Genomic DNA, 70,745 nt, shown 5'->3' with positions numbered 1-70,745 from the left:
TGAAAATTGTATATTATTAATTTTTTCAGAAGCCATCATAGAAAAATTTTATGTTCTTATGACAATTAATAAACGAAATTCAACACTGTCTATATGCTTTTTACTTGTTCATCTCCATATCGTCAGGCTGATAACCGAATTGCGTAAGTCATTTTTGGCGATTTCAAGTTTTTTTCATAAAATAGGTATTTATGTAATGCTGCGCATCTGTCTGTTAACTCAGATTTTATTTTAAGAATTCCGAAACCCATAAAAATGGAGATTTCGTATGACATGCACATTTGTGCAATTGTTTCGTCATAATGAATTTTCATTGTTACCGCAGGACTATTGTGACGTCACAAAGGCAAAATAACGTCGGCGAAATATTTTTAGGTGTTTGCATCTTAGATTCTAGCTTAGCGCTTATAAATTTGCTTTGTGATCGTGCCTTTGTGATATTTACTGTCCGAGTCCAATTCGCCATGGTTGGCTTTTATATTGAGTGCATTGCTGTTTTAATCTTTATATTCAATCTTAGTCTTATTTCGGTGGGTGTGCAGAGCGTGTTATATTGATGAAATATATTTTTTTAAACATAAAAAATAATGTAATTGAAACAGATTAGCTATTTTGGGGATTAGACATCGTAGATACTGAGAATTACATTTGTTTTTGGAATGTTTAGTTTTCAGGACTGGTGCATATAGTCAAGTTGCAAAATTGCGTATGTCCCCAAGTCATACCCACATTTCTGCCGAAGTCACAGTGCGCCATTATCGTGTCACATAACTGCGTCATACAAATTAACTTAAATCCGGCTACGATCAAAAAATTGAACCATGGCAATCAATGGCATAACAATATCATTAGGAAGTTTTTTACGTTTTTCTCAAAATTGCTAAAAATGACTTACGCAATTCGGGTATTAGCGTGACGAATTATGCAAACATGTAATTTCCACTCAATTCCCTTCCGATGTACAACTGATGAAAAGAAAAAGTGTTGTTTTCCATTCGGGAAAGCTGACAAATGTTGATGAAAAACGTAGTTTCCATCGCAGTTTTCGACATTAGCGTTCCCGTTTTTTGCCATCAAATTATGCTCGGGTCTTGCACGAAATTTATAACGTGAAAAGATACGAAAAGATGTGATGGAGGGTGCTGACTCTGATGACCGTGTGTATGTATGGTCGTATCGCTCCTCCCAGTCTATACCGAATAGCTTTGCGGTTGAAGTTGTATGTTTCTAATATTGTTGCAATGCTTGTTTTTCTGGCTGACGAATGTTAAATGACTCTCTCTGTGAAAATTATTTATAACTACTTTAAAACTATTTAGCGTTTTTAGCGATAATAATTAATTGTTGTAATGAAATACGGTTTGTTTGCCGCTTTCACCTCTCTCGCAAATGCCGACAATAACACTATTGATCGATTTTGGCAATGGGAGAAACATATTTAATTTGAACAAAAATGAATTAGGTTATGAAAAAATGAGAATACATGTGATAATAACATGGGGGAGCGTGGATCGAAGCGCGTGATCAGCGGTGCGTTTAAAGACCACGTATCACCCGTGCGACCGCGCAACTTTTACAATAATGTGAGGTGCTCCGAAGCAACTGTAAGAAAACAGTTCTAATATTGGGAACTATTACCCATTTGTTCGTTCACGTTCGACTATTGCACTCTTTATGGGTAGAAAATGTTCATGTTTTGTGTGCCGCGACTATTTAAAAGCTAAATAGTGTGCCACGATATATAAAAAAAGGTTGGGAACCACTGCCCTAGATGCTCTAATATTTCTGCGTCGGTATTACATGAAACAAATACGTGATTTTATTGTCATGCAAGTTGTTTCAATTTTTCACTTAATCCCGGAAAATCCCAGGCTTATACGTCTCAATCCCTGGATATCCCGATCTTGGGATTTCAAAAACCTGTCCCTTAATCCCAACCATAGTCACAGCCACACGCTATCTCTAAAGTCTACAAACTCAGGTTTCACGCAATGCTTCTTGCAAAATTCTTGTGTTTTGTTGTAGTATTGTGGGTGAACATAACTCTTGCCCTTTTGACAAGTCATCACTGTTTCTAAGACTAAATAATTACCCAATTCAAAAATAAGAACACCGTTACTTTATAAGACGCTGGCTAGAAAATAAGCACAAATCTTAGAAATAAGCACGATATGGCAACCCTGGCAGTTGGGAAAACTGGTATTACTGAATAACAATATGGCAATTCACGAACTGATCTAGTATTAGTTAAGTGGAGCAGTCAGTTGTTCCCAAAGCGTTGGTTCAAGTGAAGGAGTCGTGAATTACCACGTCCACAGGTCATGAATACCACCCATCATGACGACGATTCATGCCAACGGTCCCCTACCTTTTTATTTTAATATATTCCAATTCTTTTTGGCGATTTTAAAACTTTTTCTTCGTCTTTGGGACCTTTGACTCCCGAAAAATTCTTTCTATACTTAACCATTGCAAACTTTCGGGGCTTATTTTAAGAGTGGTTTCGGGAATTGAGGCCTGTAAAATGGACTATTTGTTTCAAACCATCATTATGATTCATTGTATACAACAATCTGTTTTTTGAAAATATCAGTAAAGAATTTTAGCCTAGTCTATCACAGCTATTTCTTCACTAATTTTTTATTACTGCAATTAAATTAAAACTCCTAAGAAGACAGAGTGATCATTGAATTATCTGATTTATATTTGAATTTCCAAAACTGAAAGCTAACGGATAGAGTTCAAAAACGCGAAAACGAGGTAATGTTTACGACCACGCCTGAAAATCTGTCTGAGTGAGAAAAGTGTCTGAGCGGATGCGAAATCGGAGCATTGTTACGTCACTTTTTGCATCTTGCTGATTGGCCAATGTCACGAAGTAAACAAGGAAGTCGATGCTCAGGGAAAGGTGCATGCATAAAATCGATCAGTCATTTGTGTAATTTTTCAAAAATCTGTAGCTAGCGTTTGGCGCACTCGTACTCCGCCTTTTGAATACCATTGTGTGATCAAATATATGTGTCACAATAATTTTAAAAATAAATAAACAATGTTTGTAAAAATACGTCTATTAGAAAGTAATATTTCTGTTTTCTCGTCGCATGACCGCTAAATTTCCTCCCCGGAAACAACAAAATTCCTCCCCGGTCGCGAAACTCTGATTTATGCGATCCTTTTCGCAGAAAAATGTGCAAACCCGTGCAAAATACAGGTATGTTAGTCGTTATGGCAGCGGAAATTGCAGAGCCATTATATAATGGCTCTGGAAATTGTGACGATCTGCCCTGATAAGTTGTTTTGTTAGTTACCCCATTTTCATGTCTGGTCCTGGTATCACCGCCACTGAGCCCATGGTACAATCAGAGCTTATATAATGGCTCTGGTACAATTGTAGCTCGTGATCGCCTCGCGCGGAGTACGCTGGTTGCTACATTTTTCAAACGGAAACTAGAGACGCTCGCCTGTCTAAGAAGGTTAGCTAACTTTCGACCTTCTTTGTTTGGGCAGTTACGTGATAATGTTTAATGGCATGGAGTCAGAACATTCCCACAAGTTCAAAGTTATTTCAAAGAAGCTCAGCACATTGTTAAACAAGGATTTTAAAGTGTATTTAGAGAAATGGTATGAAATACCGATTCGTATATTACCGTATCGCTACCTTAAAAAACTACTCTTTCTAACCGTATTTCAATAGTTTGAATGCCAAGATACACGATCATATTGTTCATTCAGAGAGGTTCCAATAGCAACGATCTGAATCGGATTATAAATGCAGATTAAAACCGGCTTGTAACATGTTTTCCTTGATCCAGTGATTCCTTATAAATCCAGTAAAATTATAATGTGTTACTGTTATTATGGTTGTCATTGAACATCTGTTAGTAGACAGACATACATTATTTTTCAATCTATTAACATATGAAAAAAGATATTATATATATATGCAGGTATCTTCTGGATAGACTCCGGGCATGGACCTTTTCATTTGATAAACAATTTCCAGCTTATGCTAAAGACAAATTTTGCCTGGTAAGCATATTTAGGATTGTTGCTTCATTTTTAATACTTTTGCATTTCTAAATTGTATTCCCAACAGGACTTCATGAATGACAGCGAAGTACTATCAATCATTCAATGCATGAATACATCTGGAAGTTGGAGCCCACTAGGTATGTATTGTAACTCAGTAGCAATACTTGTGTACAAAAGTTAAACATCCAGTTTTTTTCCTCTAGTAACAAAAGTCTCATCGGTTGATGTTGAAGAAGTACCTTGCACCCAGCTGTCCATGGATTTTTTTAATCGGTTGAAGGAGTACAACATTGTACGAGAAAGTGGACACATATCAAAATGTTTTGATGAATTTCATGAAGGAATAACAATTTCTGATGAACTTCGAAAAGTAAACAATTTATTAATTTGCATTTTTGATTAGACTAGGCTTAAATAACATGACTTTTAAGTGATTCTTTATCACACACAATCATCTAAACAAAAATGGATGGGCTGCTATGTATTTGAATGGATTAAACTCTTGGAATTTTCATGCTACCAGTCGAATTTACTCAGAAATGCTTGATAAACCAGAAATAGAAACAAGTAGCCTCAAATACAAACATTTACTAACTATTATGCCATCGTGTCCACTTCAATGAATACTATGATGTAGAATTAATTGTTTAAAACAACTAAATCTTGAAAGCTTGTTTCTTTTTCCTCAGAATAAAAATACTAACTAGCTGAATCTAAAGTCCTGTCATCATAATTGTAATAAATGTCTATGAAGTCGAATATATTTTCACTTAGTCTTATGTTTAAGCTCTCAGGATTCAGAATTTTAGGTCTTCTTTGAGTGATAAAAAAGGTCAAAATTTTTGTTATTGAAATTAGATTTTCTTGGAGCTAGAGGGGAATCAACGTTTGTTTTCAACCTAGAGTTTATGGTATCCATCAAAACATTATTCATGGATGGCAATAACAAAAATGTGCTGAAGCATCAACAAAATTCTGAAGTTGAAGGTGTAAAGTTAACAATCATTTCTGAAAACTATTCTCACAGGAACTGTTATATTTTCAGATGCTTCTACTGGAAGATTCTGACAATTTTGAAAGTTACTCTGATGAAGAAAGATCAGAATTTTTATTTAGAATGTTTTCTCACATTTGCATTGGCGGACCGATATGTCAATATGAAGATATGATAGAACCATATTATGAAGTCACAAAATCCTTGTACAAAGACTGTGTGAGGTCTGTTGTGTAAATTATTATCATTTTCACATATTTGTAGATGTAGGGAGAAGATACACTTACAGTGTGATCATCTGTCTAATTTAAAAATTAGGGAGATATTAAATATTTCCTCGAGCACCTTCTGAAAATGTGTTCTGCAGCCTTGTAGGACTAGACTAAAATGGCAGGTGGTTGTATATATGGAATCAAAATGATTGTTTGGACATGTGATGCCAACTCGCAAAAATAGTCTTAAAATAAGTTTAAGCTAATTTCTTGGGGTCAAAAGGTCGGGGAAACATTCAATATGATTTCAAAATCACGATATAAACAAAAGTGAACACTGTAATGAACATTTAACTCAATTGAATAGAACACTTTACAAGTCTGTAGTCCATATAAACCACTGATGAATTATTAGTGTGACCATAATATTTATTACCCGTACCAAAACTATATGCAGATGACTCCTGCTAACATGGATTCAGACTGTCCTTGTCCCAAACTATGCTTGTTATTGTCCCAGAAATTTTTCAGTGTGAAATAAAGGAATTGATGTAGCTTTATTCTTTACAAATTAGTGTACAAAAAGATTCAAGTACAAATGAAATAAAAATTGTATCAAAAGTTTTCAAGATAACAGCTAAGGTTAGTATATCATCTGTCAATTAGCTAATTAGGTCTTGAATATCTGCATGGCATATTTTTGAAATTATTATATCTCAGTAGAAAATGCATATTTTTAAATGTATGTCATCATTATCAAAAAGTAAGCAAAAAGGTTCAAATCTAGCACTTGATATTTAAATGCCCATCAATCGCTAGCATGAAAAGTCTGGGTCATCAACATAAAAGTGGTAGAAACATTAATAATATGTGTTCAATGTAGTGTGATTGGCGTTAAATTGGCTGGTAAAGTTTGTCTCAGTAAGATATGATAAGTTTGATTGGAATTATTCTGAGAACAACTCAAATCATTATCCCGCACCCCAAATTAAAACCCCTGAAAGAAGCTGATCAACATTTTGTTTAATACAGGATGAGGAAGGGACAATATTATACCCATCAAGTGGTGATCATATACAGAACTTTGCATATTTGATTGTAGAACCCTTTAAAAGACATGTTACCTTGCTTTACCATAGCTGGGGAAAAGGATTATGGTGACCGGAGCCATATCTAATGAGGTGGTTCAAATTTTTCAATCAGTTGAATTTATATATTCTATTTTTGAAATAAATTGTGAAAGACGTGTAATATGTGTAGTAATTTCGGTGTAAACAGGGTTTGTTGAGTCTTGGCATAAGTTGAGCAGGCCCGGTTATTTATTTCATAGCATAAGAAACACATAACTTCGCAGGTATCAAAGTTTTGATATAAGAAGTATCATCGCCATCGGTCAGTCAATATTTTTTTAATCTTGTGATGAAAAATTAGTGTAAAAATACAATGAAAGATAAAAATGTTAGACAAACAATATGCACTGAGGTGTTAAATGACTAAATCATAATAGAAAAATGGCTTACATATGGTATATTTTTTAATTGAAATAGGAAAATCGTGGTTGACAATTGCTAAATTTGACAACTCACTCTCACAGATTACTCTAACCCGCAATCCTATATCAAGCTGATTATTTATGCATCTGTCATAATGGACTTACTTCTACTTTGGAAAATGTTTGAGATAGTGCCTGATACGGATGTTACGTATGTTTGCATGTCGTTCAACAAAATGGGAAGGGATGCCAGTCCTTCTGATGCTAACATCCATAAGTCGTTGTACAGTGAAATGAAAAATTCTTTTAAAGTGAGACTGGAGTATATAGCTGTATAAAGAAAAGATATTAAATAATATGTATGATATAAATGCCATGATAATAAACAACATACAAACCTTGAAAGTAATAGTAGATGGCAAAAAATGCAGTTGCTGGATCTGCTGAACTGATTAGGCTATCACATAACCAGTACCCCATAGTCATAGGAACTAATCCTCTACCATAGACTACAAGAATAGTGTTTTCTTCCAATTCAACAAAGGTCCTCTCACCATTGTGGTGGGTGTAATTAGCATCTGGAACAGAGAATTTCATCACAGTAACTTGCAATATGCATCGGTAATCAAAAAATATACAAGCGATTCATTTTTGTTACACTTAAGTTTCAAAAACAAGAAATTAACTAGTGGAGGTGATCGTTTATGGTGGGTAAATGAAAGGATGGACACAAAGAGTACGAAGTTTAATCATGGACTTGTGGTTAGACCGTTGGACTTGACCGCTCTAGCATCGCCTACTACAACACTAGGGTTCAAACACCATGCTCTCCATCGCACCCAGAGTGTAAAAAATTAGCAGCCAGAGCTGAGAAGAAAAGATTCCAGTCCTTATAAATAGTGGATCAGTGGTCATTTGTACAGTGCTTTTCTAAATTGATGGTTGGGAAAAAGCATCTCATAAAATTGTATACTCAATAAGCAATGTAAAGAATTTGATTTTTGTGATTCGGGTACTATTTTGCAGATACATGGAGTCGTTTTAGACTCTTACTGAACTATTTTGTCATACACACTTGTACTATATTGAACATATTTTCCAGTTCTTTCATTCACTACTTTCACACTTCCTTGCAATACAGTAATTGACATTGTTATGAGATGACGCCCTGGAATGAAAATAATACAGTATTGGCAAAGAATGGTACTTCACTCACTGTTACAAATCATCACCTTGTATTGCCACTTAAAGCAGGGGTCACCAAACTACGGCCCGCGGGCCGAATCCGGCCCGCGACGTCATTTTATCCGGCCCGCGGCGTCATTTTATCCGGTCTGCAATAACACACAGAAATGGCTAAATTTTTTTCAAAGGGAGATTTTCACTAGCGTCGTCGTCCTTGTTTATTTCGTAACATTGGCCAATTGGCAAGATGCAAAAAAGTGACGTAATAATAGGCCTTTCCGCATCCGCTCAGACACTTTTGTCACCCTGACAGATTTTCAGTCGTGGTTGTAAACAAAACTTCGTTTTTGCAACTTTGAATGCTACCAGCAGTAACGTTTTCTGCGATACACTTGAACACTCGTGGCGCGTGCTTTCGACGGAACTGTTTGTTTTTTGTGCTAAAATAAACGTCGAATGTGCATTTTGTGCTAACAGTACTGTAATCCCTCGCCTACTGCTTCAATTTCAAAAGCCACACTAACTTTTGTACTGCTTTAATGCGGATATTCATGTAGGTATGTTACAAAAAAATTAAAGTTCATCCGATTTAAATAAAAACTGCTCCAGTGGAAAGATCTGAGTAAAAATAGAAAACACTACCAAGTTTATAATAAACGGTCAAGAAATAACGGAGATATCGGAATTTTAGTACCGCCCGACAGGCCAATTTTTTCCATAATGATTGTATTACTTTTTTGATAAGAACTGAACTAAATATGGAAAAATAACACATATCAATCACTAATCTTTCGTTGTGCGTCACATCTATGGTATATTGAGACTATTTCAGGATTTTATTCTGGCAACGGTCATTGACACCGCCAAAAGATCGTCGTAAATAAACGCTGGAGTGCATGATAGTTTGACAGTGGTTCATTGTGGGTAATAATTAACGATGTTTTGATTGTACGAACTTCATAAAAATTGTATCAAGTTAGGAAAGAAATACACACGTCCATATAAATTTTATTGGTGTCCATAGACAATATCATTAATTTGCGCTACGTATAACTGGAGCGTAATTTTTGAAAGCGTCGAATGTTGGGAAATTTATGCGCTAATGAGAAAATCAAATACCAGATAATAGTTGTTTATTTTATCTAAATTATGTCAAAATTTCATAGAATTCCAAGCTACAGCAGGCAGTCGTTTTTATAAGCGGTATTTCAACACGACGTAACGGTACCTAGCAGATGTGATGCGTACATTTTTGGCCGCGGATTTTATAACATTTCTAATTCATGACAGCAACGTTTTGATAACATCTAAACTCAGGATAGTTGTCTCGATATGGAAATCATGTTAATTTTTTTCACTAGAATGTTCTCGATCTATATTCTGCGATATTCCCCACATTTGTGAATTTATTGTATTGCATTGACAAAAATATTCATCCAGCCCGTTTCAACACAATTTGAGTCATATCCGGCCCGCGGTCAAAAAAGTTTGGTGACCCCTGACTTAAAGTAAAGATTTACATACCTAAGTACATGAACAGTTACAGGTAGCTAATTATTGTCACATCCTGGAGTTTTGAAATCACCATAAGTTAGGATGCGAATATTTTAGAGGTGGTCAAGATTTCTATAAATTGTTATTCCTGATATATCATATTGAAAACGATGTAAATAAAATTTATCATATTTAAAACTGAAAATTGATTCTTTTCTAAGAGTCTATTATTGTTAACAATTTGCGCAAAATATTTCAACTATATCGACAATTTAAATTGATATTATTACTTTTAAATATTTTTGATCATATATGCATATAAGATGCTTACCACTGCTGCCACTTGTCTGTAATGGAGCATGATATACAATGAGGAATTCAGATAATGATCCATACAGCAAGTGAACTAATCCATGAATACCCCCTGTAATGTTGAAGTTATATATCAGTGTCGATCATCAGAAAAGTCAATGAACACAAGATAATTATACAGAGAGTGAATCTCTGAAACAATCATGATAACAATATCAAGTAACGTCAAATAAGATATATAAACAATTCAACAACATGTTCACAATGTTTGGGTCTAATCAGTTTATTCAGTTGCTTCAGATCGTCATCCACCCCCCCCCTATTGTATAAATCAAGTTTCCAATTATATGAATCGAGTTTCCAATACCAGTACAAAATTCAAAACATAAGATTTACTTGTCCAACATTCTTTCTGATAGGAATTTGATCGTTTGAATTCAATATATTATAATTTCTATTTCTAGATTTTATTATATTCAACAATCATCTCTTAATGTGACTCTATCTCAGGGTGGTCCAAACCAGGCCTGCGGGCCACATGTGCTTCATTATCTATGGCCCGAGTTGCCATTGCGAGAGGGTAAACAAAAAATCGAACAAAACAAAATTTGGTGTTGTTTCGTCATAAAAATAACCAGAAAAATCTTTTGACATATTGTTACATCACTAATATCACTGAATTGGTCGGCGGTGTGGCGCATCGTGCTCAACGTTAGGAATACGCTCGCCCCCGCATCTCTGATTACCCTTCGTGGGTTCGCAGGTTCGAATCCCATGCAAGGCTGATCATGTGCGAGAGGATTGCTGGACTGCTCGCCGCCGTAGGGTGGTTCACGTAACCGCTGGTCGAAAACGGCTTCCTCCACCATCAAGTCCATACTTCCGAAAACAAATAACTGGCTAACTAATCCCATACCCGACCTGGACTGGTAACCGGACGAGAGGCCGTGGTTCACCATATGATTGAGCCGTCTTATCAACTTTCCTCTCCCCTGGATGAATATGTAAATCCTATCCTATCCTAATTGACTAGTGTTATGGCTAGCTGAGGCAACCAGCGAAGTTGAATAATGTGCTTGGCTAGTCTGATTTGTTAACTGGCTTTTTCTATCTTTTGGGTCGGGAATATATGCTAGCAAAATGTATATGCTAAACAAAAGGCTTCATAAATAACTGAAAATCGAATGAAGAATTTATTAGCCTAGGTTGGCTATGCCTGATAACTACATATTAATGTTATGGCCGAACAATATAATTCCTGCTGGGTGGTTTTTCGCAATCAGCACAAACGGTTTAACAAAAAATGTTGCCTATATGTCAGAAAATTTAGTAATTACCCTCCCGTATCTCAAATTTGGTAAAATTCTGTATTCAATCAATCTGCCGTTATTTATAAGCTACACTCTTGTGGCCCGCGAACACATCCAAAATAATAGTGTGGCCCGCGAGGCTATCAACTTTGAACCACCCTGCTCTAACTGCTCAGCAATTAATGACTTTCAACCAGTGACCTTTGCTCACATTCTTATCTGACCTCATTTGACTCTTGAAATATGGTACCACCATCTCTATCAAAGTGTCTACTCTGTCAGATGTACTACAGCAATAACTATATTGGGTTATCTGTCTGATGCTGCTTTTTCTGGAATGAAAATTGCTGATTCAATATCTACATTCTACAATATTACTCTATCTATGCATTTTCTTAGAAAGTGTGATATATATATATATACATACAACAGTGGTTGAGAAACTTTATGTACTACTGGGCCAAACATACACACTTACTTTGTGTTCCACTGGGCCAATATGGCGCTCTTACAGTTGGTTCGGCTAATCAATCCTCATCGATAACGACAACCTACATTTCCCAGATATTCTAAAGCTAATTTTGATGGATAAACTAAACTAACAATTAACATATGATACAACTAGCATGTACTTTCTCCACTTATTCAACACAAACACCGTACAAAAGTCATTGTTACGACATAAATATACACATATTATATTGGGGCAAGGGCCATTTGTTCGAGGGCCACAGTTTGCTGATCCCTGTTCTATAAATATCATATAAAATACCTGTGCTCAGTTGCAAAGCAGGGAATTTGTTTTCAGTCAAAACTTGTTCATGTTTTTTCATAAATTGTTGACGAATACCTTCGATAGATTCAGATATCACGACAGATGGCGTTTTTAGGGGACTTTCTGAAAATATAAAAGTATGTATGTACATAAGTACAGCAAAAATAATAGTACTTATGCTGTATCAAAACACAGTTCTAATAATATTCAATTATTCCTTAATTTTGAATTAATTTCTTAACATAGGCATAATTAATTTGCCACGTAAGAATTTAAATTATTTCTTCAATAGATTATTTTCAGATTTTTGCCCTTTTTAATGGCAATGCATTTCCTGCTATATTATTTTTTTGTGGTTCATCCATCCAATAATAATATTTGATTCCCTGGCCCTTGGCCGCAGAAAAATTCTCCCTATACTTTACTTTTGCGAAATTGGCCCTTGACCGCAGAAAAATTATTTCTATACTTTACTATTGCAAAACTGATGCTTACTTTGAGAGTGTTTTGGTACTTACAAACTGGTTTACATGATCAAAACCATCATTTTTCATAAAAATATTCAACCATGGGCCGCTTAAGGTACGGTACTGATAGCTACTTTCACCCTAGTCTATCACATCATTTTTGGAGGAAAATTTATAATTACTGCAACTTAACTAAAGCTCCTGGGAATACAAAATAAGAATTGAAAAATAACTTGAAAATGCACAAAAATGAGGCAATATTTATAACCATGCTCATATATGTGTGATGGGCTCCATAATTTCCAAATGGAATGTTGACTTATTGCTGATTGGTCAGTGTCCCCGGCCTTCGAAGTCCGCCCCATTTCACCTCAAACAAAGAAGAAAAGATGGTCACGTCAAATACTATAATAATTTGCTCGATATACCATTTAGATTGACATGCACAATTTTCGTGATTCATAGATATAAGATTAAATGAGTATAGATTTAATAATAGACTCACCAGACCAATCTTGGGCAACAACTTCAACTTCACTCAGATGAAATTCATATGACTTATGGGCGAGCCATATGCTTCCAATAAAACAAATTGCCAAATATGCAAATGTGATGTTTATAGCACGTTGTAAAACCCCCATTGACAATAATCGAGCTAATCTATAAAACTATACTAGCGATCTAAAGGACTATATCAAGTCAAAGCACCTCTACCAGTGTACGCTATTTCCTATCCCGGTTACGGTACGTCCGCGGTCTCGCCTAAACTTGACTTGACTTAAATCAAAAGTTTCCTCGGGTATTCCCCGGGTGTTGTAACTTAGGTGGCCGCACACGGCTAAAGCAACTGCACTGGGAACACAGTAAAATATTACGACCCAGATTCTGCGAGTGAATGCAGGCAGTATCAGTCGGTAAATTAGAATTTTGAATTTTGTGCAGCATGATTTAAAACTCAAAGCAACGACTTTCTACATTTGTAAGGGCACCGAAGATCAATGCCTCATACACACAACTCTAAAAACGGAACCTAAACGAGATAAATACATGTACTGTACTGTATATATGATAATAGTCAATCTGTCAGTGGTGAAAATTTTTTGTGTGTGTTAAAAAACGTTCGGATCAATGAAGTGATACTAGTAAACAAATAGTTTCATTTAAAGCAATGAATTGCCTCGTTCATTCTACATCTGTGGAAAACTTCATTATAATTTCTTACATGCAATTCGGATTCTTTCCAATTTTGGTATCTGCATGTAGGAGTGTTTGCATTCTCTTCAATCACATCTAATTCTTACTCAAACTCGTTGATTCGGTTGGCACACTATCAACTTATTGTAATTGTTTTGATTAGTAAGAATGCTTCACTTTTCTATCATATGAGATGCCTGTCATTGCTGCTCATCGAGACTTTTTAAAAGTAATATTAGTTGTGTAATTTTTGGTGAACTTGCGTTACATAAACTTTATTCTTAAGTTTTGCTCATTTTCAGTCATTTCTGTTATATGATTTTTTTGTTCCATTGAGTGTCGCGTTTTAAAGAATGCCAAAAGGAATTGTATTGGAACAACCGCCCCCCTCCAAACAAAATTACGGGTTTAGCCAATGAAGTACACGTTTTGACGTTGTAGATGTAGTTTAATGTTGTAGACACAGAATACAGAAGATTGTTAAGACATGACGACATCGAGAAACGAGACGACACTTATCAAGAAGATTCGACTCCTAGTACAAGACCTCTCAATACATGACTTCTTCAATACCTTACCCCCAAATATCCAATCGAAACCTTTTATACGTATGTGCGTATGGTGATATCGATTCCATTAGGGTTATCGATTCGGGTTGGAATACTAATTAGCATCTGGTGTCATCGATCCAATTATATTTTTGGTTGGCATCTGTTGTATAATTACAACGGGTCCTTTATCGATCTAATTTATGAATTTGGAGAATTTCGATATAAGCAGTTTTTAGTCTTTTTATAAATTTTAGTTGAAATAACGAATTTATCCCTAAACCGGAACGAAATCGACTTTCCTGGTTCGAAAACTGTGAAGACTTTAATATATTAATTCCTAGTTGCAAGTGACATTTCTGCAATTAAAGTATATTATAATATTTATTTAACTGATCAGTACTGTATGCTGTCTGTTTTAATGCTCGTATTTCGATAAATCATCCACACCAACACTTTTACATATAATATTTGTATTGAAAAGCTCAAATTTTAGATAAATAAAACAGTATTTTTGGCAAGTCCAAGCAATATGAAAAATATTGATCTATAAATCACAGTTGGTTTATTTATAGCAATAAAAGGCCACTTAGTTGTATGCCATTAAAATTCATCTTGGAGAAATACATATATGTACACATAGTAAAAAACAGTAATATATTGAAGATTTAGGATATTCTGCCACCTTGGTAAGCTGGATGGGCAGCACGGTATTGAGCACGTTCAGCAGCTAATTGTTCATTCTCCTCCATCATACGCCTATCTAATTCCTGCTTCTTTTTCTCTTCAAGTTCTCGAGCCGCAATGTCCTGTTTTGCGAGTGATTCTGCATTTGTTGTTTCATCAGATATACAAACAGGTATTTCACTAATCAAAAATGGAGTCCCATACATCTGCGCATATCCTGATGTATACCACTTAATAGCATTATTTTTTGACATTTTATTTTCAAACAGGACCCATGCTGCCCCAGTTGGTTTTCTCATAATTGGATCTTTTACCAGGAATATGTCTTTTACCTCACAGTCAGCATCCATTTCCAATGTTCCTTGCAGTCGCTGCTGTGTCACCGTGCCAGGAGTATGACTAATATATACAGATTTCTCGAGCTCTGTTGTCACTGAAGCCCATTTAGGTGCATCAGAGCCAATAATGTTATTCCATGCTTTTATACTGAGATTATATGGTGAGTTTCTTGAATCGCCTTCATTTAGAATCCTTAGTCCTTTACCAATTTGTAATACATCATTTAAAGTTATTGCAGTTTTGCGTAAATTTCCAAAATCAGTTTGTATGGCTGAAGAATCAAGCAAGCAAAACTGGGGCACATCTGTTCCCCCTAATCCACACAAAGCAATAGTAAAATGAACATTCTGTGAAGCAGTGCCTTGTTTGAAAAAGACTTCTTCTAGAGTCGAAGCTAAAACTGTAATATCTTCTTCGCCAAAAGGTTCATTTTGATTTCTCAAATCAAGAACATTAAGATTAAACCTTTGAGCTTTGAAAATACTGAAAAAGTTGACAATAGACGACGCAGATATGGAATTGCAAGACAGATTAATGTTTTCCAGTGTGGATGTATGTGAGGAGGTTTGCCAAATTTTTGTCAAACATATCAAACCAGAGTCATCGATGTCATTATTAGCCAAGTTAAGGTCTGTTAACGAATGGGAGTCGTGTACTAATAATGCCTCTGTAAGTCCGGAAAGGAATATACTTGATAATCTATTTACAGAAAGGTCTATTTGCTCTATTGGGACTTTAGGAGACTTGATTGCATCATATATGGGTTGAGAATCTGCATCATTGAGTTGACACCCAGATAAGCTGATAAAGGAGAGAGATGAAAAGCAGTTAGCAGTCATAACGGATTTGAGAGCTGGAGTTCCACTCAGCTTGACACCATTTAAAGTAATGCTCTGAAATGTTTGCTGACATGTTGATGAAATATTATTGAGCTCTGTTGGACTTATCCTTGATCTTGTAAAATCAATTGTGACTAAGCTGGAAAATTGTGAAATTATTGAGGATATCCCATCCAACTTTTCCAGCAATGCAATTTTTAGAGATTTCAAACTTCCTTTGCACATTTTGTCAAAAAGTTTAATACAATCAATGCTGAGGTCATTGTTGTTAGATATATCCAAATATTCGAGTTTTGAAAGCTTGCCGTCTAGACAAGAAGCAAGTTTTTGGAGAAAAGTATCAGTTAGCCCACAGTCCGCAATACCAATATGGGTCAAAGTACTTGTTTCTTTATCATTCATAAGTATTTCGATGTTTTCTGATGAATCTCCTTCAATTTTAGTTTTATTCAATGAAATTTCTTGCAAACAATCATGAGTAGCTGCATTTACAATAAACTCACCAAGCCTGACAACATCAGCGATTGAATTTTGCCCAATAAGCATCTTTTCTAGCGTTTGATTATTTTTGAGACATGCCACAATAGCATTCATTCCTGAGCTTGATATATTAGTATTAGTAACATCCAAAAATTTTAATTCACAATTTGCATTCTCAAGTATTAAAGACAGGTCAATTGCAAATTGATGACCATCAGTTATCTGATTATGACTGGCAATTAGTGTGGACATTGCTGAACAGGTTGAATTTCTCAATGATTCACAAAGGCAGTGTAAATCTGTTGCACCACAGCTGGATAGATCTAAAGACTTCAAAGATGAGTTTTCTTGTAATGCAGTGCCAACATATCTCGAGAATGCATCTTTACCAAGCAAGTTTCCAGACACATTCAAATGTTGAAGGGTTGTATTTTTTGAAAGAAGCTGCCCCAACATCTCAGAACATTCTGGGTTTGCTAAATTGTCTGATAAATTTAGGTTCCTGATATGATGGTCATTGATTAAAGCATTAACAATTGCTCGGAATGCAACAGGTCCACATTGTCCACCATGCAGATCTAAAATGCACAAATTACTCATTTTGCTTGTGATATCAATAAGTAAATCGGCACCTTTGAAGCAATAAAACGTGCGATCAAGTCTAAGCAAATCACTTTGTACTGCTAATATTGGCAATTGACTGTTATCTGCCACAGAGCATGCTTTATGCAAGGCATTGAAAAAGATTTCAGAGTTTTTTAAATTGTTAGCAGGCAGTTTTCCATCGACTGGTTGAGCACTTGGAATTGGTGTTGATACGTTGGTTGATTCATTGTCAGAGAGACTCTCAAGCTGTGGACTCAAATCGAATTCCACATGCTTTTGAGATGATGTCTTGCTTTTAATTTCAACATTTTCAGGTTTTGCATTTAATGATTGGATGTTTTGTAATACATTCAACACGGTTTCATCAGCAAGAGTATCTTCTAAATTTTCAAGATCATCAGAAGCAAATGAATGAGCAGGAGTTAGTGATTCTTCTGCATCTTTATGCTTGGGATCCAGTATTTGTTCTCTATTCTCCTCTTGATTTTGATTTACAGCATTACACTGATTTAATTCTTCTGTATCCCTGTAAACTTCAGTATTATCTGCAACCTTGTTACTGATTTTGGCATTTTCAGTGACTTCTGGTACTGTCTGTAAATTTTCTGAATCAGTTTTGTGTTCAACAGTTTTAGGAATATCACCTGTTCCACTTTTAGTTGTGACACTCTTGCTGGATCCACATCCCATATCTTTCAATAAGCATCAACAAGCAAATGTTATGTAGGTGAAATATACTAGAAAGTTAATGTTCCATACATATTCGTGTAATCCATCAATAATCAAGAATTTGTGGAATAATGAGTTACATGACTGATAATAACTGGTAAAAAAAACCAGCAACCTGTAAACCAACATGTTCGAAAAGTTAGAAAAAATAAGTTCCATCACTCCAACCATAGAGTAAAATATTTTGAATATCTCCAGTTTTAATTATTTACTCAATTTACAATTGTTATTGAATACTATGTTTTATTCGTTTTTTAAATTCATTCATAGACTACTGCAGTACTGGTACCTTAGATAAATAGATAGATAATTTTCTTTGAACTTGGGACTACTATGGCAAAAAATGACAAAATTAAAAACAAACAAACACGATCCAAATTCAAGAAACTGCAGACCCTTCAAAGAACAAAATGATGAACTACAACTGTACAAAATCAGTAAGTACTCTATTGCAACGGGAATTCAAACCCTACAGCTGTACAGCCCTATATTCTGATATCAAAACTAGCCCTGGTAATTTAACAACTCTATCGATCAAATTCTCCAGTTCGTCATATAAATAAGCCATCGTACCAATTTCCCATCCACACATTCACCAAATGAACGCGCTCTAGAATTTCTGCTATCTTCCAACGTTAGTCACTTTACTATCTTCCAAAATCGAAGCGGCGGGGAAACATTTTCAGCTTGCGTCGCCAAGGCAACGCAATGTTGTTGGAGTCGATAAATGATTATCTGGATAAAGCAACTTGACAAGAAATGAAACCATGCTAATATAACATTGAAATATTACCGAATGATGTACATCCGATTTGGATTGAAATGGCCGCCTTGATGGTAGAAGCCAAAATGCAAAAGAAGCCGAATTCCAAATTCTTTGATTGGAAAAGATGCTCCAAATTATAGGACAGCATGCTATTGTGATTGACCCAACATGTTAGAGCGAATATCGAGGTCTACCGGTTATTAATACCATTCATCCAATTTTTACCTTGGACTGTTCACTTCGTTTCGCGCTAGTGGTGTTCAAAAAGTCGTGAGAAAGTAAGGGTCAAGCTATCCGCTGTTTTGGTCGATTATGGGATTTAAAGACATTCCATCTGGTCATTTTTTTTATCAGAACCTGAAAAGCATTTAATGACAATGTTATTCACGATAGATGCTCTAAAAATAAAGCCGTGATATGTCGTTTATGTTAACATAAATCTTCACTTAAAAGTTATATTTCATTTAAATTTAACTGTATTATCGGAAAATGTTACAGCAAAAATCCTTGAAATATATTTTCAATTAATCTGAATCAATAAGTTAAATTTTACTTAAGTTGTCCTAACTATTCAAATTAAAATATATTTTGTACATGTCACAAAATGGACTTTTCGTGTGTTAACCCAAGATTCATAAGAGCTCAAAATGATTGCGTTTTAGCAATTCAGATTTCCGGTTTTAATAATTTCAGAAAAAGGAAATTTAAAATTGTACATGGAGAACTCTTATTTTAAAATAAATTAAGTAATAAAAATAAAATGATAATGTAATGCGAAAACTGTTGTAACTCAAGGCAAGAATCTTTTGATTCATAAATTCAATTTACAAAATTAAAATCATTAAACAAGGAATCGTTAATGCGAATAATAGGAATCTTTTACGTGAAGAATCGATAGGTTATATGAACAGGTGCCCCGCAATGTCTTTGTTTTACTCAAAGTCATATTGTTTATTTTGGTCGATAATGGGTCCTAATCACATTTTTTTTATCCGTTTTTTTTAACATTGTTTCAAAGATGTGATAATCAAGAATAGAGATTGTTGAAATATTTGAATAGCGACCGATCATCAGTTTGACGTTGGTTCTCTCTGTTGCCTGCGAAGTTCGCTATCCACATTAACAAAATACATTTACATCATGTTCCATCCAGAATAAAAGCACTACACAGGCGTTGGAAATTAGCAGAATTGCAATTGTAATCAGTTTCGGTGAAAATGAACAACATTCCTTAAATTTACTGATATATATATATAGATTAACACCAGTTCAGATTGATAAAAAATCGTATGGTAGCTCTCGCAAACTACCGACTTATTTAAGCAAACTGCAGCCAGAAACCATGTTTTAGGATATTATTTTGATAACACGTGCTTAAAATAATGTAAATAACTTCATGTTTTCTCTATTACAGGGAATAAATTAAATAAAAGATGTAAGTCATATGAACTGAGTTGGATTGTAAAATTTTAGCGCACGTTAACATATTCTGTGGGGTCCTTCAACATGAAATGGGATAATTCAAACGGTTATCGTTTGATAGACATCAAATTTAGTTAAACCCTGAAATGTGTCGTCTCGCAGACCTTGCGCAAGTCCGTAACTTTACGACTTAAGGTTAATTTGTCAATTGGTAAACCAGGTATCAATGTGGAACCAATTTGCGTACGGTACTGGTTTTATGTTCTTGCGCTCTGTACACATATCATCTGCAAATACCAGGAACGTCTCAAAGTGTAAAGTTGAATAAATTACGATTTACGATCTTAATTCTCCATCATTGGTGGATAGAAATTTGGGAATCTGGTTCACTCATTTGAATATGATGACGGCGTGATAACATTTGCGTTTTTCTGAATCAACGAATGGTTTCGTGAGCAAAAAAATAAACGGAAAATCAAAACAAAAGCAAAATGAAAAAGAGTAAACTCTAATTTTAAATTTTATGTCCGTGTGCTCTTTTTTGTACATTACGCTCTATCTCAGCTTTTAACGCCGTCCTTTCCTTCAATCGCCGTCCTCCCACGCTCCACGGTCTTCGCTTAGCCTAATCTAGTCGGCCAACAATAAAGGTAAACAAACATACTGTTCGTAGTTTTTACCCGTCATTTCTCTTATCTTTCTTCTTTCCATGTGTATCTTTAATATTTATTATGCAGTAATCTAATTCTAACATGTATTTGTTACGGGTTTTAACCATTATTTTAATTTATACAAGTATTATATCCTAGTTTTGTGGGGGCTTAGAATGGATTAAGGCATTTACGGGTGGAATGCGTCCTTTCTTACGGAATTTTGACTCAATTTTCTACCTACGAAATTAATTCGTTTCGGAAGCTTTTTCTAGTTTCTACTGTATATGAAACCTATATTTGTTATACACCTCAGATATCTCGAATGTCTTGGTTCCACTTAAAGCCATGTTCAATTTAGTATGATCTTATGCGCGTCTTCGCTAGTGCCTCCAGTATCACATTTTTCGTTCCCGCCATTTGAAGCCTGATTTGAAAGATACGATAACGAGAATATCGGTCAGAGACCGAAGACTTATCGATCGAAAGTTAAGGGATCCCCCAAAACAGCGCTCTTACTCCACAGTGACACCTTGTGTCCCATCACTAATTAATTAATAACTCGCTAATTATACGACATAATTCGCCCAAAATCAATAGGCTTCTGGTCCGAGATAAGATGAATGCACATGCAAAATCTGGAGCAGATTCAATCTCGCTTTCGTGAGATATCGCGTGCATCTAACAGACAAACCGACATACAGACAGACAGACAGACAGACAAATACCCATCAACATACTTACCGATTAAAATCGATAAGTCATGAAAAATAGATACAAGTGTTCGGTAGAGATGCCATTTTTGGGTTATACAAGCTAATGGACGTTTCGCCGACTCTTAACCTCTGAAAGATCCTCCCTATACTTTATCATTACAACATTTTCAACGCTGATTTTAAGATGTTTTGAAGAGTTGGCGCTTACAAACTAGCTCACATGCTTAAAACTACCATTTCGTTTCAAAACAATAAACCGAGTGCTGCTAGTCATTGTTAACTTATTGCTGATTTTTGTTGTTGTTACCGAAATAAACAAGGAAATGGATCCTCAGGGAAACTTTCATTGAGGTCGAGTTTATGACAAAAAATTGTCGTCATAAAACTCGACTTTCATTAGAAGTGAACGTTTCATGATGTGTTATTGAAACTACACAATGGTCAACAGATTTCGGGGGCAGCGCGCCGGGCGAATTTCCGCCATTCGTCCGGCGCAACGATCTTCGTGCATCCATCCATCGAACACCAAACGAGAGTTAGCTTTTTACTTTGTTCAAAACTGTTGTGCCGTGTTCACTTACTCGCACAAAGAGAAAATGACATAGCGATACATTCCTCTTTTTACCAATTTACGAATTAAATATGCGACGATTCAATGTGTCGGAATATTCTTAATTTCGTCCAGTAATTCATTCGCATTATATGTAACCATGTGCATTTAAAAACTTTTCATCGTCGATAAAATATGGTAAGCACAATATATAACGGTCACACAAACTTGGAAAGTAGATTTGTTTCTTTTTTGAATATGGTTTCTATCGTGTCAATGTCGCAAATAATACCCCTGGAAATAGGAATTCTTCATACCAATGCAGCCACCTTTCACAAATGTCTGAACAACGTCGTCTTTATTTATTCGTTTAACCAGGATGAGGTTGATTGTTTCGTAACCGATAAAGTTTGATTTTCTCACATTATCTGCCTTTGATTGAATTACGCTCACTCCATTGTTTTCAATTGATATGGTACACTTGCTCATTGGAACAGTTTTGTCGGAAACCGTATTCTCGTTGGTCACCGTGACTAAAAGGTGAAAAATATACATTCCCTTTAGTGGGCAAACAAATTGGCCGGATGAGTTGTCGTAACCAGATCCTTCGTTCATGAGCACGTGATCAAAATGAAGAAGTCTTGTCAGGTCGTAGTTGCGAATTTCATGACTTTCAAGAGTCAGCCTACCAGAAAGTATTGAGGAAAACGCGGGTAGACGTTCTGAAAAAGAAAAAAAAATGAAAAAAAAAATCCATGCACTGTATAAAGGCCAGGAATGCCGAACACGTGGATTCGAATATCATGTTGTACAATATATGATATATAATTATATATAGTTCATGGTTTTATTATATTATAATTACAATCAATCAAAATGAGAACATATCTCTCAAATATACACAACGCAGTGTTTCTCAACGGCTGCGGCTGATTGACCTGCGCCTCTTTATTATTACTACTACAAATTATTCAGTTTATGATGAATAAAAAGAAACTATACAACATAGCAAATTACGCAATAACCATGGGCAAAATTCAATTTAAGTTCACATTGTTCAATGTATTTTTGATTGAGGAAAGTTCCCAAAAATTAAAAAAATAACATATCTCGGAGGGATTACATAGCATTGGTTAGGACAATATCTTTATAGTTTTAATTAACAGATATTATATCATATAAAAGAGGTAAATTTGTTGCGACTTTGTATTTGTGTTTGAATATATTATATTACTTTTATTTTCACTCTTCTTGTGGACTAGGTTCTCAACATTTGCTAGGCGACGTTCCATTTGTTCCCGTAAAAATCTTTGAGAATTTTTGAGTTCGGTTTGGTGTTCTTCGAGATTCTGTATTCTAGCTAAACATCTACGAACATCGGAAGCAATTGAACCAGAAGAATCCTCACTGTCGAATATGAAGTGGATAATTTTAACATTTCCTAGTGTAAATTTATATAATATACCATCTGTTTTCCGATAGCAATGATATACCTGCCCCCTAGATGAGGAAAAATAAAAAAAATTTTTTATAAAGGCTAATTTATTTCAATATTTCAAACTATCTTTGTCAATTTGCTATATGTTTTATGATGATCGGATCGGCTTTGATAAGATACGTTTGTTCTATCCAGTCATGTATTTGGGATCGTCGGGTATAGGCCTACTCTTACTTATTTATTGAATTTTGTGTCACGGTAAGTTCAAGTTGTTATAGCGACGGTTTGTGATTGCTAAGATACTGCAAAACAGCATTCAATTATTCCCACTGGACCTTCATTCATACATTGACCTTCAACTTCGGCGCATGCGGAACCAAGATACTAAGCTAAAGCGATGTTTCGCTTGAATATATGACATATATCCATGATCGGATTCGGCCATAAAGTTCCCCTGCAATGCCAGTCGTAATTTTCCGTAAAGGGTTTAACGAAAGCCAATCTTCATTAAAACAAACGTTAAAAATTGTAAACGGCGCTTCAGCAAATTACAAAATATTTCCATTGTTTTACTTTGACAAAAATTTTGCGTAGATGATCGTAGTGGCACCACAAAAGGATCATACATAAAGCGAATAAACTTCCGAAATCGTATGCGTCATTCTGTCTCCCGTAATATCAACAGTACGTTTTAGTGACGACATTCAAGATCTTAATTCTGAATCCGTAGTAAGATCATCGTTATTATTGGACACAAAGTGTCTATATGAAGCGTAATGTTAATTCGTTATTATTTCTGTTAGTCATGTTGTTGGGTGACTGTTTTTGTTGGAGGAAGGAAACCTCCTCTGCAACTTTTTCATTTCGTCAAGCGTGACCACCTCCGTCACGCTTGCCTGTCGTCCTCCCGTCGAATAAATTCGGGTACGTTCCAACCTTTAAGATTATCTCGATATTTAAATACAATATGAACCAAACACAATATTTGCTTGTGAAACGAGGGTATCTTGGAGGAATGTGTTGGACAAATGGGTAATTTCATCCAAAGTTAGGCACTTTGACGTAGTTAAGTTAAGTCCACATATGTTAGCCTTGTTCTATTATTATTATTATTAAGTATTCATATTAGCGAATAACAAAACAAATAACCTCCAAATATTAAATTTCATCTTAGATAGTTTTTTCCTTGTATTTCGTTTTGGCGATTTCCTTCTTCTGTTTGCTTTAAAGGTTTGCTGTGATGTTCTTTCATTGCTGCGATTCGGCACAGATAAACTAACGGTACTCTTTGACATCGATTTGGTTATTATACCATCTTCTGCAACGGGTAACCTTTGTTTGAGGAAATCCAAGTTTTGTTGCAATTGTCGACATTCCATTTCTCTTTTAGAATTTTCAATTCCTGGAAATCCAAATTAAAATGATAAAGAAAAAACTGAAATACTTGAAAGATAGATTTAGCAAAATATTCCATAAACTTTATGTTGATTTCATAACATAAGATAACTAAATATTTTTTGTTAAAATGATTTTGGGCAGTTCATTTTACTATAACTCGTATTGGATCACCACGGTGCGATCTCTGGAAGAGGGAAAGGCATTTATATGACGACTAATGTTTATCGCGCTGTATTGAAGATTTAATAAAGTAGAGGTCCTGTTTATATATACTTAGCAATTGTTTTACAAAATATGCAAATGATCGTCTAATAGAAGGGGACGAGCAAACTACCACCCACGGGCCCATGACAAAGCATTTGTGCGACTGCTGAAGTAAATTGTGTAAATTTTCGTACAACTTCTCACTTGATTTAAATTTAATTTCATTTTTAAACCTTATTCAATTGAAATATCTGAACTATAAATTTTATTTTATAAAGTTGTTTTCATTTCAGGCTCACTCCAGCTTTCATCAATGTCAGCCATCATGAAATTCGAAACTATCATAAAGAATGAGAACAATAACTTTGACGTCACATGCGTCCCATTTTGCAAAGAAGATTTTCTGAATGACGTCATTGACATAACACTTTATTATTATTTTGAACAAACGGGTCTAAAATGATAAATGGGTATATGTATCAATAATTTTAAGCTCCATAAAATTGTAACATTTGGTAATGTCGTGTTCGCCACGAGTGCATCGACGGATATGTTTCGATATTTCAACCTCGGAAATACCATGCGTTCATAAATAATGACGAGTGACAATTAGTTTTCTGCATCCACGTCCGTCCAAACCTCAATTTAGTCATTTCGACCCAAAAAGTACCACTGTTTCAAGTCCTTTATAAACAATTAAACGTTTATATATACCCACCTAGATATACCACCACGCATGTGGTAACTGCCGTTGAAACGACGCAAAATACCAAGGTGTATACAACAAAACGTACTGTCTTTGTTGGTGCAACGGCAACACCAGTTTTGATTCCTTGGTCGATGAGATATCCATTATAATTATGTCCCAAGCAGTCCCGACGGATATTTTTCTCCATCGTCTTCGATGAGTAAATCAGGCCTTGGTGAAAATCGGAAATAGCTTTAAGATCCATGAAAATACCTTTCACTTTACGTTGAAACGAGCAGTTAAGAATATTCGCATGTTTTTCTAACCACGGAGCCACGCAGACTAAACTTTGTCGTCTGGAGGTACGACACTAACCCACTCTTCGCTTGTCCGGATCAATTAAAGATCATTTTGTCATCTAGGGTATATTTCACTTTATTCTCGTGGGATTTCAAAGTAAACTGATGAAAAATAGATGGAATATGGCAAAACTTGACAAGCGTATGAACCGTCATGACAAGAACTAATTTAATACCGACTGTAACACAATCTTCTACAAGACGTTAAAATATTTATCTTTTAAAGCCACGTTAAACTTATTTAAGGTAAACATGGTCACAAAAGATCTGATGACAAGCGAGGAATAATAGATGATAGGCGATCAAAAATTATTTTATTCTGAAATTATATTTCAAATAATATATAGTGTAATGAAAATTTAACTAAAAACTATTTAACGGAAAAAATTTGCAAAAACTTATTATATAATATATACATGAACTTATTATGTATGTTATTTTTCTGCGGGAGATTAGTCACAACCCGACACGTTTGTATTTTTGCGCTGTCTTTTTTTATGATTTGGTTTCTGTGGGACTAACTACTTATATCCTTCTTCTAATCTTTTGTGCCGGTTGATCTGTATGAATATAATACAAGGATGCTGTAGCGAGATTAACGATGAATATTTTAAGTGATTCAAGAATCTTGCTGCACGCTAACACAAATATATACCTGTAATGTAACGTTTTTGTAACGACTTCTTCAGACAACTTCCTTATAGTTCAACTATAACAAGAAAAACAGTTTCATGCATATTTAAACAATCAGTGTTAAACTAAGTGAGTTACGCATGTTAAATAATAAATAAATTCGACGAATTCTTGATTAAATAACATCGGGTGACTGAAATGAAAGATCATTGATGAGATCTCTTTGTTTTATGTTTAACAATTAAAGTCCAAATCAAAATGGTGTTTTGTGTTTTCCAGCATTGAATAATGCAGGCCAGAAAAGTCGTCTGTTTGTCAATTATAATTTGGTGATTTTTGTTCTGTTGATGCGTAAATATATACGTTATGTTATGTCTGGTCATGTGTGATCCAATTCTGAGAAAAACATTGAGTACAATAAATGATTTAAACAATGAATGAAAGATTTATACCTAATCTAAACTTTCTTAATATTCATCCCCTGTGGCTCATGTGTTCGGAATGTTGGCAAGTACTTGGTGACTTTCTGCCACATTTAAAAAATACTGGATTCTTTTTGACGGGTGTTTCTGTTTTTAATTTTGCCCTCAAAGCGGTTTCTGTGTATTGTTTCGATGAGAAACATTGATTCTGGTTGAGGCCGCTTGTACGCAATAGTATAGACGGAGATGGCGAACCTTTTTTAATGAATTGGGCAAAAATTATATTATATGGAATAGAAGGCAGTGGGTCATAGATATTTAAACAATATCTGCATCAACGAGAAACATGATTTTGCATCTCTTCTGCAAGTCGTCTCATAATCCTTGGCGTTTCTGCTTCTCGATTTTAGGAAATTCATGAATATGAATAACTGAAATACGTTCATAATGCTAGGGCAAATATTTTTATGATTTCAAAAGATCTTCGAAATATTTTTCGATCAATTTCCAACTGCATTTAAAGTCACTACCATCTTTCCCCATTGTTAGTTCAGGTTTCGTATATTTAGGTTTAAAAGAATTCGCTTTCCAAACGACATTGTAAGCGGGAAAACAATAAGCTGCAAAGTAGCATACCCAAAAACACACCCTCTTGGTTTAGGGCTTATGCACTTTCTACTGCGAATCGCTGTAACAGGACGAGTTTTAAAAAAAAAATTAACAGATAAATCGCATAATCATAAGAAAAGGTAGTATGCGTACTGCTTTACAATGCGAGTAAGATACCCTCCACATGAAGCTGGACGATTAATTCCATTTTGCCCAACCCCATGTTCTTTCTCTTCAAAAAAGTCTAGTCAGCGTATTTTTTTTGACATTTAGAAAGAAAATCGACAGACAGATCTCTGTACTTCTCATATTGACGCCACAATTCATTTTTTTAAAGAGCTGTGAGCCAAGACCTTTAATGTCTCTAAGTGCAATACACACTCAAGTAAGCCCAAGATTCATCATGTAGCCTACTTGACTTCATATGTAATTTTTTTCGATTTGTCATGATTGCGGAAAACTAATTGTTAGTACCCGAGATTAGGGGGAATGTACTTGGATGTTATGATGCAAAAGCAGCGCGCGTCCATTAAAAGCCAATCATCGTGAAACGGTGACCGTACATTTGAACCCATGTACATTTGAACCCACGTGTATATCCGCGGGTTCAATCTATATTCGGGTGCTAAAACCCATGGGTTAGGGTTAGTATGGGTTCAACTATCCGTAGAACAAAAAAAATTTTCATATGTGCAATAGCATGCATGTGCAATTGTCATGGGTTCAAATGTACGTGGGTTCAAATGTAATGGAACCTCGTGAAACAAACGGAGGTTTTGCGGAGCTAATAGGATATAAATACGTCATGAATGAATTCTTAAATTGTGTGAAAACGCTTAGATAAATTGGTAGAGCTATAGATTGATATTTGCTTATTCTTTAAAAAATAAATAAATGCACTGTTAGGGTAAAACTGTTCGATTAACTTAATATCTTTTGTTTCAAAGTTAAAGGGGAAGAATTTTTCAAAATTAGTCAAATTCATTTTTTTCGACCGTATCTGATAAAAAAAATAAACCAATATCAGTTTTATAAAATTTCAAACCGATTAAATTCTCGAACCAGCGGCTCAACGTCCTTGGGCTTCAGCCTACTCTTTGTATTGGTAAATCCAAGCCCGGGTATAGGCCTACTATAAAATAGTACTTCACATATTGTTGGACACGTAGTGGACATAACGATCGTTTCAATATTATGTTGTTGTTGTTGTTCTTGTTCTTATTCTTGTTCTTGTTCTTTGACACGTTTTTAAAAAGTCGCTTTTCTCTTTGATTACTGGACTAATTGCTTTGAAATTTTCAGTGGTTGAAGATGAAATTTTTCTCCAGAAGGCTATTACTTTTATTTATTTCAAATATTTCTGTTAGCTCTGTAAGATTTGTTTTTGTTTGCTATGACGTCACTAAACGTTCTACGGATATCGGACGCCATTTTGTGTCCAACGGACCATCTTTCAATTTCAATTCACGCTGTCACAAGACAGGACCTTCTAAAGATAGAGAAGTTCTGGTACCGTAACACAGCGCGGTGACACTGAACTAACTCGTAGCTGTCAAAAGCTTGAAAATCCATACAAATATGAGAAATAAAAAGATGAAACTTGTCAGGTGGGTAGAGTTGTGTTTCTTTTAACCATATTTGAAAGTTTCGCGTTTCTACATTTGAAGGAGGGGGAATAGGGGGTGTGCATTTCCGATACGTCGATAATATCTTTGTCAACCAATTTGCGGCCACCGTGTTTTCGTCTGTTTGATTGCTGTGATGTGGTGCTTTGTTTATAATTTAACGAGTTTTGTTCGAAATAACCGTGTTCTTGAAATATATGACGGTCAGAAATGCAATTAGAAGCCCAATGTTTTCACGCTGTCACAAGACCAACAATTTGCGACCACCGTGTTTTGTCTGTTTGATTGCTGTATGGCTGCGTATGCGATAGTCTCGACGCAGCATAAACGATGATCAAGGCTTGAAATCCGTGGTCGCACACTGGTTGTTCGGTCGCAAATACGTCTTTCGAGTGCCGTACTTTGGGGATTTGTATAGCTTCAACCCTTTGTCGTAGAAAGTTAATACGAGGTTTAGCGTGTAGAATAAATGCCGCCAATGCACCCACGGTGAAAAAATTAACGGGTTAGATATATTGGTTTTTGTTTTATAGCGGTTTGAATGAAATTGTCCGCAGACTGGCTACACCACCCTAGGCCTGGTGAGTTGTCCGTGTATTCGAATTGTCCATCAGCCCTAAACGGCTATGACAGTCACTGTACCAAAAATTGTACCCCGATTCGGCTGGTGTTAAGTTGACGCATGTTATTTAGTATCGTTTTTATGTGAAATGTTTGACTGTGGTTCGGTACCTGATCCGATAATACGGTACATAATTGACTCATATCACGAGATATTTCAACTGATGTTTCAATTGTCACAGGACCTAAAATATCTATGACAGTCCCTGTACCGTCACGGTACCCCGATACAGGTACTGGTAAGTCACCGTCGGTATGTTAGTCGTTGGTCACCGCATATGATTTTTGGGGAATTGTTCTGCGTGTCCATATATTTGAGCATTGCTCTCTTGTTAGATTGAATTAAGGCAGGTTTTATTATTGGACACGTTAGTGGACATAACGATCGTTTTGGTATTTTTGTTGTTCTTGTTCTTATTTGTCTTCTTCTTGGTATCGTTATGAAAAAATCGCTTTTCTCGTTGATTACTGGACCAATTGCTTTGAAATTTTCAGTGAGTAAAGATTATATTTTTCCCCAGAAGGCTATTACTTTTATTTATTCTTAAATTTTATATGAATCCTATGAGATATGATATTTCATACAAAATTTCGCGGTATTTATTTTTACTCATGGGAACACTGTTTTACACTTATTTCAAGCGGTTTCGCGATCAATTGTCTTGCTCAGTACTACAGCTACTGTAGGTCGGTACTGGTAAGTTGCCATACCGGTACCGTAACGCAGTGAAATTGACTTATTCCTTCCGCGGTATTACTAATGCTGCAATGCAAGTTTTATAGCCTATCGTATGCGGAACGGAATATCAGACCTACAGGTTCGGTACCGGTACTGGTAGCTCAGTACGTAAGTACGATACTGGTACTGGTGCCGGTACCGGTGTCTTACCACAATGAAATTACCGTAACTTATTCTTTCACGATCCTACCAGTGCAGTAATGCAAGCGTTGTAGCACTTGTAGCCTACTATATTTGTTTATTTTGATGAGAGTCTACTGGAAACAACATAAAATTTGAAAGGGAAGAATTGTTCTGTGATCAATTATCTGTCCTAAAGTGTAAACAACATAAAATTTGCAAGGAAACAACTGTTCTGTGATCAATTACCGTATATGGCCTACAGTGTACAGGTAAGATGCTGGCTGACTGCTAACCGGTACTGGTAGCTCAGTACGTAAGTACGATACTGGTACTGGTGCCGGTACCGGTGTCTTACCACAATGAAATTACCGTAACTTATTCTTTCACGGTCCTACCAGTGCAGTAATGCAAGCGTTGTAGCACTTGTAGCCTACTATATTTGTTTATTCTGATGAGAGTCTACTGGAAACAACATAAAATTTGAAAGGGAAGAATTGTTCTGTGATCAATTATCTGTCCTAAAGTGTAAACAACATAAAATTTGCAAGGGAACAACTGTTCTGTGATCAATTACCTATATGGCCTACAGTGTACAGGTAAGATGCTGGCTGACTGCTAACTCAGTACCGCACCTACGTTAGGTACCGGTGCCGCCGTGAATTCAGCTCTCATCTTTTTTTGGACACGTAGTGGACATAACGATCGTTTCAATATTATGTTGTTGTTGTTGTTCTTGTTCTTTGACACGTTTTTAAAAAGTCGCTTTTCTCTTCGAATACTGGACCAATTGCTTTAAAATTTTCAGTGGTTAAAGATAAAAATTTTCTCCAGAAGGCTATTACTTTTTTTTCGCTATGACGTCATCAAAGTTATGTGACTTTACGTGTCCAAATATTTGAGCATAGCTCTCTTGTTAATAAAATGTTAGTATGATATATGCCTTAGTTCGTGACTTGGCGGGTCACTGGTAAACATGGTAGGTCACTTTGTGATCCGCGAGTCAATGATTTGCCATCCCTGGTATGGACTTTTTTTTAAATGAGTCCACAGTTTTCAGAAAATTTCTAAAAGGGTCCGTAGTATTTAAAAAGTCGGGAACCACTGAATTACGACATGCTCATTAGTTTCGAGTGTTTCATAGAATTGTCTTGTTATTACGCGCGTGATCGCAAAAATTATCTTTTTGAAATACCAGGATTTCATTTATATTGATCCTGGATCGGGCTACAGAAATAAGTCCAAATTTTCTGGTATAATTCCTACTTGCGAACCTTTTGATAGGTTTGCGCACCGACGTAAATGTGACATAATCACAGACACATCGTTATAGTGATGTCTAGAAACCAAGCTAGAAACAGACCGTCCGAAATAGCTAATAGCCTATCTGACCGTCAGAAATGGCATACATACATACAAATAGCTAATAGCAGTGGCGTAGCATCCACCCCCGCGGCCGCGGGAGGGCCCACAGCGCAAAGGGGCCCAAGCGGTTAGAATTTAGAAATTTAAGCCGCAAAATCAAAAGCTGCATTGCAAAACCAGTAATGCACATCTTATAACGTTGATGTTCGTTCTGCTCAAATCTTTTTGTTACGTAACAATGCCAAGAAGTCGTCGATTTTCGGCATCTTGTGGTTTGGTTTGATCGCACCGGCAAAATTACAAAGGCTGTCAGAATAATGTCGAAAGCAAAATCTCTCAGTGGCGCACAGAAACGCAGAAAAATGGCAGAAGAGGAAGCACGTATGAAAATATTGAAGTAACCAAGATGAACGACAAATTTTAGGTTACCGTTGGCTTTTAATAGCGACATTTTTGCTTTTTGACGAAATAAAAAGAGCGTTGTTTTAGCTTATGTCCGAGAGTTTTTAGGGTCATTTTCACGAAATATTTTTGCGGGGGGGGGGTCACGAGAATATTGCTACGCCACTGGCTAATAGTCATACGTCGATGGCACGTCATACAACATTGATAAAACTTTTATCATATATTGCTATATAATCCGTCAGACAAAACGTTATTGTACGGAGCTAGAACGAATAACTTTAAAATACTATTTAACCTTAACATTTATATATTCATAAAACGTTTCCCAACCAAGGAAGAATTCCTCCGTTTTTTAGGTGGCATTTTGCTTCGACTTTGGTATTGCTGTAGTAGGCTACTACTAATATTCTTTAGTTCTTTATTATTATCATTATTATATACTATTTTACTTACGGCATTTATGCACACATTACTATATAGACTGGAACTCTACGAAAACAAGAGTGCAACTTGCACATATAACTAAGGGTCAATTACAAATTGAACAATCAAAGTGAGGGTGAGTCCCAAAATAGAAGAAGGGAGGAATTCAACGCCAAAGGTTGGGAGCCACGGTCTTAGGTAAAAGCAAACCGACTGCTACCTGAACTTTTTTTTTTCATGCCATAATGATTAACTACTAGAAAAGGATCTGTTTTTTGCGTAGTAATAAATTTTGTTTATTTTATGCTGTTTACGCATGACTTCCATTGGACGTTTCCCCGACCTTTGATCCCCTGAAAAATTCTTCCTATGCTTTACCATTGTAACATTTTTGATGCTTATTTTATGAGTTGATTCGCGAGTTTGCGCCTGTAAACTGGGGTATATTTTTCCTGTTTATTTGAAAGCAGACTTTTGAGCGAACAAAATGATCATCGAATTTTTAAGTTTATACTTGAATTTCCGAAACACAACCAAAAACTAACAAATAAAATTCAAAAACGCGAAAACGAGGTGATGTTTACAACCACGTCTTCTAATTCAAAACACTCAACAACCTGTTTATTTGAAAGTACCAGTAGAGAATTTCAGCTTAGTCTACCACAGCTATTTTGGACTAATTTTTGATTACTGTAATTAAACTGAAACTTTTGAGCAGACAAAATGATCATTAAATTTTTTAATTCATACTTTAATTTCCGAAACACAACCAAAAACTTACAAATAGAATCCGAAAACGTGGTAATGTTTACAACCATGCCTGAAAATCTGTCCGAGTGATAAAAGTGTCTGAGCGGATGCGAAAAGTCTCATTGGTACGTCACTTTTTGCTTCTTGTTGATCGGCCAATGTTACGAAGTAAACAAGGAAGTCGATGCTCTTGGAAACATATTATACCATAGTTTACTGAATATTAACTATGATTATACCGTCCGTCCGTCTCCGTCTTTTTTATATTTATATTGTGACAATTAATTCCGACTTCTTAATCAATAACAGTGTTAAATTGGTCAGGAGCCTTGATGACCTTCAACGGTCTTGCATACTGGCCAACACAAAACAATGTGTAAATTGGGCTACTTCTATAAAAATCATCGATATTGTTTTATACTGTTTTTCATTGTTTTCATTATAGTCTAACTCTATAAAAATTATCGATATTATTTAATAGTTTAGATTAGAATTTGACTCCGCGCAACACGATCGCTTTTATTGCGTTTTCGCGGCGTTTTGCTGAACGATTCGAGGACGTTCCACATGTGATTTCTTCCAAAGAGTTCAGGTCAGTTTTTGTTCTGTAAGCTTCCTGAAGTCACCAGTAAACTATTTCTCGAGCAAGTTATGGGAATAACTAATGAGCTAAGCATTATTTTTTTTTTCGGTTACCATATAGGCTAATTTATCTCAAGCTTCTCTCTTTTTTCTAATTTTATTAATGCCCTACTGCCCTATGGCAGCCATACTGCCATAACTTTTAAAGTTTTTTTACAGCATTACTGGCTTCCTACATTGCGAATGCTTTGCACACTACTCTGCAATTGTACTGATCTGAAGCATTCAGACATTTATGTACGGGTCTCGTGTACTTTCGTACCTATCGTACTTCTAGTGAGCGTGGCATAACAATATTTTGATATGTCAATCCTAACCCCTATCTGACTACGCCATCCGTCACTACGACATCACAATCACGTCATAGAGCTTGCCAAATATACGTACAATCGCCCGAAATGGCATTGGCGCCGACGATAAACAACTGACTGACATTATCGATCTCTCTTCTATCGGAATCGTTTCGACGAGAAAACGAGAGAAATAACTGTTCGATTTCGGGTGCTCGTTTGCGCGTCTTGGTTGGCAGTTCGTACAGTTTGAAGGCTTTTATTACGTCACTGTGACGTCGTGTTGACGTCATTTTTGGATGGTGTAGTCAGGTGGGGGTTAGGATTGATACGTGAAAAAAATTGTCATGCTACGTCCACTAGAAGTATGTTAGGTACGAAACTACATGAGACCCTTTATATACTTACTCTATTTTTTCAGATGAAGCTGGTCCCTGAGGAGAAGCTTTAACAGATATGCATCTGCCAAATGAAGACTCGTTTAGCGCTGACTTGGGATCTATTTTTACCTCCACTGCAAAATCAAATTTGAAAAGTCAGGATTTTAATTATACTCTTTGTCCAAGTTGTTTGCAAGATGGAAAAGAGTCTGTTCTCGCTGATTTTCAAATCAACTTTGAAGAAGCAATACGTCTATGCCCTGTTGCAACATGCCCTTATCCACTAAAAGAAGACAATGTTGTTGAGTCTTTCGTATTCAAGCGAGATGCTTCTGTTCTTCCTGTAGCAAGTGAACAGAATCCTCCTGCATCGAGTAGAAAGTCTCGAAAATCTAGTGGTTATTCTACATTTTTCGAAGAATTTGACTTGGATACACTACTTGATTTTTCTACACCAACATTTCAAAATCAATCTATGCAAATAGTCAATGATGTTAAAAAAGATATTATTATCAATAAAATTGAGTCTGACATCAAAAATGATGCCATCGAAATGGATATTAATCCACATGAGAACTTTCCAATCAATGCTCCAGACATGCAAGCTGATGTCGAAAATACTTGCGACAATAATACAAAATTACCATCCAATAATAATGTTATTTCTGTTCCTGGTTCAACTGAAATAGGGGAAAGTGACATCCAATTTGACAATGAATTTGATCCTGTCATGGATATTGATACTGTCACAGGGACCAGTGATGATGATTCAGTTGAGGTAATGATTTATTCTAGTCAAACAAATACTGAATATACTGTGAAACCTGAAGATGAAGAAGAGCAATTGGATATTGTTGAAAAACTTTCTCGTCCACCTGTCCATGGTGAACTGTTACAATGGATTAATGAACAAAACTCTTGTTGGCTTGATGCTATTTTGCAAATATTAGTGAGCAGTGTAAACACCAGAGCATCTTTGAACTTATCAAAATCTGCTGATAAGTCTGTACTCAAAAGGATAATTATGACTTATGATGTATGCCAGCAAGCTTATCAAATACATCAAACGAACAATGGGAATAATGATGACGCTGTAGTCATATCATTATGTCAAAAATTGGGTCGTGTAAGGCAGGATTTATTAGAACTGTTAAAACGAAATACTTCATTTGAAATTGGTGAGTTTCAGAGTTTGTTTGAAATGCTACCATTGGTGCTAAAAACCAGTGAGGCAACAGCAGACTTATTTAAAGTCAATATGATATGGGAATTTCAATGTGAAAATTGTGGACATAGGCGGGCAAGAAGGTCACATAATCATATATTATCATTTCCTAAAGTTTGCTCCGATTTCCATCCACTGAATGCAAGGTTTCAACGCAATTGTTTCGAATGCAACTCTCCTTCAGGAGAAACATCCATATTAATGGAACATTTGCCCGCGTGCCTAGCATTTCATTTTCAAAAAGGACTGCCCCACTCAAATTTACGTGTGCTAGACTTTGCTATACAAGGTTATTTATACTGTGTTTTTGCTATTGTGCGCTATGTTTTGTCACCATTTAAGCATTTTATTACTTGGATTAGAGATATTAAAGCAAACAAATGGCTTTGCTTCGATGATTTAAAAAGTCCTTCATGTAAATGGCAAAGCAGACAACCAAAAATACCTGCTGGTGAGATCCATATGGTTTTTTGGGAAAGACAATCTGTGACGGATCCATTAAATACAGATAAAAGCCAACTGTCTACAGTGGTAAATGAGGAAACTGTTGCTATCGCAGATGAAATGCCAATAGAAATTTTTTTCGCACATGAAGATGATGAAACTATAGTTGTTCCAGAATATGATAATTCGAATTCACCGAATACAACCACAAATCATTGTCACAATACGGTAATTGAAAAATGTAATAACACTGTTCAATCAACATCAGCAGAGCCAATGTCACGTCCCGCACAACAGCATCATATGGGAAATATGTTTGGTGGCAAACCGCAAATGATCTACCCTCATCCAGTAAATGAAACACCATTGCAATTCCATCCACAAATATTGCCTAATGGTGGTATATCTGTAGTGCCTGATAAATCACAACAACAGATGATTCAAGTCATAGCACCAGCTAACACTTGCAGCATTTATATTGTGACAGATGGCTGCAAAAATCATCAAATGGTTTACCAAGGTACACCCAGACCAGGTGGAAGCAATGCTATTGCAAAAAGACACAGTGTCAAGTCATTTGTGGATAATTCTCATTCGTATGGCATGGTATCAAGAACATATTCCTCCACAAAGAAGTTTTCATCTTATCCTCAGAAACGTCAATATCGTCTATCGGGGTATTCCTCATTTAAAGAAAAACACAGATTTTCACCAATGAAGCCAACAGTATCAAAAACAACGCAGCTGACTAAAGAATATCTAACTGCAAGTCATCCTCAATGTCCAGAAAAGGAACCAAATGATGAAAAATTATCAGAAGTGTCTGATCTGTCAGATTTGCTTCCGGATTTTGATCTGGACAGTAACCATAGCATTAATAGCTATTCTTCTGCCCCAGCTGCTTTGAGATGCTCCACTGTAACACCTCCTTTGTCATTAGCTGACAGTAACTCAACCCCCACCAATAGTCCGTCAGGAATGAATGGATGACCATTTTGATCTAGATTGAAATCCACTGCTAATATTTCATTCGTATTTTTTCTAGTGGGTATGGCATGACAATAATATTGTTTAAACTGCTGCTGTATTGCCCACATTATATAAATTAAAATGCATTATGTGCTTTAATACTTGCAATTTTTGGAACCTAGTTTTTGTAATATTTTGATGATATTCTATAATATACTATGGTTTAGCGGGAGAATGATAAGATAAGTGATGTAGGCAAAAGTGACTGCAACAAAGACCGATTTCCATGGTTGAACTTCCAAGTTGTATTTGACTTTGATTCACCCTTAGGTAAGCTTGAATTACAATCTTTTTGACAGTTCTATTTGTCAGGAAAGGTTAAAAAAGCTATATGGGTTACTGACTATTGGGGCAGCAAGCCCACTTCATTCATTCATGCTCTCTATTCCCCTCCGTTCAAACAGCCGCAGGGTGGCCAGCACATGATCTATGTTTCTTGTGACGCAAAAGTGGTGTTTCTGCTACTCTAGTCAAGTTCTTCAATTACTTGTCAAATGTCTCTGACTCTGCTGACTACCAGAGATTTATTGGGTAATATAATAAAAGATTCAGGTGGAGTATGATTTATAACGCATATTAATGCTGTATTGAAAATTCACTCGATTTTCGCAGTAGGTGTAGTGGTGCAGATATAAAATCGAAAGTGCAGTATCTGCTATTTTGTTTTTGTGCATATCGCAGATATAAGCTTCAGTGGACCGTCATTGTTTGTGGATTCTAGTACGTTTCATTGAAAACGCATATCTCCACAGACGTATCTGCTATTTTGTTTTTGTGCATATCGCAGATATAAGCTTCAGTGGACCGTCAATGTTTGTAGATTCTAGTACGTTTCATTGAAAACGCATATCTCCACAGACGTATCTGCTATTTTGTTTTTGTGCATATCGCAGATATAAGCTTCAGTGGACCGTCAATGTTCGTAGATTCTAGTACGTTTCATTGAAAACGAATATCTTCACTGACGTCGCGCGCTTTGGTGTTTGTACTAGAGATGTATCGGTATCGGCCACTTTTTCAGTATCGGCCATGTATCGGTTAGATTAAGGCCGATATTACCGATATATTTACCTTTTTGATATGGTCCAGAATGTTTTAAAAGATAAGTTGGAATACTACTTTTTAATTTATTTTTGTCTGGAGAGATCGTGAGCTATGAGCCATACATGTCCCCACCCCTGCGAGAGAATAGGATTCACGTGTTTTTAGCTATTTGTCAGCTAAACTAGCTCAACTAATTTGGCTATTTTCGCTGTCAAATTTTTATATTGACATTTTTAATATTACATAGTTTTTATGAAGAAATATATCAACACAGCACATAACAAAAAGCAACTAGGCGCCCAGTTTTAAATCATACAGTGGAATTGGGGTCCTTCCTTATTAACGGCACATGGACTTTTGGCACGGGTATAAATTCTGACTGTTTGTCGTCAAGTACGAGTGTCATTTAGTCCGTCGACATCGATAAACTAAATTCCGCACAATAATCCCACTACACAGGTATTAATTTTAATTCTGCTTAGCTACACGATTTCTTCATAAATATATATATTGACTTGACCGCCTAGCCCTAGACTGTCTCAAAATATAGGATAGCAATAGTAAAATATTATAAAATAGTGAAGTAAAAAAACATCCTCAACGGTTATCGGTGGGCCTTCTTTTTGTCGATGCTGATTGATATTCTTTCATGTTGGCTTTGACTTATTGCGTCGACGATTACGATTAGCCACTAAATTAAATATTTGTAAAATGCTTTTAATTTGAACGTAGGACGGCGGCGCTAGAATGTGTGGGTGATATTCGATATTCTTTTAAACACGAACAACGATATTCGAAGCTCGCGATATTAACATTAAATTCAAATTGGACATCCCGGCTTATGAGTTTTCTAATTGAACACCGAGATTACTAGCGTTACTGTACAATGTATCTTAATCAGTTACAGCATATGGATACCAAACATTAATTTCATATTATGTGATATATATATCTTTTTTTTCGATCTGAAACAATGTGTACTATGAACAACGCTTAAAGACCATTGTTTTAACCCGTCTGCCTTACAATAGTTAATAATTACATAGTATCGGTATCGGAATATCGGTAATATCGGCTTTTTTGTAGTATCGGTATCGGTATCGGCGTTTTTAGCTGGTATCGGTATCGGCGGCAAAAGTGGTATCGGTACATCTCTAGTTTGTACCTATCTAATCTATGATAGCGCTTTTAGGTGCTTTCTGCTTATGACCTTAAAATATCTTTTCGGTTGTTTTGACAAGCAAGGATTCTTGAGCTGAATATCCGTAATCTACCGTACTAATAAAATTAATAAACTAAGTTTTACGGATAAATTGAATATTGGCAGTAAATTGTACATAAATGAATGCAAAATCAGAACGAGTTTGAATATTACTAGGTGATCAATTTGTGACAAGTAATACTTAATTGCAGAGCTTTTCTGGAAGTTATCATCATAAAATAATTGGCAAAAGCTTTTATCCACATTTCAATGCAGTTTGGAGTTTGAGAACCGAATGACTTGAACTACAAACGTTTTTGAGGCATATTATCATCTTTTGGATTTTCAAAGTTGCTATTTTTTTTTATCCGTTTTCCGCTTTTTCATTCGCACAACTAATAAAAGAAAAAAATCTGCTCTTCCTGTCGCGGCACTATTGTGACAAAACGATTGCTATTTCCACATGTCTGATTGGTATCTAGGGTTAAACCATAATGTTCATTTCCTTTTAGCTAGCACGAACATAGTTTCCCCGTTATTAAGTTAGGATTGGGCTCCTAATTTGAACCGTTCAGTACGATGGGGTTCGGCGGGAGCATGCCGAATAGTGCATGGGTTCTCGGAAAGGTTAAGAACCACTAGGTTACGTGAACCACCTTACAGCGACGAGGAGTCCAGCAATTTTCTCGCACATACCTATCCCCGCGTGGGATTCGAACCTGCAAACCCATGCGGAATAATCAGAGGTGCGTTGGCGATCGCAATCCTCAAGCTTAGCACGATGCGCCACACCGCCGAGCCAGTTATTTTCAATTTCAACAACTGGGAAGGAAAAGAATCTCCAGAATAGTGCCGCTGGATTGTAAAAGCCGAATTGCGCAAGATTTGGAACTACAGCCAGATAATTTCGTTTGGACCTTTTATTCATGACGCTAACGATTACCACGGTCTGAATGCTTTTTTTTTAAGTAGCGGATTACTTTGTGATATTTTCATGTGGAAACTTGTACATTTTATATGTATATGTTTGTATTGTTCCCCGATTTGAAGGTCGGATAATCTCTTTTTGAACACACGGCCGTTTCGCCGTGCCTTTCTGGAACTGTCTCTCTCCACGTCCCGAAAAAGCTAATTTGTAATTTACATGTAGTTTTCACACTAGGCGAGGGGGCCGCGTTCGCGTGGTGATAATGTTCAATGTAGCACGTTGAAAATCACCAAACTTTTTGGAGACACAATACTAAATATAATAAGGCACCGCTCCCAATAAAACTACGTTCTGGTGGAGAGGTATAATAACTATTGAATTTCAAGCACCGTTAATTCAAAATAGCGATAATAGTTTGGCGGCGTTTCCGTGGCAGGAGCCATAACTTGCCTAAGGTAATTTGGTAGAGTGACTAACACGTGTCCCCCACCTTCAAAACTCTTGAATGAGATTTATACAAGTATGCCAATATTATTAGAAAATTGTACATAAAGGGAGCACGATCCATTTACCTTTCATTTGGAAATCCCAGCCGTGGGCGTCGCTGCTTTCTTGATGATCAGCTTGCGTACCTTACTTCGGTAACTTTGGCACCGGTTAAAAGATATAAACTTTACTTGACAAGTTTTCAGGAGAGCAATTCCACTCCATAATATAACCCACACCACCTCCCAAAACGACCATTTCTACAGACATCCTAAAGTATATATTTTAATATTGTATTTTTCAAAATTGATTGAATCCTGAAAGAATTATTTAAAATTGTCGCTTTCGAACTTGAGAAGACCAAACAGTCGTGAGAGAATTTCTACAGCTGATTAAACCTATTCAGGTACAATATTCTTCACAAGAGAATGTGCAAATAGGTAACCCAAGCGATACATTAAACATAGGGAATTTAATGACAAATGTGGCAAAGGCATTGCATTTCTGTCCATAGTTTTCACTAATATTTTGAAACGTTTTCAAATTCAATTCAAAACCTTTTCGAATGCCATATTTTTCAGCAATTACACAAATTGGACTCCACTTACTAAGTATAAATGAATTAATGTCTTCGCACCATAATTTACATATTGCATGCATGGAGAGATTTAAAATTAGTAGGGACCTTCGACAGTAGCAATGTGTAGTACACCAAAGTAACTAGTTAGGAAGCTGGGTAAGTGGCAGCATATGTACTCATGAGCTCCCAGTCTTATTTCATCCCTTTACAATGGTATTTATTACACACACACATAACGTTATGGTAATTGCGATTTCTACTCATCTCCACTCTACCTCAGGTTAAGAGGGGTGATCAATTTCAAATGTACTCCAGAACAAAATCTTCAAAAACAGTCCTCAAAATCCTCGAGCCATTCACATGAATAACTAACTATTCACAAAATATGAATTAAAACCTATTTAAATTTTTTTGTTTCAATGACATTTTTTCAATAAATGATTATTAAACAACATTATCAGAAAATATGGTTGCTGAAGTATTGAATTTCTAAAGAGACCGTCTCCGTATGTTCATCATATTTGATCTGCATGTTCAAATATATGCATCAGTTGTTATCTCAGTAAAACCGGAGTGTTGGCATAATAACCGCAATCGGAATTATAAGGTCTTTCAATAATATTCACAGAGTAGTTCACTTTTCGACCTCCTCATTGCCATTAACTTCATCAGTTCCAGGAGGAGCATCAGAGTCTTTATCTTTGTGCTTATGCTTTTTTGCCTTTTTATGTTTGCTTGAATGCCTGTCATCATCTTCATGCTTTCTGCGCGATGATTTATGTCGGGATGGGCTGTCGTCTCGATATCTTCTTGAACTGCTGCTCTCTCTTTCATGCCCCCTATCGCGGTCACGATCTTTATCTCGGTCTCTGTCTTTATCACGATCTCTATCCTTTTCTCGGTCACGATCACGATCTCTTTCCCTATCGCGGTCACGATCTCTGTCTCGATCACGATCTCTATCCCGAGGTCTGCTATCTCTGTAATCCCTTCTATCTCTATATCTATCACGGTCGTAATCTCTTCTGGAACTACTTCCCCGCTCTCTCCTGTATCGGCCATCATCTTCACTATGTCGATCTGTTTCACTATCCGAGGGTCTCCTATGCCGATCTTCTGAGTATTGATTGTAAGGATCGCCACCATCTTGTTGACCAAATAAAGGAGGGGGCACAGTGTGTGTGACTGGGGGTTGAAACCCTGGCGGATATCCAGGAGGTGCTGATTGTAAATAATCTGGCGGTGGACCAACGCCTGGTGGAGGGATTCCAGGCGGAGGAACATTAGACATCATAAACGGTGGAGGGACACCAATAGGCATACCTGGTGGTGGTTGATTGGGATTTATGGGTGGGAATGGCAAAGGGGCATTGGGCAAAGTCCCGGCGATTGGCTGCCTCATCTGAGACAAAAATACTTGAGTTGCAGAACTTGGAGGAATTGACGATGGGACAGGTGTGGCATTTTGTGACTGATTTTGTACAGCTGTGGCAGCTGCGGCTGCCGCAGAGGCCGCTAACAGCTCATCTTCTTTCCTTCTACTAAATTGCAAAGTTGATATGTTTCTGACAGTATTTTCAAATTTGGCCAAAGGAACATATGGTGGGGTGCTAAACAAACTTGTGGTACCATTCTGGATAGGTTTTGGTAAAGGCAGTGATATAACAGGCATGTTATCTAATTGTCCTCGAAATTTCTTTTGTTTATCGCAGTATTGCTTCCAGGTATCTTCATTAAACCCGTAATTGAAATAATCAGAAATGTCAGCTCCTGGCTTGCGCCATGGTTTGTCATCAAGCAAGTCTATATTTGTCTCCATAACTGGAGTACCGTTGATATCACCTGGAGCCTGCATATCCAAGCCTTTTGTCACTGTAGGTTTTGTAGGTACAGGAACTGGATTCCTATAGAAAGTTCTACTCAGTCCTTGGGCTGGAAAATTCCCAGGTGTTCCACCAGTTGTGATTTCTCCAATCGTAACTTGTACATCATCATCTGAATCTTCGTCGTCATCCTCATTTTTAGCGGCAATTTCTTTAGCAGGTAGAGCTTGATTGTCAAGCTTAATTACCGGCGCCTTTCCATTTTCAATGACAGGTACCTCTAAAGCAGGAGCCGGCTCATGATCCATTTTTTCTTGGACTTCATTTTCAATTTTTGATAATGGTTTTTCATTTACATTTGTATTTCCTGAATCAGGTGGTTCTGATTTTTCTTTAGTAGAATCACCGTACAACCATGAATCTTCATCTTCTACATCAGCCATCTTAGTTGCGATGACAATTTAGTTTATTATATCATGGAGGTGTTTCCTAGAAAAAACAAATAATCAAGAAATGATATCATCAGGTGAAAACAATTGACCATAACAAATGGAGGTTGCAATAAATAATATATACCGGTATACAATATTGTCAGAAAAATTGTGAATCATGCGCAACTTCAATATTGAATCAAAAATTAATAAAAGCCTGCAAGCATGGAATTGAAGCAAATGTGAAAAGAGTATTTTATCCAAGTTCTTACATATTTTATGTTTCATATCTTATGTATAATACATTACTAAGGGCATATTATTCTATTCTGATAAGAGATTCACTGCACAAATAGTCTGACATTGTTTTCAATCTCATCAGTATGTTGTCACATTATGTTTTCGACTCCAGATAATGTTAGTCTTGTAGATCTACACTAATATATTTGCTTGGTATCAATAGGTACATTTATGTCACTTGCTCCATAATAAACAATATTTGTTCCTTATAGAGTTTGTGTCAATGAAACATAGAAAACATTTCCTGAACATTGCAATTAAGGTAAGGTAAGCTTATTTGCGAGAAATATTCAAATTTAGGTAAAAACTATATCTCTGGATTGCGGAAATGACAAATCAAAAAAAATTCTAGAATACATAATATTAATCCAATGAATGGCCTCCAACTGAAACAAACTATGAATAGATTGAAGCAATAAGGTATTTTAGACAAATAGTAAAAAGGGCCCATAGGTTAGAATGGTATGGATCTTCATGTATGATGCCTTTCTTTATCAATATTTTCGGGATCTGTAAACTGTAATGTCAAAAAATAAAATATAAGTGGGAATGGTGCCAGTACCACAAAATAATAATTTTCATTAGAAATGGCAATAATACCAAATGTTAAAAGCGACATATGCCATAAAATGATCAACATATTTTTGACTTTATGTCGTAATGATGAACTAAGAGTTGTGACATTGGTCCACACAAAGTACGTTGCTATAGCGACCAGGGATACAAGCAGTGTTATGTAGGGAAATGAATAATAAATTAGCCCCCCAATAAAAGCATGAATTACAACTAAGATGGGATGAAAATACAATGCTGCATAAAGGGGGCCACTCCATTCCTTCGCAGCAGCTATAAAAGATAGTATAAAAGGTCGGAATAGTAGCATCAATATGAGTGTATATGCATAATAGATACAAACTATTGTCATTAATGGATACACTGCTTCTTGAGAGCAATGAATGGTCTGAGTATATTCAATCTGTGGGTTATAAAACATTGTATACCAGTCTGATAACTGATTTACACCACAAGATACAAGTTGTAAATCACCTTTCGGCTCACTAGAAATAAGTGATAATAAGCAAGCACAAACACATTCGAAAATTGATAAAAGTATCTGTGCTACCATTAGTTTCAAAGATTTCTGGTTTCTTAATATATAAATCCAATGAAGCATACAAGGTAATACAGCCATAAATCCAAGATAAAGCCAGTCATAGATATCAGGAGGTTTGTCACACTGAATACAATACTTTGTTTCGTTTGCTTTATATCCCCATGGACAAGCACCACACTTGTCTAGTTGCCACGTATCAGGTAATTCATCATCAGGTGGATAACCACAGTATCTTCCAATGCACAATGGATTCATAGCTTCAGCCATGGTACTCAAACTGATGCTTTCATTAGATTTTGAATGTTTTACTATATTATATTATCTAAAGAAACAATTATCATAATAATAAGTTATTATTGAACCACCAAAAATGCACGACAATCCAAAAACATGAATATTTTGAACAGACAAATTCACTGTAAAATGAAGTTGAATGAAATTTATCTTGTTATTATGAACTGAAAAATATTTTATTATATTTCCTATTTTAAATCAAACACATAGTATTGAATAATTGAACGATTTTATAAGTTTAAACATCATTTTCATAGTCTTTAAGATTCTTTCTTTTCAGATTCGCATTTGTTGTCTCTCCATACTGATACACCATATATCCGATAACCATCGGAATGGTGAAGTATAGAAATTTTTCTCTTGTTCTCCTTGCAACGTTCACTAGGCCATTCTGAAAGTAACCTTTCAAAGGTGGTTGCTCAAAAGGTGACAGCTGATACTGGATTTGTGATGTCATCTTCACTCCAAGAGTGCCAAATCCTTTTCCCATTTTTCCATCAGTAAGCTTCATGTTGCAATTTTCTTGGGAGTTTTTTTGTTAGAAAATTTAATTAACAAACTAGATTCATGAATAAAAACATATAATATAAATTAGAGCTTAGACAAAATGCAATTTATTTCATAACACTATTTCAATCAGCCTTCCACTGATGTTGCCCATGGCCATGATACTAAATATACAACAGCCCAAGAGCATTGAATTGAAGCATAAAATTGTTAATTTCAAGGTTTTGAATGGTTATTTCTACTAAATTACTTCTATGAATCTGTGCACAAAAAAAATTAATATGAAAATTGTATTACCAAAAAACTGAAATGAATTTGTAAAAAGTCGAACCAGAAAAAACACGTTTAAGTTATTTTTTAAGAAAACAAATTGAGAAAAAATCAAGTTAAATATAATCTGCTGAAATCAAGTCTCCAATATCTGCTTGAAAAAGTAATGATAAAGCATTTGCGAAACTTTGAATATTACAAAATGAAACATTGCCTTATCGTGCAGCCATTGCATGCAATTTCTGTCACAATAATCTACTACAAATATCAGAAGCCTTTTCTTTATTGCACTCTGCTTTGGCAATACGAGATCCAAACTGGATGGCCCTTTTTGGAAAAACAGCAACATTCCTTAGGCCAAGATTATAAGCCGTAGCCCTGAGAAGAAGTTTTTCTCCTAACCCTCTTCTATAAATCAAATTGGTTTTAGAAGAGAGTGGGATTTTATTTAAAAATGATATAACATTTTCATCTAAATATGGAAACCTTGCTTCAGTTCCATGATCTGCAATAATTCTGTTATCACGACCAAGGTTTCGTGATGATATTCTTTCCAGTTCCATCATAATTTCATTGCCAAGTCCTTCCCACCCACGATTTTCGAATGCTGATCGATGACGGGAATATCCTCCAAGCTGTTCATCAGCTCCCATACCACATAGAACTACTTTTGTTTTGCATTCAGGGTGTATTGTCCCACCATATGCTGCAAACCATAAAGCACAACCAATACTATCGTCAAGAACAGTTGTTAATGGATATGTTAAATCAGCAATTCTTTTTATTCTAGTTTCCCTTAATTCGTCTAATCCTATATTTATTTCAACAAAATTCCAAACTCTATTTGGGCATAATTTTGATAATTCCTCATAGGACATCCTACCAGTACACCTGTCTGGGACATCAAAATTTTTATTTTTTGGTGTTTCAAAAGCAACATTAAGTAAATTTATCGGTTCCGAAACGGGAACATATTCATTAGCCAGCAAAGCTAGAATGCTACAATCTATTCCACCAGAAAAAAGAATACTTATTGATGAATGTGAGTTTGAATATTTTGGCAGATTTGATACACGTCTTTGTACCGACTTTTTGAGTACATCTGTAAAAAGATCCACTAATGGCCAAATATTTTGGGATTCACAGATAGCAACCAAAGCATCTAAGTCTGACATTTTATCTACTATTTGGCTTTTGACAACTTTCTCAAAAGAAGAATTGAATGTTTCTATGTTCAGGTCTATTGCAATATGATCATTCTCTGCAGATCCATTTGATTCCATTATTTTATTTGTGTAACCAGTGTCATATTGCTTCATAACATCTACTTTGAGGCAGTGTGAGTTTGTAATTGATTTCCAAAAATGACATTTAATCTCCCTATTACATTTTTGCAATTGTGTGTCGATGACATAGATTCCATCAGCCTGGATTTCTTTCCATGACACATTTGAATTGATGTTTGTTGAATGTTTCGCAACTGATGCTAATATAAAGTCATCGTCACCTTCATGATATAAAAGACTATGGCGACCAAAATAATCTCTCCCAAAATACAATCTTTTTGTTGAATTTTGAAAAAATACGAAGGCATAAGGTCCGTGCAATGAACTAAAAACTTTGCATATTTCAGTATCATTTGCGCATTCACTCAGGCGATTAGCAAGAATGACTGTGTCACAAAAACCGTCCTTTACTTCTAATCCACCAAAGACGTCACCATTCCATTGCAAAAAGTCTCCATTTGCAGTAACATAAGGCTGTTGAGTCGCAACATTTCCTTGTAAATGCAGAACAGTAGAAATCATGTGTAAATAAAAGCCATTGCCGATAACTATTGATTTGGTCCCAGTAGCATCCGGACCTCGACGCTTAATGAGAGGTAGAATATCATCTAGAATATGTTGTGGCACATTTTCAGACTTACTTATTATTGCTATTATACCGCACATAATTATAATTGCCTACAGATGCATAGTTTTACCAGCTGTCTGTGTAAGAATATTAAATACCAATTCATTCAGATCAGAAGCTGAGACATAAGAAAGCACTCAATAATCGACATGTTCAATGACACAATTCAAATTGGTAGCCTTTGCACTATCTGCTTTTGTGAGAGGGAAACTGAGAGCATGTAACAGTGAATTGATATAGTTTTATAAAATGATAGTAAGAGTAATCAACTATATAGTATCAATCAATTTTAATTTGGTCACTCTGGAAGAATTAAAACAACAACAAACGGACAAACAAAATGCAAAAGACCTGGAGGAACGAACATAACTTAATTAAAAAGTTGAAAACGTACAAGTACGTGCCCGTCCACCAAAAACAGTAAAAAGAACCATTCAAATTCGATGAGAACTTTTGAATTAACAAATTCAGAAATTGGCATAAATCAATTATTCCATAAATATCATTGAATCCCATCAAAAATAAACGTTAAAATGAAGTCTTTCGCTATTTTTAAATGTATGAACAAATGTATTTACATACGTAAGAATGTTATATTACTTAATTGAGATTATACTTCAGTATTTGGAATCCACATATATTACACTGCACTATTTGTCTATGAAATATTTTGCACCTTTAAAATCAACCTCCCAACAATTCAGACCTGTGGATAGTAGCCTATTAGACTATGTACCTACCATATGGTACAGTATACTATTACTACCTATATTATATAGCATAGCCTATTTACCAAAATATTATATCACAATATTAACAGTTGACATTGTATTTCTCAAACGTTACCGTACAGTAACATTTTTAAAAGACACAAAGATAATATCCTACGCTAGGTAGCAAAACACTTGAGTGATACGATATCACTGTATTATCAACATTACCGTAACATACGGCCATATACCTACAACAGATACGGTACAAAGAAAATGATTTTCAATCTAGTAACTAGTATCACTATCTTCTAACTAGTCTGACAATGTTTTAATACGGCGCCATATTAGGTATTATTTAAGATAATGTTCTTTTAATACGAATATTACCAAAAAGAAAAAGAATCGAGAATAAATTGAAAACACGCGACTTTTCTCTTTTTTTTTTTTTTTTTTTAATTGGTTCACTCATTGAGTGATTTCAATAAATATGTAAAAAATAAATAAACAAATAAAATAAATTATAGTCCACATTCCATTCATGATCCATTTGTTAAATTGAGTTTCACAGTATTTCCAGTTTGTTTCATCAGTAATAAGTATCCAACGATAATAATGTTTTTTTAATAATTACAATGATATAATACAATATAAAAGGAAATACACAAAATTAGTAAATACAAAAAACTTATTATAAACCTGATTTAATATCTAAATTAATGCTTTACATAAATTTTGTAATTCTTTTTCAAAGGGTTTGTCTACTCTGGAATTTTCTATATTTTTTCTATACATTAGGGCCATTTTTATCTGTTTTTTAAGGAGAGCAATGTCAGGTGTTTTATTTTCAAATATTATAGAATTTCTCATTATCCAAATTTTATATCGCACTATTGATAATAAAAGAATAATTGCATTCAAATCTAATGCTGTTATATGACTAAATAAAGGATCATTAAAATTCAATAATATACAAGAATCATAATTTATAACAAAATTTATTCTAATTAATTTTAATATAATTAAGGAAACAAATTCATCATAAATTTTCTGAGTAAACTTACAAAACATAAAAATATGTGACACAAACTCAGGTTCTATATTACATAATAAACATAATTCATTTCCTGCTACTCTTTTGATCTCTGGTTTTGTTTTCAAGGGTAGAATATCCCATATTAACTTATAGTTGAAGGTCCTCATATAATTTGCCAAAATTTTATTATGAATACTGTTACAAGTTATACTGAGATTTGAATTACGGATAATTACAAGTCTTTCCCCATTAATACTTTTTAAAACTTTATCATATATAATTCTATGTTCACCCATTTTAATATCATTCATATTTAAACTATAAGTTTTCATAAAATTAATTACGCTTTTATAATATTCACGCGACTTTTCTCGCACGAATGTCCTACAGGAGATAAAACGCCAAGGTGGTATGTCGTATTTCAACCCTTGCCTGACACCCCGTGATGTCGACTATCTTATCCAACTACTGTACCAGCATTATCGGTTGCGCATTGGTTGCGATATAGTCTAATACCAAATAATTGAGAAATAAAGTAAATACGTAAAATGAAGGTTAAAAATAGATAAAATAATAATATAAATCATTACATACAGATGAGACAGTATAAATTTCATAATAAATATTGATCATTTGTATCCATATTGTAGCATATCCGTTGTAAATCCCATTTGTTGTCATCATCAATTATATGTTCCATGATGCCATTTACCATTATTTTAATTAATGCACGGAAAAGAAAATTTTAAGAATTAGTTCCACTTCATTACGATAAACACTTCTAGTCATATTTATATATATTTGCATAATAAATCAAGTTCTTCACAATAATTAGGTAAATTTCTCAGTCGTTCTATATTTCTCCTACACTTTATTGAATTTCTTATATTATTGACTACATTATTCACTCTTGGCATTACATTTTCAAAAATCACTGCATTTCTTTGCAGCCAAATTTTATATCTTGCAGTACATATCAATAAAATAATAGCATTTTTTTCTATATTGGTCAAATGTACATAATTGTTGATAGATAAATAGAATAACCACAGTTTACTCGAATACGGGGTATATATTTATAAAATTTAGTCGTTGGAGGTCGCTTCTCGAAGATGAAGTCAAATGTCTACGGTTGCCACTTGTCAGATCATTCAGAAGCCTAAGTTAAATAAAACGATTAAAATGTAAATTATATAAAAATATAGCTGATATAAAATTGCTGATTGGATTAAATGTGGATAAACTCAACTCCTGGGGGCATATAATGGAATATTTTAACTTGAAGACATCATGGTACCGGTAATGGTACCGGTATGAATTTGCATTTGTTTGGATTTTTATTATAGCCCATTATTCAAATGTATTTGGGGGGGGGGGGGGGGGGATTAAATTGCCAAATTCCCAAAATATAATAGTCTAATTCGATTCTAAAATCTCAATACAAAAGTTCCGTTTGGCATTGGAATATATTTGGCACAAAAGAAAGAAAGCCTGCCTAAAATAAACTCTGAAGGCACAGAAGATGTGTTTGTTCCAATACTTGGATGAATACTGGAATATGGAAATCTATCTTCAATTAAACGTTGACAGGCCGGCAAAAAGGCCTGTAGTTAGTAGGATAGAGAGAGTGAATTTATTGCTTTTTATCAAACCAGAAAAACAAAACGATCATATAGTCTACAAAATAAGAATTCAGAGTTTCGATATACGAATGGGAGGTAACTGGACTAGGCGAATATGTTTTTTTCTTAAAAAACCTTCGACGGATGGCAGAAATCATATAAATATGCATATTTTCAGTGGCGCAGCCAGGGGTGGTGTTAACGATCAACTCTCTTTCAAAATTTTTGGAAGGCCGGAAAAGTCAAATAATAACACATTTGATTGCATTTTTGCTAAAATCGCCGATTGTTTTTGTCAGCGTGATACCGGAAGTCATTTCTGTATTTAGGCCGTAAAACTCCTTTAGGTTCTGTGTTTATTCTCCCTAAATCACATATTTCCCTCAACATGAGTATGTCTTGTGCCACGACAATGATGATAATTACCTTTTCTTGTAACCTCACAGAATTGAGAATCAGTGAGCGTTAATATAAATTCACCGGCGTCGAGATATTAATCGCGTGTAATCGCGTCGACCGTTTCAGAAGGGAATAGGATTTTTGATTTTGAACCCCCTTAAAACCCTTAATTAAAAATTCTGGCTGAGCCCCTGTATATATATATATATATAAACGAAATGCAACATAATAAACTATGATAATGACATAACAATTAGCGGTATCTAGAAAAAAAGGTAAAGCAAAGTGTTAAACTATTTCACTTGAGTTCGGTGGGCTACATCAAATCGTTACCCCCATGAGCCGAGTTTTGGGAACCACTGGATTATAATCATTTTAATGTTTTCCAATAAATGGCAAGAATATTAGTGTAATTACTAATTGTGTTACTATAGTATGACTATTCAAAATATACTTTTCAGTGGGAATATTTGTTTTTGTGTATGAAAATTATCGCAAAAAAATTCTGTCAGCTCAAATTTCCATGATATTTTGCTAGCTTCACAGAAATCCATTCCGATTCTATTTTATCATCATTATTTTTTTACTACAATGTGTACTTTATGGTATTCGGGAGTAAATCATTATATATCTTTGTTAACTTTTTACAGTATTAACATAAGAAAAGCATTATGTATTACACTTTTTATGTTTCGGGCTATTTTCTTCTGTTTTGTGTAAATTCTTCGTTTTAGTGTGGTGTTCATCTGTTTTGTGCTGTAAAAAGATTAACTCCAGCAGATTAACTCATGCAGCTCAAAACTAGCTACTCGTAAAAGTCTATCCTCCCAAAGCAAAGGTTATTACTTATCGATCTTAAGATCGGTAAGTATATTGATAGGTATTTGTCTGTGTGTATGTCTGTGTGTCTGTTAGATGCACGCGATATCTCACGAAAGCGAGATTGAATCTGCTCCAGATTTTGCATGTGCATTCATCTTATCTCGGACCAGAATCCTATTGATTTTGGGCGAATTATGTCGTATAATTAGCGAGTTATCAATCAAATATTGATATAGTGATCTAGATTTTTGTAAAGCGAGAGAATTTTGAAACCCGCCGAGTGTGTGTGTGCGGTGCGCAAGTTACAAGAGCGGATGAATCGAAACTGCAGTTTCTGTTTTGGGGGATCCCCTAACTATCGATCGATAAGTCTTCGGTTTCCAACCGATATTCTCGTTTTATTCATTACATGGATTGACCTATTTGGATAATTAAGATACAAAGGCTTATTTAAGATTTGGTGTAGAAAAAAAAGGCTCCTCCGCCAGTGTCTGTCACATTTTTAGGATGCAAGTGACTGAATAACATATTCTGATGTTTATGAACCGCGATGTCTCCCAATTCCTTTTTTTTTACATCCATCAAATATTTGAAAACTGAAATTGTTTTATTCTACTTTATCGATATAGCTCAATTAACAGAGAATTTTATAAATACAATTCTGATAATTACAATAATGGCTGCTGCTGGACCTATGCATATTTCGGGTGTTAATGCGGGTGCAATTCCTGTAGTAGAGAGGGAAAGCATTTACCGATGGATCAATGAACTATCAAGTCCGGATACGAGAGAGTCTGCTCTTTTGGAGCTGAGCAAGAAACGAGAAACAGTACCTGACCTTGCACCGATGCTTTGGCATTCTTTTGGGACAATAGCAGCATTGTTGCAGGAGATTGTCAATATTTATCCTTCTATCAATCCACCGACGCTGACAGCCCATCAATCAAATCGTGTATGCAATGCCTTAGCATTGCTTCAATGTGTTGCTTCACACCCAGAGACACGAACTGCTTTTTTAACCGCTCACATTCCATTATTTCTTTACCCTTTTCTGCATACTACAAGTAAAACTCGACCATTCGAGTATCTTCGATTAACGAGTCTTGGCGTTATCGGAGCGCTTGTGAAAACTGATGAACAAGAAGTTATTACATTCTTGCTAACAACTGAAATCATACCGCTCTGCTTGAGAATCATGGAGTCTGGGAGCGAATTGTCAAAAACTGTAGCGACTTTTATTCTTCAGAAAATTTTATTAGATGATACTGGTCTTCAATACATTTGTCAAACATATGAGCGCTTTTCACACGTTGCCATGATACTTGGAAAAATGGTTATGTCTCTTTCAAAAGAACCATCTGCACGTTTGTTGAAGCATGTCGTCCGGTGTTATCTTCGACTTTCTGATAATGCTCGTGCAAAAGAAGCTTTGCGTCAGTGCCTTCCAGATCAACTCAAAGATACCACATTTCTTACAGTTCTGAAAGATGACAACACAACAAAAAGGTGGTTGACACAGTTAATTAAAAATCTCCAAGAATCTGGTATCCCAGACCAGAGAGTGATAACAATGCCGCAGTAGCGAATTCAAAATACTAGAACAAATATATTTGAATTGATATCAAGAACTGATATAATATTCCAAAAAATCATACAATAAATGAGTAAATTATTTTTTATTAATAGTGAACCCACATTGAGTTGTATTATAAATATTTAGATTTTTCTCACCATTGTCTTTGCATTTTTCACATGTTCACAAGTCACAACTGGATAAAATTTTAATTATTTTCATTTTTTTAATATTTTCAATCTCTATCCACCTTACTACATAACGGTAGCCATAACCGATATGATGTTTGCTAATCTGGTTGACTTGATATTACCATGAAAATTGCTTAATATGTCTTTTTACACCTATACATGAAACAATTGTTAATATCATATCATTTTTGAATACCCAATATCCTAAATAAGTTTGATGTGAGCTTGTTACTTCTTGGATATCGGTCATAGCAACGCTTTTTTGTATATTTTCTGAACGCACATTGTTAGATATTCCAGTTGCTTTTCTCTGGTATAATTCCCTTTTACTCCCGATATAAACTTGCTATGAGTAAATTCAGTTTAAAGTATTTGGGTCAAATCCATTATGCCCATCTCAAGATCACTGATGCAGATTTACATTTTCAAATTTGTACTGGGCATGGAAAGAATAAAAAGTAGAAATTCAATCCAACTTGATTAACCTCGATTTTGAGCTTCGGGGTCAAATAAAATTTGTCTATATGTCATCAAATGATGAAATTGTCAGGAATAAATACCCTGTAACATTTTTTGTAATAAATCCAATTTTTATTTGCACTATTTTGCAAATTCATTGGTTAGCAATAATCACGAGTCGTGACAATATTTTCTTTTGAATACTTTTGTAGTTGACAAGTATCTTATTGAGCCAATAATCATTACAGTTTTTCTATCTGCAGCTTTCATTTGGCTTATGACAGTGGTATGATGCCGGTCTTTCATTTTGTTGTGAATAGGAATAAATATTGCTTTGTGCCTTGTGTTGAAATTTGATAAAAATGATAATGTTTAGTATGTAATTTGACTATTATTATTTTATTGGTTCTTTATATTAAATAATTGTTATTTTTTTGCCAGATCTAATGTATGTATGTTTATCTCTTGCAAAAAAATTGTTTAAATAATCAAACCATGGAATTTGATCGGCTTGCTATTATGCGAGTATTCCAGGGTGCTTGGGTGTCATTCAGCTCCGGTGACCTGAATAAAACAAAAGAAGCGCTCCAGTCTTTGTTTAATCCAACAAGTGATGTACTTTCTTCTCATGTAGAATTTTTCTCGCATTGCAAAGATTTAAAAAGCAACAAATCTATTGCTCTCTTCACTGCAAAGAATTTAGACGAGTGGTACACAGACCAGACAAAACATGGAAAACTTCCTTGTGTGGTGAACATGGAGTTAAAGCTTGCGATAATGCCAGTAATTGTTGTTGCCCATTCAGCAACTTCAAGCATTCTTATTAAAGTGTTTGAATTAAATAAACCGCCAAATGAATTCTTAAAGCCTTTTATTGACGATTTATTAGCTCAAGAAAAGATAAAAGAAGCCATTTCAGTGGTGATTAAACTCAATATGCAAGATCATTTCACTCTCACTGATATGGCTCTTCCAATGTTGACGCAAAACAAGTTGAATCTCGTTGAAGAGTATTTGATGGGATCAAAGTCGCAGCAAATACAGATTTTGAAGATGATTGATTCTTGGATAGAGACTGGTTTTGATATGATAGAATTTTTTCAAGAACACAATATTTTTCAAATCAGAGGTGAAATTTTAAGACCAAAATTTTTGTCGAAGCTTCTCACAAGATGGTTGAAAGTTTTCCTAAATGTCAATGATCCTTACACTATTGAAGGACAGGAGCTCTGCCCGAATCTGTGCATGCAAAAATCTTTGAATAATTTACGATATTTACTCCATCGACATTATGTTGAAGAGATATCTTCAGTGGAAACAACTCAAGAATTAATATTAAAATCTGTGGGTGATAACAAATGGCTTCAAAAACAACTTGTGGATATACTTGGGACTGTATATGGTGATTGCGACAGTGCAAAACAGTGGGCTAAACTATATGAAATTAATCCAGAGCCTTTCACTGAATATTTCAATAGCGCTGCAAACATTAGTGGTAGCCCTAACGAGCCTGAGTCAGCGTGGGAATGTAGTGTTCCCGAAGTAGCCAATAAGTCTGGTTCAGATCAAAAGGTAACATCACAGGTTGCCACATTTCAAAAAAGAATGCATGAAACAAGTGAAGAAAATTGGTACAGTATAAACCTACCCCTGGATCAAGTACATTTTGTTAATTCATCAGAATTGCTTGATCAATGCTCACAGAAAGTTATGAAATGTGAAGTCCTGGGTGTTGATTCTGAGTGGACACCAGATTTTATAAGGAGTGGGGGCGTTTCAGTTGCTTTGTTGCAAATTGCGTCATCTGATTGCGCATATTTGCTAGATGTGTTATATTTCTGTAATTCAGGAGAAAACGTTAAAACAGCTTTTGCTGATTTTATCAGAAGCCTTTTTTTGTCAAAAAATATTTTAAAAATTGGTTTTGGTATTAATGAAGATTTACGTAAATTAGCAACTGCAATTCCTGAACTTGGTAACGATATGAAAAATACTATTCGAGTGATGGATTTGTGCACAGCAGTACGACACTTAGAACGGATATATCCGCAGGTTTTTAACTTTCCAGAAGAAACATTAAATTCTGTTGAAGTTGATATGCCTTGTGCAAAGAAAGAGACTGGTCTGAGCAAATTGGTACATCGTTGCTTGGGAAAGCCTTTAAATAAATGTGAACAAATGTCAGATTGGGAGCGAAGGCCGTTGAGACAATCACAAGTAATATATGCTGCTCTTGATGCTTATGTTTTACTGGAATTATATAATTTCTTAGATTCACAGATGAAACTTGAGGGCATAGAACATACCCTTGAGACTATCAAAGATATGAAAATTATGAAACGTAAAGCTAAGTCTACTCAAAAGACTAAAGCAAATACCAGTAATAGTGATTCTGTTAAAAGTTGTGAAGCAAAACAGCAAAATATTGAAAGGGATATAATACGTCCATTTCAATTTAAAGTTGTTTGCGATAACATGCTGCAGGGCCTTGGTCGGCAATTACGTTGTTGTGGGGTTGATGTCAGAATTCTGTCAAATTTTGAAGATCATGATGCAGCTGCAGAAATTGCAACCAGAGAAAACAGAATTATTTTAACGTCAGGAACCCCCTATCAATATCTATCATCTCAAGTTCCAATTGGGAATTGCTTTGATGTACCATGTGGAGAAAAAGCAAAGGAGCAAGCAGCTATAGTTTTAGAACATTTTAACGTAAAAGTCACACCGATGGATGTATTCAGTCGTTGTCAAATATGCAACGGAAATAAATATTTAAAAGTATCTCCAGAACTTATGGGAAAATGCATCAAGAAAAGGCTTCAACTGTTATCTGGGAATCCTGTAGACTCAAAACCTGGTAAAAAGGCTACTGCAATTCCCTGGGCGGATTTGCGACCTCTACAAGTCAAATCTCACAGTACCAACGTGGGACGTGGTAGGCATATGCAAGATCAAAAAGCATCTGAGAAGCTGAGGTATCCACGTGGTATTGGTCGCGGAAGGGCTTTGAGGGAGAAAAACGTTTCAAACAATTCATTGGACGAAAATACAAATTCACACGCACAAACTCCTGTGGAAAGTACTAATGAGCAAAGCAATAAAAAAAGGACGAAGAATTACGAATACAGTGAATATGATGATGAAGACGATGAATTACTAGTGGTTTGTTCTACATCGCCTGATAAACCATCAAAATCTTCTGAATTTGAGCCGATCGAATCAGCATCATCTTCTGAAGATAGATCACACAAGGAAAAAAGTGACGGCTGTACTTCGACATCTTCTGATAAATTTACTTTTATGGATAAAGATTCTGAATTATCTTCACCTCAGTTTGAAAGCGATGATATTATTCCTTCTGAAATATGTAAGGGTATCATGAACAGCGGTCAAAAAAGTAAAAATACTACAATAATAACTGGTGCTTGGGGCAGTAATAAAGATGGTGTATTACCATATATTATAAATCCTGATTCTATATGTACACAAGGTTCTATTAATTTAGTGAATGTTACTATTGTTTCAACTGATAATACAAATAGCGACAGTTCTTCTATTGATGGTGTGGCAGTTCCATTGCAATGTGAACAAGTTCCTCAAAATATGGTCAGTCGAGTCAAGGTTTTTTATTGTTGTGTCAAATGTGGTAAAGTATTTTGGGAAGGTCGTCACTTTGCACATGTTTTGGATCAGTTTTCCAATATTTTGCATGATACATGAGTCAAAATTGGCTATTATTATGATCTTAATTTTGTGCAGTTACTTTTTGGTAATTTCTGACTTTCTATATTTCTTGACGGCTCTGTCCATTGAAGTCATATTTTGCTGCAATTTTGTAATATTTTTACAGTTTTGCATGGGTGTTTTTTTGGTTGATTTTTGTTGTCGCTAGAGATATCCAGTGATGCTAGTTTGAGAAAAATTTGAAAAAATTTAATCAATGAATTTATTTAAATAAAATTTACTTTTGAACCAGCAGCATCTATACTAAGCCTGACTGGGCCGAATTGAAAATAAAGAATAGTAAACTTTCTCAGCGATAAATGAGTGAGTGAGTAGGCGTGACCATGCTATGAGCAAATTACCTCAACAAAAGTACAGGTCATTTTAAGGCTAGCATAATTTGAATATCTTTGGGCAAAAAAATTCATATATATATATTTATTGAAACACAAATATGTTTCCAGTGCAAACATTTTATTTTGATTACTGCTTTTTTGTGCTGTAATTGTGAATGTTTTGTTCCGTATTAGTTTCAATTAATAATTTCATTTTGATGTTATGCATTTAATGTAGTGTCAAAAATGTTATTTCAAAAAAATCTATTGGTGAGAATATTATTTCGCCAAATGGAAACAAAATTACTTTTCACAAGATTAATATAATATGATGTTATAATAGCATAGCTCATTTATAATATTTATCATGAGGAGTAAAATAAGATCTAGTCTGGACTATCAAAATCTGTATCGTCTAAAACTAGTAGCTAAATTGATTGGATATTATCCTTGATTGAATGGTAATTTTATTTATTTTCATTTGGAAATTTTATTCTGAAAATTGACATCAAATATTCATACCATTCAATATGTAAAAAACATCTAGACTTTTCTGCACTGCAAAATTCTATATTATAGGAACTGGCAATGAATGAAAACTCGAGTATATCTGATATTCCTAATTCAAAAATATTTCACAATTTCGATAATAAATTTCTATTGGTCATCCCTGATCAAGATGTATCAAATTTATTACTTATCGATCTTGATCGGTAAGTATGTTGATAGGTATTTATCTGTTTGTTTGTCTGTTACACACTTTCGTATGTTACGCAATATCTCGCGAAAGCGAGGTTGAATCTGCTCCGAATTTTGCAAGTGCATTCATCATCTCTCGGACCAGAAGCCTATTGATTTATGTCGTATAATTAGAGAGTTATTAATTGATTAGTAATGGGACACACGGTGTCGCTATTGAGTCAGAGCGAAGGATATACGCTGCTAGATCGATAAGTCGGAAGGTCTCTGATCGCTATCTCGTTTATTTATTATGCAGTTTCACTTCATTCCAGTGTTAGTTTATGTATTTCTCGAACCACATACCGCTATTTTCAAATTTCTTTTGTTCTGATTTACAGAGGTTACTGCTATAAAAATATAAATGATGATGGCTTGTGATAAACTTTTTCCTATATTCGTGGTCTTATTTTACTTCACATTCATCACTGGAGTTTATTCAAGTGGAAATATGTTCCATAATAGTGTGAGTATGGTTTCGTTTTCTAACCTCAATGTAGTTATTTATCAAGATTTCCAAAAAACTGTATATATCTCTGCGGATGATACACTGCAATATAAGTAATACTCATGCACATTTTGGCGCTCTCTCTCTCTATATATATACCGTAGATGAAAGATGTTTTGTTGTATTATTTATGTGGTCAATTTTAGTTTCTCTTTATGTGACCGCTACCTGTAGTTGCTGCAGAACCGTTAATTCTCTTGAAATAAGATCTAAATCATATATTGGCATGACATTATTAGTTAGAAATTCAACTGTAATGGTAATGAATATATGTTTTAATAAATTAATTATACAGGGGGCAGACCACTCGGAAGAGACATTATTTTCTGGTGCATTGGGGAATGTTGTTTTTGCAGAGGAATCATGGGTGAAGGGACGAACTGATCCATCTGGAGGTAAAGTAAAATTAACTGTTCCAAAAATTCAAATTTATAAGTAACCAACCATTGTAAGTAAATTATATCCATACCCTGAATCGCGGAAAGTATCGTGTGTAGTGCAGGGCTTGTTCAAAATTACAATGGCTCCAGCGCTGTAGCTTCCTTTTTCATATTGGATATGGCTCAATAGCCATTGAGGTTTTTAAGCGTGACCAGTGACCACAATCATAAAACATCAGCCCCAATACAATTTCGACTCGAAACTATGATAAAAAGGTTTTCTAATTTTAAAATCAAACTTTTAAATATGTAATTTCAAGTTGAAACTTTTAACTTCTTGTATTAGGTTTTGGAAAAATTTTTAATGGTAAAAAATAATAAGTTAGGAGCTGCAGCCACTGAACTGTCTAGTTAATCCATCTATTATGGTAAGCTTGATTCCAGCTCTATGAAAACGGGGCGGCAGTTCCAACTCCCCTAATTTTAGTTAAATTTGACCTGATCGATGCTATTATAAAGTTAAAAATTAAATGTGAGATGTTATAACAGTGATTGATTGTCATATACAGTTATCATACTGCCTTTAGATAAGTGGAAAAATGTGGAATAATGGATGAGGTGTTACCGGTAATAAATATAGTCTGTGGATTGTTCAAAAATAGCTAGCTCACAAGCCTATGGACCTTTCCCCGACCTTTGACCCCCGAAAAATTCTTCCTATACTTTACCATTGCAAAATTTTCGAGGCTATTTTAAGAGTGCTTTTGCGAGTTGGCGCATGTAAAATGAGGTATGTGTTTCAAACCATCAATATGGTTCATCGCTTACAACAATCTGTTTTTTTAAAAGTACCAGTAACGAATTTTAGCCCAGTCTATCACGGCTATTTCTACACTATTTTTTTATTACTGCAATTAAATTAAAACTCCTAGGAAGACAGAGTGATCGTTGAATTATCTGATTTATATTTAAGTTTCCGAAACACAACAGAAAACTAACGAATAGAGTTTAAAAACGTGAGAACGAGGTAATGTTTACGACCATGCTTGAAAATCTGTCTGAGTGAGAAAAGTGTCTGAGCGGATGCGAAAATGGAGCATTGTTACGTCACTTTTTGCATCTTGCTGATTGGCCAATATCACGAAGTAAACAAGGAAGTCGATGCTCGAGGAAAGGTCCATAATAACTACTTTGGTTGGATAATTACAATTTTGTTTTTAAATGAAGGAATCTCAGAAAAATGTATGAAGCTTTTGGACTCATTCAGCAATTCAACATCAGATTTTTTAACTTGCATATTGAATTATTCAAGACCTTTGCATTATTGTGAAAAATGTGTTAGTGAATTTGTTGATGTATTGAACACATATGCTGCAATATGCTCTGTAAGTAGTTTGATTTTTAGGTATTGCTATCTGTTATATTTATCGGAGTTCTTTAGTTGAATTGAAAGTTTGGGTCCACCACTATTCTCACATATAATTGCCTTTAAAATGAATAAGCTGCAATACGCATTATTTATCGCAAGACTCTCGGCTACATATTCTGGGTACTTATGGTCATAGTCACAGTTGGTAATGAAAATTTTTTGCCGTGGGGTGATTTTATCTGTATTATAACTTTTGCGTAAAGTTGTATTTTCATTTTCCACTTTTATACTTATTGTTATTTGCGGTATCGTGTACCCATATACTGCCACTATCTCTCTGCCTGTGTTCGGCGATCCGTATGTAAGATTACTCTAGCAGGAATCATATTGGCAATATGGAGTTGAGCAAAATTGCTGTACTGGTTCTATTGGAACTTTGCGGAATAAAATTTTAAAAAAGTATGATGCAAGAATATTATCTCACTAACCTGTTGGGGATTGTTTTTGTAATGTGAAAAACAAGTATTATTTCATTTAGGATGGTGAAAATGGAACAACCTGTCAAGATGAGTTGTTGCGTGCAGATAATGTTCAGGTTAGTGTTGCCGTACTATAGTGGTGAGTTGAAATGTTTATGGATTTTGGAGAAGTAACTCACTGCTCAGTTTTCTGGCCCTACAACATCCACACTTATTTATTGAAACCAAGGCACTGGCTCCAGCTCTAAACTCTGAGAAAATTCAATTTGAAAACTTTGGCATATGCAATCTTTCTTCACTTGTCTATTTACTACGCTTAGTCTATGTATGTTTTAAAATTCTGATTTGTGTTATCAGTATTGAATGATTTACTGTTCCCTCGAGGACAAATGTGCTATCCAACTCATCTTGATTTTTTTACATTAAAATATTTATTATTTTTATCCTAACAAATTTTGTACACAGGTCATTTTACTGGCTTATGATTTTGTTGAAACTGTATGGGACAAGTCCACATGTCATAACTGTTACAACTCTTCTGTGAACAAAAATGGTACTACAGAGTATAAACCAACTGAAGAAACACTTTTGATGCTGGATGTTGGTGAAATTATTCTTTCTATTTCCCTAATGTATTCCTAAAAAATTTTCTCATGATGCTTTGCAGTCAGTCCATGGCATCACAATAGAAACCTGTTTGCAATTATTATAATCACTAGTACTGATACTTATCATTTTTCAGATTGATGATTTCTGAAATTCTATGTGTATTGTTGTTTTTGCATTCAAGCATTTAGTAAAGATTGGCTAACAAAGTTAATGACACCATTTATAATTTATGTGGTATTACTGCTTAGTGCTTACTATAAAAAAACTATACAACTTACTATAAAAAAGTGCTCAGCGCTGTGGTGCATTGTGCGAAGCGTGAGGTATACGTTTGCTTCAGTGCCTCCGATTATCCTGCGTGGGTTTGCAGCTTCGAATCTTGTGTGAGATAATTATGTGAGAGAGAATTTCTGGACTTGGGGATTCGCGTGATCGCTGGTAGGGGACCGCTTCCTCCACCACCAAGTCCATGCATTTGAAACAAACAAGTGGCTAACTAATCCAATACCCAATATGATCTGGTAACAAGAGGCCGTGGTTTGTCATTTGATGAAGCCTCCTTAGCGACTTTCCTCTCCCTTAGGATAAATTGTATTGTAAATTGTCCTGGTTGAGATATATCTCCTTCTTGTTTATCCATATACAACATTCAAATTGCAGTATATTGTAACACATTGCATTCAATGTCAAATGTTTCTATACAACTACAAAATGAGTGTAGGATTTTTATATAGTCTTTACAGACTATACTCTATATTTTAGTCATGCGGTCAAATATTCAATTACTTTTCAGAAGTCTTATCTTCTTAGTAATCAGGTTTTGTTGTGGAAAATTTGTAAGGAAAAATAGCTGTATGACTTCTTTCCAATACTGATTCCTTATGACCATACTTTGGCAATGGACAAAGAGTTTGAATTTCTACATACTTTATTTTAATGCCTTTTCAGTTTCTTGCTTTTCATTTAGGAAATTGATGAAGTACAAAAATGCTTCCAAGATTTTGCTGAAGATACTGCAGACAATGCTACAGTTTGTGATGTTTGCAAGAAATTATATTCAAATGCAAATAAATATTATAATATGTTGGATGAAGAAGGAAAATTATGCAGCGACTTGAAGGATTCTGTTAGTATTATTATTACTTTTTGATTTCTTCCATACAAACTTTGTAACATTTGTGTCATGAATATCAGAAAAAAATGTCTTAAAATTTTTTTACTCATTTTCTAAATGTGAAAATCAATACCACTGATTGCAATTCCTGGCTATGAATTACTTCAAGTCTTGCAGTACCAGAGCCTGTCTGCATTTGTGGTATTAGCAGGAGTATGGATATTTATCTGTTACCGCTTTTTTTTTCTTTATTTAATATTAAAGGTATATATCAGGGGTGGGCAAAAATGTTTAGTATAAGAGCCGCATGCGACAAGTCATAAATATGTGAGAGCCGCATAATATATTAATAATATTAGAATACCGCGAACTGAAAAGAACTTTACATACACAAGCGTATAATAACAATATTGCAAAGTATATATTGCGAGGCCATATTAGAAGTAGTTGACTTGTGTGTTCCCATCCTATCTGAAGTTTTTAAAAGTGTTGGTGATATGTGCCAACTGCCAACACAGCAACAAACATTTGATCATTGTGATGTAAGATTTGTTGTTTGACTGATTTAACTTCAAATTCCACACTACGATTTTCATACTAAAACATGATTTGTCTTAATCATCGATGAAAACTTCTTCAAACGCTTAATAATTAAAAAAACTGTTACGCTACAGTTTATCTTTAATAATTATTGCTAGCAAGGAGAGGCGCATGGAAATTCCGGCGAGCCGCGGTTTGCCCACCGTGGTATATATATATATGTACTTGTGTGTGTGAGTAAGGATGGGGTTTCAAAATCGGAAATTCCCATTGCCGTCTGTAATAGTCACCGCGATTACGTGCTCGTTAAAAGAGCCGCCTTTTCAGCTGTAATGATTTTTCCGTCGCGTAAAATATTCAATCCATGACGACTACGAGATGCGAAAATGTCCTTATATATTAATTTAATTGTGTACAACGTAACTCGCGGTTGCCACTTCTTACGTCAAAATAAAAACCTTTCATACAGTAAAATACGACGACGATCTGTAGACATAAATATATTAGATAAGCTGCCTGATGTATTTAGTTTTGACACGTAATTTTGCAATCTTGCAAAGTGGTAATCGCTGTGAGAAAATTTCGAGAAATGATATAAAATCCCGTATGGTACAATTTTACTTCATACAATGGAATACATATAAAGTATATATGCCAGTAAATCAAAAATACATATTCACCGCCTCGCAATCCACGCCGAACAGTCGCCACTCCGATTATTTTTTAAGATGAAACCTCTCGAAAATCCGTAAATCTGCTGCAAAATCTCAAGAAGTGAAATTTATTTCAGTACAATAAAAATTGTAAAAAAATTGATTGAATATACCGGTACTTTAGATTAATTATCTTATATATCATCCCAACCCGGAATAAAAAAATCGTGTTTCCAACCTTGTTTAATGTTAAAACAAAATTTTTGACCGGCAATTTTAAAGTAATGGATAAAAAGGCACACCCCGCCCACAATTGACCGTGTTTCGATTTTAGGGACGATATGTTTGTAAACGCCGACTAACCATAATGTGTGCCGTAGGCATACGAAATTTTGCAATCTTCAATGCCTAAAAAAGCGCTTTTAGACTGTCGCGGGCCTCAACAAAACTTATTTGTTTACGGTTTTATTTTCAGCATTTTATATATTTTTATTTATATACCCCCCCCCCCCCCCCCCTGGCTGCGCCACTGACTGCAATTGATGTGCAATTAACTAGGAACCAGTGCAGGTATTCAGCATCATCCACACATCCAAAAACGGAACTTGCTTTGCTTCCAGCTTATTGCTTATTGTGTGGAAATTGATTCTTGTTGAATTTCTTTCAAACTTTAGATGAATTACACAAGAAGAATGTGGAGTAAAAAGTTCAAATGTACAGTGGCACAACGTAATGATTTGGTTATATATGGGATGGCTGTAGCCGTTGGATTTTTCCCTGTTATATTATATGTTGGTGCTTTTGTTTATGGCAAATTACAGGAGAAGAAATGTAAAAGCACCAGGCAGAGAGCAACAGGTGGAGACTACTAAGATACCACTAGGCACTAATATTGCAAATTATGTAGTTGAACAGTAGTAGAGCAGCAATGTTCCCTCTAATTTTTTGTAGTATGTGTGCGCAGAAATTTTGGTGTGTGCGCATTTTTTTGGAAATGACTAATATTTGTGCAAAAACCAATGAAGAAATTTTGGCGTTGTAATGGGGTAATAAGTGGGCCAACAACAAACTTTCGCAACCTGCCAACTGAGCACATTGTTACATTACATCGAAATACGTCTGTGCGCAGTAAATCTATGCGTGTGCGCAGCCTCTGAAAGCTGTGTGCGCGCGCACACCTTAGAGGGAACACTGTAGAGCAGTATTATGTAGTTGAATTATGTAGAACATTTTTGTGTCCTGATATAATTTGTTTAAATATGTCTCGTGAATGTAGTTCATCATTTGGTTTGGAATTTATGTTAACTTGACCAAATAATACATTACTGCCATTATCGAAATAAAAGCAGTAATCACCTTTTAATCTCATTGGCTCCCTTTTGTCATAATACTCTATGAGACGTGAAAAAGAATCTTCGGTTGAATTATTTTACTCAAATTAATTTTAAAAGTAAGGTTTCAATTTAGATTATGGAAGATGGTTAATTTAACCTAACTAAAAGGTATCAAGTAGCTTGATTTCAAAATGTGATAGAGCTCTTGAAATATCTCTGCAGTCCTTTTGAGCATGTTTGGCCCGGAAATTTATATATTTCCGCCTCCAAAACATATTTATTTTCAAATATATTCAATGGATCTCTTTCCAGATAGCGAAATAAAGACCAATATCAATTTGAAATTCAAATTAATTTATTAAAATGTTATTCACAAAAGCTCTAACAATATCACAAATATCTTATTTTATCAAAGTAACAGGTTCCTGCAGTTTCTTGAAACATATATTAATGTCTACATTTGTAGTGTTCATGACTCCGTTTCTAGATATAGAGATTGCTCTTGGTTAAAGGTATAATTTTCAGCGGCGTTTAGTTTCTTTTTTATATTTACAGGGTCTTCACGGCAAAGAGTTATACTGAGTGAAAGTGTGAATCCTGAGAGTGAATCGTAGACCACCGGAATGTCGAAATAATGAAAAGACGAAAGTATTCCCTGCCGTCATTATTATCACTGTGAATTCCAGCATTTAGTTTGATCTAAGTCACTCTTATCCTCCTTTATTTATACATCTTTATTAAATGCTGAATTGTTACTGAATTTCTTTTTTCGTTGGCTATGATTTGTCATACTCCTAAATGTGTTATAATCCATCACTGTGGAACTTTAACAGATAGAATGGTATTTCGAATATGGCTCAGCGGTGTGGGGTTTGGAATACGCTCGCACCGTCGATTGCCCTGCGTGGGTTCGGATCCCATGGGAGATTATTATATGCAAGAGGATGGCTGGTCGGTTAGGGGCTTCCTCTACCATCAAGCCCATTCCCTCGAAATGACTAACCGGCCAACTAAACCCATACCCGACATGGATTGGTAATCTGACGAGAGGCCGTGGTTCGCCATGTGATTAGGACCTCTTATCGCCTTTCTCCGGGACAAATATTCAAATCCTATGTTTGCGTTGTCTTTATTCGATATAGTGAATATATGATTTAGAATGTTTAGATATAAAAATGTATTATCCTAATCATTAAAATTGACCTATATCTACCTCTCACTCTTCCAAAATAGGAACTCGATCAAAACAATTTTTTCTTCTGTATTCTGTATTATTGAAATCAATATTTTATGAATGTACATATTATATTCCCATATAAATTTATAACTGGTCGCCGAATTAATCGCTTCGTTTGAATTTGCTTCTTTGCGAGGGTTGGATGGGATTTCGTGTTTATTCCGGTGAGACAAAATTGATGAAAACCGTTTATTTGAAAATTCCAAGGACTCCATTGATTTCGGGCTTCGTTGCAGACCGTATAACTATAAAAGGACGGAAAAAATTGTATATGTTTATTTTGACTCCATAATCCGCTTAAAAGACGATAAAATAATTGATGAACAAAATAAATAAAACTGATACAGAATCGGGGAAGCGAGCAAAACCTAAGTAGGGTTTAAAACGTGCAGGTTATAGATTTTAAGGTGTTGTCAAAAGAAATGGTAAGCGTTCGCCCACTCAAAAAAGCGCGGCCAATGCATCACACTGGTAATAAGTGGCATGTCAAACTTTTCTGCTGTCCGGGGCGATTTTCCACGGCCTCTCGTCCGGTTACCATTCCAAGTCGGGTATGGGATTAGTTATATTGTTTGTTTTCGGAAGCATGGACTTGGTGGTGGAGGAAGCCGTAACCGACCAGCGGTTACGTGAACCACCCAAGGACGGCGAGGAGTCCAGCAATCCTCTCGCACATAACCATCTCTGCATGGGATGCGAACCCACGCAGAGTAATTAGAGGTGCGGTGGCGAGCGTATTCCTAACGCTTAGCCCGTTGAGCCACACCGCCGCGCCAACGTAATTTCGCGAGATGAACTGAGTTTGGCACACAAGTGTGATTTTATTAGCACTTCGAAGCAACACATTAACGATCACAAAATTAAGTAAAAACTGTATTTTTTTCGTTTAAGTGCGCCGTGAGCCCGTTTCCCCGATAGTTTGGCGCCTCACGAACAAAAAGTTTGGGTAATGCCTACAGAAATCAAAGTCAACCTTGTCTTTTTGTGAAGTGCTTTTTTCAATGTGTGATCTGACTTCTAGTCATTCAGTGGTGTAATTTATATATATACTTTAATTCGATTGCGATCGAGTAGAGTAGCCAGAAAAGGCTTATTAATGGAAAATCAAAGGATTGGTATTCACTTTAGAATAGGGTGACCATACGTCCTCCTTTTGGAGGATTTGTCCTCACTTTTCGTTAAAAATTTTATGTCCTCCGAGGACGCTCTAAAAAGTCAAAATGTCCTCCTTTTTTATGGAATCAAATATTTAAAATTCTTTTAGGACATAATCAACATTTTATGATGGGTTAAGAAAATTTTAAAGTAAGTAGAAAGTTGTCATTACCAATACACATATGACAAGAAAGGCATTGAGATACCATATAGGTTCATAAATACCCTAATAAACCCCGAATACAAATTGGGTTCAAAATATCTTCGGTTGTTATGGGTCTACACGTGTCTCACAATAAATTCTGTTACGTAAAGAATATGATCGTCAAAACAGCTGTTTTGACTAATTCAGTGAAGGTCACGGGCCGTAGGTTGCTGACCCCTGCGCTAAGTCATATGGTAGACTATGTCAATTCCGACAAAAATCCATGAAAAAACGCTCTAATCCGCATTCGAATGCAGTTTGGGAAACGACTGAGATACCGACATTTTTGAGGTATCATATCATCTCCAAAGAGCAATTATAATACAGCGAAAGATTAATGGTGCCAGTGCCTTTGTGAAACAACAATGACTATTTCCACGCTGCATATTGGTATCTAAGGTTACACCACAGAGATCATTTTTTATAACCACGCACAAAATTAGTTTCTTTATTGTGAGTTATAATTGCGCTCCTAATTTCAGCCGTTGAATGGGGGTTTAAAGGGAACTTGTACAATAGCTTCCGGGGTTTGGCAGACTCGCAAATGTTAAGAACCACTGCTCAGTGTTAAATGCATACTTGTTCATCACCTAAAAATCGTGTTGTTCCGCAATTATCTTTTACGTCATTGCATCTTGTATTTAGCAATTTGGTGGAGTTTCGATTTTAGCAGAAAATTACGTCAGTAGACACAGTAAATTAAGCCGAAAAAAAAAATTTTTTTTTTTCTACCCATCTACTGAAGCAAAAGTATTCATGCTTTAGATTTGATAGCGAAGCGGAGTGCATTACTTGTGGCTACAGTTGCTCGTTGCCAAGACAAGAATGCATTATGGACCTTTCCCCGACCTTTGACCCCCGAAAATTCTTTTTATACTTTACCATTGCAAAATTTTCGGGACTATTTTGGGAGTAATTTTGCGAATTGGCGCCTGTAAAATGGAGTATGTGCTTCAAACCATCATTATATTCATCGCGTACGTCGTACAACAATATGTTTTTTAAAAGTACCGGTAAATAATTTTAGCCTAGTCTATCACAGCTATTTCTACAC

At 35.3% G+C, this 70,745-nt stretch overlaps 12 protein-coding genes across 14 annotated transcripts; 5 read left to right on the top strand and 7 right to left on the bottom strand.

Moving 5' to 3' along the window:
* The first annotated feature begins 3,368 nt into the window (after positions 1–3,368).
* On the top strand, positions 3,369–6,407 carry LOC120328785 (cilia- and flagella-associated protein 300-like). Its single transcript, XM_039395327.2, has 7 exons — positions 3,369–3,621; positions 3,948–4,029; positions 4,097–4,169; positions 4,236–4,402; positions 5,078–5,250; positions 5,814–5,880; positions 6,271–6,407. The coding sequence occupies exons 1-7, from the start codon at positions 3,518–3,520 to the stop codon at positions 6,397–6,399; spliced, it is 795 nt and encodes a 264-aa protein (XP_039251261.2). The 5' UTR covers positions 3,369–3,517; the 3' UTR covers positions 6,400–6,407.
* On the bottom strand, positions 5,777–13,058 carry LOC120328784 (sigma non-opioid intracellular receptor 1-like). Of its 2 annotated transcripts, XM_078114244.1 has the most exons (7): positions 12,779–13,058; positions 12,542–12,643; positions 11,804–11,929; positions 9,741–9,833; positions 7,806–7,898; positions 7,129–7,308; positions 5,777–7,060 (listed from the first exon to the last, which is right to left on the bottom strand). In XM_078114244.1, the coding sequence occupies exons 1-7, from the start codon at positions 12,912–12,914 to the stop codon at positions 6,870–6,872; spliced, it is 921 nt and encodes a 306-aa protein (XP_077970370.1). In that variant the 5' UTR covers positions 12,915–13,058; the 3' UTR covers positions 5,777–6,869. The 2 variants fall into 2 exon arrangements, with proteins under 2 accessions (XP_077970370.1, XP_039251260.2); XM_039395326.2 differs by lacking the exon at positions 12,542–12,643.
* A 1,413-nt stretch (positions 13,059–14,471) lies between these two features.
* Positions 14,472–17,811, bottom strand: LOC120328572 (uncharacterized). Its single transcript, XM_039395100.2, has one exon. The coding sequence runs from the start codon at positions 17,654–17,656 to the stop codon at positions 14,684–14,686; it is 2,973 nt and encodes a 990-aa protein (XP_039251034.2). The 5' UTR covers positions 17,657–17,811; the 3' UTR covers positions 14,472–14,683.
* A 4,092-nt stretch (positions 17,812–21,903) lies between these two features.
* LOC120328497 (uncharacterized) lies at positions 21,904–26,093 on the bottom strand. The gene is made up of 4 exons (XM_039395008.2): positions 25,558–26,093; positions 24,387–24,639; positions 23,034–23,206; positions 21,904–22,521 (listed from the first exon to the last, which is right to left on the bottom strand). Exons 1-4 carry the CDS (start codon positions 25,790–25,792, stop codon positions 22,073–22,075), a joined length of 1,110 nt encoding a protein of 369 aa, XP_039250942.2. The 5' UTR covers positions 25,793–26,093; the 3' UTR covers positions 21,904–22,072.
* Positions 26,094–34,079: 7,986 nt separating this feature from the next.
* On the top strand, positions 34,080–37,946 carry LOC120328350 (SUMO-specific isopeptidase USPL1-like). 2 transcript variants are annotated; one of them, XM_039394812.2, is made up of 2 exons: positions 34,080–34,190; positions 34,952–37,946. In XM_039394812.2, exon 2 carries the CDS (start codon positions 34,987–34,989, stop codon positions 37,567–37,569), a length of 2,583 nt encoding a protein of 860 aa, XP_039250746.2. In that variant the 5' UTR covers positions 34,080–34,190; positions 34,952–34,986; the 3' UTR covers positions 37,570–37,946. The 2 variants fall into 2 exon arrangements, with proteins under 2 accessions (XP_039250746.2, XP_039250747.2); XM_039394813.2 differs by having other exon boundaries at positions 34,148–34,242.
* Positions 37,947–42,233: 4,287 nt separating this feature from the next.
* On the bottom strand, positions 42,234–44,241 carry LOC120328595 (uncharacterized). Its single transcript, XM_078114228.1, has one exon. It carries the CDS (start codon positions 44,111–44,113, stop codon positions 42,482–42,484), a length of 1,632 nt encoding a protein of 543 aa, XP_077970354.1. The 5' UTR covers positions 44,114–44,241; the 3' UTR covers positions 42,234–42,481.
* On the bottom strand, positions 44,156–45,793 carry LOC120327503 (JNK1/MAPK8-associated membrane protein-like). The gene has a single exon (XM_039393810.2). The coding sequence runs from the start codon at positions 45,780–45,782 to the stop codon at positions 44,874–44,876; it is 909 nt and encodes a 302-aa protein (XP_039249744.2). The 5' UTR covers positions 45,783–45,793; the 3' UTR covers positions 44,156–44,873.
* Positions 45,794–45,873: 80 nt separating this feature from the next.
* LOC144425054 (cytochrome b-c1 complex subunit 8-like) lies at positions 45,874–46,320 on the bottom strand. The gene has a single exon (XM_078114229.1). The coding sequence runs from the start codon at positions 46,318–46,320 to the stop codon at positions 46,048–46,050; it is 273 nt and encodes a 90-aa protein (XP_077970355.1). The 3' UTR covers positions 45,874–46,047.
* A 48-nt stretch (positions 46,321–46,368) lies between these two features.
* Positions 46,369–49,445, bottom strand: LOC120327502 (asparagine synthetase domain-containing protein 1-like). The gene has a single exon (XM_039393809.2). It carries the CDS (start codon positions 48,536–48,538, stop codon positions 46,832–46,834), a length of 1,707 nt encoding a protein of 568 aa, XP_039249743.2. The 5' UTR covers positions 48,539–49,445; the 3' UTR covers positions 46,369–46,831.
* A 4,252-nt stretch (positions 49,446–53,697) lies between these two features.
* LOC120327518 (CCR4-NOT transcription complex subunit 9) lies at positions 53,698–55,754 on the top strand. Its single transcript, XM_039393823.2, has one exon. It carries the CDS (start codon positions 53,766–53,768, stop codon positions 54,669–54,671), a length of 906 nt encoding a protein of 301 aa, XP_039249757.1. The 5' UTR covers positions 53,698–53,765; the 3' UTR covers positions 54,672–55,754.
* Positions 55,755–55,762: 8 nt separating this feature from the next.
* On the top strand, positions 55,763–60,450 carry LOC120327519 (exonuclease mut-7 homolog). The gene has a single exon (XM_039393824.2). The coding sequence runs from the start codon at positions 55,763–55,765 to the stop codon at positions 59,030–59,032; it is 3,270 nt and encodes a 1,089-aa protein (XP_039249758.2). The 3' UTR covers positions 59,033–60,450.
* Positions 59,590–67,854, top strand: LOC120327517 (osteopetrosis-associated transmembrane protein 1-like). The gene is made up of 8 exons (XM_039393822.2): positions 59,590–60,574; positions 60,912–61,011; positions 62,224–62,381; positions 62,904–62,960; positions 63,310–63,444; positions 64,421–64,579; positions 66,435–66,618; positions 67,650–67,854. The coding sequence occupies exons 1-8, from the start codon at positions 60,473–60,475 to the stop codon at positions 67,706–67,708; spliced, it is 954 nt and encodes a 317-aa protein (XP_039249756.2). The 5' UTR covers positions 59,590–60,472; the 3' UTR covers positions 67,709–67,854.
* The last annotated feature ends 2,891 nt before the right edge of the window (positions 67,855–70,745 follow it).

This window comes from Styela clava, chromosome 7 (assembly GCF_964204865.1).
Source record: "Styela clava chromosome 7, kaStyClav1.hap1.2, whole genome shotgun sequence".
Classification (NCBI taxonomy): Eukaryota; Metazoa; Chordata; class Ascidiacea; order Stolidobranchia; family Styelidae; genus Styela; species Styela clava.
Note: the sequence above shows the minus strand (reverse complement) of the source record. Positions and strands in the feature narration are given on the sequence as shown.

Excerpts from the sequence above, each read along its gene's own strand:
- LOC120328785 (XM_039395327.2), top strand. The coding sequence starts at position 3,518 with ATGTTTAATGGCATGGAGTCAGAACATTCCCACAAGTTCAAAGTTATT. Across the intron at positions 3,622-3,947 it reads AAAGTGTATTTAGAGAAATG|GTATCTTCTGGATAGACTCC; the intron begins GTATGAAATACC and ends ATATATATGCAG. Across the intron at positions 5,251-5,813 it reads TTGTACAAAGACTGTGTGAG|TGTACAAAAAGATTCAAGTA; the intron begins GTCTGTTGTGTA and ends TTTACAAATTAG.
- LOC120328784 (XM_078114244.1), bottom strand. The coding sequence starts at position 12,914 with ATGGGGGTTTTACAACGTGCTATAAACATCACATTTGCATATTTGGCA. Across the intron at positions 7,309-7,805 it reads ATATGTTCAATATAGTACAA|ATGCTAATTACACCCACCAC; the intron begins GTGTGTATGACA and ends TCTCTGTTCCAG. Across the intron at positions 7,061-7,128 it reads CATCTACTATTACTTTCAAG|CTATATACTCCAGTCTCACT; the intron begins GTTTGTATGTTG and ends TTCTTTATACAG.
- LOC120328572 (XM_039395100.2), bottom strand. The coding sequence starts at position 17,656 with ATGGGATGTGGATCCAGCAAGAGTGTCACAACTAAAAGTGGAACAGGT.
- LOC120328497 (XM_039395008.2), bottom strand. The coding sequence starts at position 25,792 with ATGGATCTTAAAGCTATTTCCGATTTTCACCAAGGCCTGATTTACTCA. Across the intron at positions 23,207-24,386 it reads ATGAAATTTAATATTTGGAG|TGAGGATTCTTCTGGTTCAA; the intron begins GTTATTTGTTTT and ends CATATTCGACAG. Across the intron at positions 22,522-23,033 it reads CAAGAAGAGTGAAAATAAAA|AACGTCTACCCGCGTTTTCC; the intron begins GTAATATAATAT and ends TTTCTTTTTCAG.
- LOC120328350 (XM_039394812.2), top strand. The coding sequence starts at position 34,987 with ATGCATCTGCCAAATGAAGACTCGTTTAGCGCTGACTTGGGATCTATT.
- LOC120328595 (XM_078114228.1), bottom strand. The coding sequence starts at position 44,113 with ATGGCTGATGTAGAAGATGAAGATTCATGGTTGTACGGTGATTCTACT.
- LOC120327503 (XM_039393810.2), bottom strand. The coding sequence starts at position 45,782 with ATGGCTGAAGCTATGAATCCATTGTGCATTGGAAGATACTGTGGTTAT.
- LOC144425054 (XM_078114229.1), bottom strand. The coding sequence starts at position 46,320 with ATGAAGCTTACTGATGGAAAAATGGGAAAAGGATTTGGCACTCTTGGA.
- LOC120327502 (XM_039393809.2), bottom strand. The coding sequence starts at position 48,538 with ATGTGCGGTATAATAGCAATAATAAGTAAGTCTGAAAATGTGCCACAA.
- LOC120327518 (XM_039393823.2), top strand. The coding sequence starts at position 53,766 with ATGGCTGCTGCTGGACCTATGCATATTTCGGGTGTTAATGCGGGTGCA.
- LOC120327519 (XM_039393824.2), top strand. The coding sequence starts at position 55,763 with ATGTATGTTTATCTCTTGCAAAAAAATTGTTTAAATAATCAAACCATG.
- LOC120327517 (XM_039393822.2), top strand. The coding sequence starts at position 60,473 with ATGATGATGGCTTGTGATAAACTTTTTCCTATATTCGTGGTCTTATTT. Across the intron at positions 61,012-62,223 it reads ACGAACTGATCCATCTGGAG|GAATCTCAGAAAAATGTATG; the intron begins GTAAAGTAAAAT and ends TTTTAAATGAAG. Across the intron at positions 63,445-64,420 it reads AAACACTTTTGATGCTGGAT|GAAATTGATGAAGTACAAAA; the intron begins GTTGGTGAAATT and ends CTTTTCATTTAG.